At 38.4% G+C, this 72,089-nt stretch overlaps 4 protein-coding genes, 1 long non-coding RNA gene and 1 pseudogene across 5 annotated transcripts in view; all 6 read left to right on the top strand.

Annotated features, from left to right (window-relative positions):
• Positions 1-826, top strand: part of LOC136203198 (shikimate O-hydroxycinnamoyltransferase-like) — a 1,651-nt gene extending 825 nt beyond the window's left edge. The window contains exon 2 of the mRNA XM_065994291.1: positions 1-826. This exon is cut by the window's left edge and continues 209 nt beyond it. The gene's annotated coding sequence lies outside the window, so the exon portion shown is untranslated.
• A 3,811-nt stretch (positions 827-4,637) lies between these two features.
• Positions 4,638-5,591, top strand: LOC136202180 (shikimate O-hydroxycinnamoyltransferase-like; annotated as a pseudogene).
• A 12,896-nt stretch (positions 5,592-18,487) lies between these two features.
• LOC136204247 (hydroxycinnamoyltransferase-like) lies at positions 18,488-20,147 on the top strand. The gene is made up of 2 exons (XM_065995468.1): positions 18,488-18,948; positions 19,027-20,147. Exons 1-2 carry the CDS (start codon positions 18,544-18,546, stop codon positions 19,927-19,929), a joined length of 1,308 nt encoding a protein of 435 aa, XP_065851540.1. The 5' UTR covers positions 18,488-18,543; the 3' UTR covers positions 19,930-20,147.
• A 2,501-nt stretch (positions 20,148-22,648) lies between these two features.
• Positions 22,649-55,465, top strand: LOC136204248 (uncharacterized). Its single transcript, XR_010675098.1, has 3 exons — positions 22,649-22,668; positions 30,123-30,173; positions 55,047-55,465. It is a non-coding gene; the product is annotated as an uncharacterized lncRNA (long non-coding RNA).
• On the top strand, positions 32,774-34,080 carry LOC136202653 (uncharacterized). The gene is made up of 2 exons (XM_065993410.1): positions 32,774-33,426; positions 33,499-34,080. Exons 1-2 carry the CDS (start codon positions 32,911-32,913, stop codon positions 34,078-34,080), a joined length of 1,098 nt encoding a protein of 365 aa, XP_065849482.1. The 5' UTR covers positions 32,774-32,910.
• Positions 53,622-54,838, top strand: LOC136202652 (shikimate O-hydroxycinnamoyltransferase-like). The gene has a single exon (XM_065993409.1). It carries the CDS (start codon positions 53,939-53,941, stop codon positions 54,836-54,838), a length of 900 nt encoding a protein of 299 aa, XP_065849481.1. The 5' UTR covers positions 53,622-53,938.
• Positions 55,466-72,089: the final 16,624 nt, after the last annotated feature.

Raw genomic sequence — 72,089 nt, 5'->3', positions numbered from 1 at the left:
GCTTCTCATCAAACTCTAGATTCCAAACCCACATCCACTAAAATGTTCAAGATCACACTTGATCAGCTCACTATTCTAAAATCCAAGCTCAAGAGTGGAATTAAATACAGCACATTTGAAGTTTTAACTGCGCATATTTGGTATTGTGTATGCAAAGCACGTGAGTTGTGTAATGATCAAGCAATAAAGTTTTATATTCCAACAAATGGACGGTTTAGATTTGATCCTCCACTTTCACCAGGATATTTTGGTAATGTACAATTTACCACTACAGTTTTAAGCACAGCTGGTGAGATTGAATTTAGTCCGTTGGATCAGATAGTGGATAAAATCCATAAATCCTTAAAGAAAATGAACGATGGATATTTAAGATCAGCTCTTGATTATTTGAAAAAACAGCCTGATCTAACGGTTATGGGGGGAGGGGGTCATACATTTAAATGTCCAAATCTAAACATTACAAGCTGGACAAGTCTTCCATTATACGATGCCGATTTTGGATGGGGGAGGCCCATTTATATGAGGCGAGCAAAAGTTAGTTTTGAAGGAATGTCTTATATAATTCGTGGTCCAAATAATGATAACAGTGTCTTGTTGATTATTGGTCTCTGCGCTGACCACATGGAATCCTTCCATATATGTTTTATGAGATTTTGGATATTAACAAGGACGGGGAAATGAAAAGTGAGTGATTGAGGTATTAGTAAAATATATTTACTACTTTTTAGAAATGTATGATCTAATAGGTTGGATATGAGTGAAAAAAGATTATATTTATTCAGTGTTAAATCAAATTGTTGTACCCTTACTTATAATGCAAATTAAATAAAATAACATCCTAATCTTTATATGCTTGCAAAGATTTTAATTATTTTTATCCACTCTTCTGCTATTTCGAAATCAATACTTTTGGTGATTTTTTTTCCAGTAAAAATGATAATTATGGCAATTTTCGAATCCATGAGTTTACCTATTGAAATTTAAGGCTTACAACTATTAATGTAGCTTAAGTTCGACAAATATTATAAGGATCAAAAGCACTCATCCCCACTAGAGTACAGGGCATTTGCACCCGGTTGTTACTACGGGGGCATAGAAGCTAGGGCTGGGCGCGGTTACTACGGGGGCATAGAAGCTAGGGCTGGGCGCGGATCCTGGAGATACTGGACCGGACCGAATATCCGAGGGAAAAAATGTAGACATAGAGAATTGAACACCTAACCAAATGGAACATTGTTAATCGCATTAACCATCTGAACCAATTCTACTTCTTGTTAATCATTTAATTAAGTAACAAATATTAGAAGTTTTAAATATTAAAATTTTTAAACATTTTACAAAATAGAATCTCGTGCTTCTCTTACTCTGCTTAATATATATAATTGAAGTGTTCAAAGCTCAATTAGCAAACAGATTAGTAAGAATGTGGGACTTTTTATGTGTCAATCAGTCTCTTCATATGAAAGCTATGTTTTTGTTGTTAATGAATCACGACAAGGAGGACCGAATACAATCTAGTCTTAGGGCTGTAAGCGAGCATAGCCGCTCATGAGCAGCTCGGCGTTCGGCTCGATAAAAGCTCGACTCGATTTGTAAACGAGCCATTCGTGAGCACGATTTTCAAGCTCGGTTTGTAAACGAGCAGAGCTTGAGCAGACCAAAGCTCGGCTCGAAAGCTCGTGAGCAAACTCGATTAGAGGTTCATGAACAAATTCATAAACAAGCTCGTGTAAAAGCTCGTAAAGAATACAAATTATATTTACATAAAATATGATTTACACGCAATAAAAATGATAATTTAAATTTAGTAAAAATGGTAATATTAGGCCCAAAACAATTAAATAAAAAGAGCAGCCCATCATCCATAAAATATGATTAACAGGAGGGACCATGGTTTAATTTTAGACATCAGCACATCACATAAGTTAACAGGTGAGAACGATGCTAATGAGTTGGTGGCACAAGTCACAAAGATTAGTATTGCATTGTTAGATGAGTATATAGTGCAAAATGTGCAAGAAAATGTGAATCTTGGAGCACATTCTTCTAGTTTGGATGAAGCGGATGATGACATTGATGATGAGATTGATGATTATTTTTTGAATATTGATAAAGATATGTCAATTGAGGGAGAATGTGAAAGATATGTCAATGAAGCACCTGAAAAATATGTAATTGAGTTTGACCTTCTATTGTGGTGGAAGATTAATGCTATGCGATATCCTGCTTTATCCAAAGTTGTAAAAGATGTTTTTGCAATTCAATGCTCAACCGTGGCTTCTGAATCTACGTTTAACATAAGTGGTAGAACTTTGGATCAATTTGGGAGTTCTTTAACTCCTGCTACAGCTGCGGTTTTGATTTGTTGTCAAGATTGGTTGAAAACTTCAACTCAGGCTTTCAAGCATGAAGAAGAAGTTGAAGATCTTGAAGCTATTGAGGAAGGTAATATTTACTTAGCAATTATATTTCATAGTTTTATTTTAATTAAATGTTTATGAATACTAACTATATAAATGTTATTTAATTTGTAGAAATTAGTTCTGATCCTGAAATTGCATCATCTCTTTTATCCATATTTCAATTGGATATCTAAGGTTTTTTTAACCGAATCAAATGCACTTTGGTAAGCATATTTTTTTCCTTTTACTTTTTGCTAGTGTGTTGATTAATTTTATTGAAGTGAAAGCTAATTAATTTAACATTTGTTGATTCACTAATGTGATATATTTTATATGTTTAGGTTGATGTTTGGCTTTTACTGCCTTTGCTTTGGAAAACAAGGAACTTGTTGTGTTAAGAAGATTCAATTACAAATTGAGATGATGATTAAAGAGATTTTGCTAATGAACTGTTGTCCTTTTTAAATTAAAGGTTTGTTTGTTTGTTTTTATAGATTTGTTATTTTGTAACTTTGATTTTGTTGGCTTTTTTAGCCTTGTTGTCTACCGTAACTTTTAATACTTTGATTTTGTGGGGTTTTTTTATCCTTGTTGTCTACTGTAACTTTTAATGAATGTTGTTTACTTCCTAAAAAAAATATCATTTATTTCAAGTTATGTAAGATAATAAAATTTTATATTATATTATCTTGTAAATTAAATTTTTAATTTATTTTTAGGACATAAACTATTAGATATTTATCCGAATCACCGAAAAATTATATTGGATTGGACCGGAACTGAATCTCCGAATCCCCGAACTGGACCGGACTGAAAATTTGGGGCAATTCAATTCTGGAGATTTATTCTTTCAATCCAATCCTGAAGATTTCCTTTTATTAATCTCCGAATTTCAATCCAATACTGGAGATTCATGAATCCCCGACTTGGACCGAACTGTGCCCAGCCCTAATAGAAGCAGTGACGCGCGCATCATCTACCAGTAGGATACTTGCTTTAATTTGTTTATTATACAATTCTTTTATTTATATATTATTAAGTGCTAAAAAAAATCAAATACTATATATTTTAAATAAAAATACACTTGCTTTAGTTTGTTCATTATACAATTCTTTTATTTATATATTATTAAGTGTCTTTGATGCTAAAAAAAATCCAATACTATATTTTTTAAATAAAAATACACTTGCTTTAGTTTGTTAATTATACAATTCTTTTATTTATATATTATTAAGTGCATCTGATGCTAAAAAAATCCAATAATATATTTTTTAAATAAAAATATATTATATATTTTAATAAAATTTCATATTAATATTTTATTTATATAAGAAAATATATTTTTTTTAAACATACGTTAGAACATATATTTTAACTTTTAAAACACGAACTATGAAGTTTAGAACGTACGACATATTTTTTAGAACATACGTTATGTAACATACGTTATGTTTTTTCGAACTATAAACTATAGAACATACGTTATGATTTTCTTGTGCATTATGTCGCGCGCTGCTTAATATACCACTGTCCTTGTAGCTTCTATTGTTTAATATTTGACACGTGCACTTATTAATATCGATTAAATGTGCATAATAATAAATTATTAATAGAAAAAAATGTGCATAATAATAAATTATTAATAGAAAAAAATGTGCATAATAATAAATTATTAATAAAAAATCCAAAAACATGCTCCAATTTCTTATTTATTTAATTCCTCTATATTTTTTGTAATTTATGTTTTAAAATGTTAAGGACGATATTCTAAATAATGTTACATATGTTCTAAACTTTATAATTTGTGTACTAAAAATGAAGTATAATGTTTAAAAAAATCAGTAAATATCTCGATCATTTTTGCATTTGTTCTATAATATAATTTATAACTCATGTTCGAAAAAACGTAACGCATGTTCTAAAAAACATAACTTATGTTCTAAACTTTTTAGTTTGTGTTCCAAAAATTAAAATATATAATCTAATGTATGTTCTAAAAAAATATGTCGTACGTTCTAAACTTCATAGTTCGTGTTCTAAAAGTTCAAATATATGTTTTAACGTATGTTTTAAAAAATATATCGTATGTTCTAAACTTTATAGTTTGTGTTCTAAAAATTAAAACATATGTTCTAAATTTCATGTCATAAATTCTAAATATATCGTATGTTCTAAAAATATTTATATAATTTTATTAAAATATATAATATATTATTGGATTTTTTTGTTATTGAGATGGAAATCAGTGTTAAAGAGAGAATCATGATAAGGCCTGCAAAAGAAACACCTCAAAGAAATTTATGGCTTTCAGATTTAGATCTTATAGTGTCAAGAGTTCATGTTCCTACTGTTTATTTCTATAAGCAGCAACCAAACAATACTTCAAATTCAAACTTCTTTGAAGCTCAAGTTCTTAAAGATGCCCTAAGTGAAGTTCTTGTTCCTTTTTATCCAGCAGCTGGAAGATTAGGCGAAGATGAAAATGGAAGAATACATATAAATTGTAATGGAAATGGAGCTTTGTTCATTGAAGCTGAAACTAGTTCCTTTCTTCATCATTTTGGTGATTTCACTCCTTGCTCTGATATGCTCCATCTTGTTCCTACTTTTCATTCTTATGATGATATCTCTTCCTATCCTTTGTTTGCTGTACAGGTACTAATTACTCTAATGTTAAATATACTTTTTTATACCATTTAGAAATTTAATATTGGTTTTTTTTTTTGTTACAGTTGACCCATTTTAAATGCGGGAGTGTTTGCATCGGAGTGAGCGTGCTTCATACGGTTGTAGATGGTATATCTGCAATTCATTTCATCAATTCATGGTCTAATATTGCACGCGGTATACCGATTGTTAATCCACCCGTACATTGATAGAACCTTGCTTGATGCTCGGGTCCCACCTATCCCTACTTATCATCATGTCGAGTATGATCCTTCTCCAACAATGATGAACACTTCCGATCAAATTTTAGATTCCAAACCCAAACCCATATCCACTAAAATATTCAAGATCACACTTGATCAGCTCAATACTCTAAAATCTAAGATCAAGAGTGGAATTACATATAGCACATACGAGGTCTTAGCTGCACATATTTGGTATTGTGTGTGCAAAGCCCGTGAGTTGTGTAATGACCAAGCAGTAAAGCTTTATATTCCAACAGATGGACGGTTTAGATTATGAGTAAGAGTACCACAATTTGATTTAACACTGCATAAATATAATCTTTTTTCACTCACATCCAACTTATTAGATCATACATTTAGTTCAATTGGTTCCATGACAGTATTAACGTAGCTCAAGTTAAGTGGCAGTTTGTATTTTGATACTCTTTATTTTAAACACATTTGGTTTATTTGGTACCGATTCTAGTTAACAAAATTTTGAAGTTTATTTCAATCCTACAATTGTTAATCGGCTTGATCTCACTAAAGTAGGACTAGTTGGAAATAAATATGTTGAGATCACATTACATGTAATTTCCATGTTACTCATCCATATTTAATTCATATCATTTTATTATAGTAACATATGTGATGATTGTTGGTAAGGTCATGTTAAATATGACTGATTCTGCTTTCGTTCTATGTTGGCATCATTAATGGACGAAATTGTTGATATAACATATTTGATGTTAAAAAGGTTTCATAATTTATAGTGATATATGTTTCGCCCAAGTGGGAGATTGTTGGATTAAAATCCACAATGCGAGCTTTACGTGTATAATATTGTAAATTACGGGTTATCATAATGCATGTCCACTATGGGACTAATGCGTATATAGATGTATGAACTTAATTATGTGTAGATATCTGGTTGCAATTGTCTAATTCTATGATGGGTAGAATAGTAATTACACCTGTTATATTTTACTATAAACAGGGGTTATGGTCCATTGGACAAACAGTGATCCATATTCTACATTCTTGCGCATCGAGCGCAGAGATTCAAGTCTTATCTTATCCTAGAAGACCAATCAACTCAAAATGCTTTTGATTACCTGTTGCATTATGGATTCAGGTACGTTTCCGTTATTGATCTTTGATGAGTTGACATGAGTTTCAATCATATAGTTGTATTGAATAATTTACAGATTATTTCTGACAATACATTATCCCCAAAGAGGAATCCGAAAATACACATCAAAATTGTATATCACATTCATTAAAATCTCTTTCAAGTTGCATCTTTTTATTATCCCATTGTCTCGTTATCAAAATAAGAATGGACATGAAAAAATATTTAAAATCAATTTGGGTTTTTAATGTTCTACCTTTCAATTAGTTGAAAACGGGGGCGGAGCCAGGGGGTAGGGGAGGGTCTCCCGACCCTCCGGCCCACCGGAAACCGCCACTAGGGATGTTTTCCACCCCTGGTATGGAGGTTGACTGCCATGACCGGAGCCCCTCCGGTCATGGCAGACGTTGAAGAAGAGGGGATGCGGCTCCTCTTCTTCAATCTGTTTTAATTTTTTATTTTTTTGTTTCACTTAAGTTCAAAACGAAGTGGTTTTGAACTTAAGTGAAACAAAAAAAAATTAAAACAAAACAGCAGCCCACGTTAAATTAATTGATTTTATTCCTTCTCCTTCTTCAACAGCCCATGCGAAATCTCCCTTCTGCTCCCCTTTTGCCTTTCTTTCTTTTATCTTCTTCTCCCCTTTTCCTTTCTTTCTTTTCTCTTTTTCTTTGATTTAGCAGCAAAATAGAACAAAGATCAACGGAAATTACGGATACAAAGATTCAAATTTATGGTTTAATTTAAAGAATCTAATTTAGGGATTTCTAATTTAGGGTTGAATTTAGGGTATAATTTAGATATTTCTATTTACTTTAATTTAAATTATGATATTTAGGTGTTTTGATTAAATTGAATTGATAATGTGTTAAATTTTAGGAGTTTTCATTAAATTGAATTGATAATGTGATAAAGTTTTAAGGATCTTGATTAAATTAAATTGGATTGAATTGTATTTAATTGGTGATATTTAGAGATTTTAGTTTAGAGATTTTGATTAAATTAAATTGGCGAAAATTGAGTTGAATTAGTGATATTTAGGGATTTTGATTGAATTGGATTGTTGATGTTTAGGTGTTTTGTATATAAACACATTTGCAATAGGAATCAAATTCTTGAATCGTCGTACGAAAAAAATTCTACGTACAATAGAGCTCCCGAGGTTTCAGTCGTGGCTCCGCCCTTGATTGAAAAGAAAACAAAAAAAAAATCATTTTCAGTTGATTCGACCAAATAAAATGAACCCATAAAAACATATTAGAATTTGTAAAATATGTATTATTGGTCTGTTTGATTGGGTTGTTAGCTTGATATTAGTGTTTGGTAAAAAAAAAAATCAAAGTATTTGTAAACTCTAAAGAGTGTTAAAATATGAAAACACTATATATAAATAATTATTTATCAATATAAAATATAATATAAATAGACATATTATATGAATATGATAAAAAAAAATCTAATTATGATCATGTCAACTGTTAAATACCGTCCCCAAAATACTTATCACCGCCTCTTTTGGGCATTTTTGCCATTCTCATAATTTTAATCAAAAATTGAAAATTCTCTCTCCAAAATCATAAACCCGAACAACAATAATTGAAATTATGAAAAAAATTGATGTGTGACAATCCGAACCCCGAAAATTGATGATTACGAGTCGGGAAACATTAAGATTTACATCTTTTTATCAAAGAACTCATGAAAATATACATATTTTTCATGACGATTTTGTATTTTTCGTCACAAAAAATAGGAGAATTTTTCATTTTTCGTTACAAAAAATTGAATGATTTAGTATTTTTCGTCACTAAATTTTTTACGATTTTGCATATTTCAAAATTTGGCCTAAACGGATGCGGCATACTACCCGACCCATGGTGGGAACGGATGCGGCATACCGCCCGACCCATGGCGGGAACGGATACGGCGTACCGTCCAATCCATGGCAGGGACCGGATGCGGCGTACCGCCCGATCCATGGTGAGAACGGATGCGGCATACCGTTCGACCCATGGTGGGAACGGATGCGACATACCGCTCGACCCATGGTGGGAACGGATGCGGCATCCGTTCCCACCATGGGTCGAACGGTATGCCGCATCCGTTTAGGCTAAATTTTGAATTTTATCTCAAAAAAAAAACTATATCAATATTTATTTATTTTTTTTCAAAACAAATGAAGATATATGAAAATAGCATTTGACAACTATAGAATCCTTTTGAGATCAAGGAGTATATCTAGTATAGAAAATTATTCTTCTAGAAAGTCCATTAGGAACTACTCTTCTAGAAAGTCCTCCTCCAAAAGGTTTGGACCACTGCATATTTTGATTGTCTATAGGAACCGTCTCTTGAATAATTACTCAAAATACTATTGGCTTCCACTCTCGTATCATGTATCAGCGCCATTTATGGTTTAAAAACCAAAAATCGGTAAGTCATTACCAACACTATCTTGTACGGTTGGGCATGGATCCTTGAGATATTGGACCGGACCGAATATCCGAGGAAAAAACTACGGAATTGGACCGGACTGTTGACTTTTTTTGGAGAACCGAACTGGATTGGACCGTTGACTTTTTGTCAAAAAACTGGACCGAACTGGACCAAAATTTATCCAGGACCGGACTGATAACCGGATTGAATTGGATTGGATTGGACCGAACTGAAATAACCGAAAGTTTAGCAATAATAAATTTATATTTCATACATTAACTTTAGAGAAATATTATATAATATATAGTTATATATTTTGTAAGGTTTGGTAAACTAATTACAATAATATAAATTTATAATTTATTAATAAGGTATAACATTATTATATAGTCATAAAAATTATCCCGTTTATAAAATGAAATAAAAAATATTTACCTAAAATATAGACATGGAGAATCGAACACCAAACCAAATGGAACATTGTTAATCGTCTTAACCATTTGAACCAATTCTACTTCTTGTTAACCATTTAACTAAGTAACAAATATTAGAAGTTATAAATATTAAAAATTTTAAACATTTTATAAAATAGAATCTCGTGCTTCTTTTACCCATTCTCCCTGCTTCGATTTTTTTTCTAGGGTTCTATCTCCTCCACTGCACTTCATCGCCGCTACCACCTCACACACCGCTGCTACCACCTCGCACGCCGCCACCTCCACCTTGCTAAGTACACTGAATTTTATAGTGAGAACGATGCTAATGAGTTGGTGGTACAAGTCACAAAGATTATTATTGCATTGTTAGATGAGTATATAGTGCAAAATGTGTAAGAAAATGTGAATCTTGGAGCACATTCTTCTAGTTTGGATGAAGCGGATGATGACATTGATGATGAGATTGATGATTATTTTTTGAATATTGATAAAGATATGTCAATTGAGGGAGAATAGGAAAGATATGTCAATGAGGCACCTGCAAAATATGTAATTGAGTTTGACCTTCTATTGTGGTGGAACGTTAATGCTGTGCGATATCCTGCTTTATCCAAAGTTGTAAAAGATGGTTTTGCAATTCAATGCTCAATTGTGGCTTCTGAATCTACGTTTAGCACAAGTGGTAGAACTTTGAATCAATTTAGGAGTTCTTTAACTCCTGCTACAACTGCGGTTTTGATTTGTTGTCAAGATTGGTTGGAAACTTCAACTCAAGCTTTCAAGCATGAAGAAGAAGTTGAAGATCTTGAAGTTATTGAAGAAGGTAATATTTATTTAGCAATTATATTTCATAGTTTTATTTTAATTAAATGTTTATGAATACTAACTATATAAATGTTATTTAATTTGTAGAAATTAGTTCCGATCCTGAAATTGCATCATTTCTTTCATCCATATTTCAATTGGATATCTAAGGTTTTTTTAACCGAATCAAATGCACTTTGGTAAACATATTTTTTTCCTTTTACTTTTTGTTAGTGTGTTGATTAATTTTATTGAAGTGAAAGCTAATTAATTTAACACTTGTTGATTCACTAATATGGTAAATTTTATATGTTTAGGTTGATGTTTGGCCTACTGCCTTTGCTTTAGAAAACAAGGAATTTATTGTGTTAAGAAGATTCAATTACAAATTGGGATGATGATTAGAGAGATTTTGCTAATGAAGTTTTGTCTTTTTTGAATTAAAGGTTGTTTGTTTTTATGGATTTGTTATTTTGTAACTTTGATTTTGTGGGTTTTTTTAGCCTTGTTGTCTACCGTAACTTTTAATACTTTGATTTTGTGAGGTTTTTTTAGCTTTATTGTCTACTGTAACTTTTAATGAATGTTGTTTACTTCCTAAAAAAATATCATTTATTTCAAGTTATGTAAGATAATAAAATTTTATATTTTATTATCTTGTAAATTAAATTTTTAATTTATTTTTTAGGACTTAAACTTAAACTATTAGATATTTATCCGAATCACCGAAAATTTATATTGGATTGGACCGGAACCGAATCTTCGAATCCCCGAACTGGACTGGACTGAAATTTTGGGGCAATTCAATTCTGGAGATTTATTCTTTCAATCCAATCCTGGAGATTTCCTTTTATTAATCTCCGAATTTTAATCCAATACTGGAGATTCATGAATCCCCGACTTGGACCGAACTGTGCCCAGCCCTAGTCTTGTGCCCATCAGGTTCTACTTACATATTCCATTAAAAATTATTATCATGATTGTGTGTTTACAAATTGGTCAAATAAATAAAGTTTTTTATTTATTTATTTTACTCTTATTACAGAAATTATGAAATAAATTTTTGAAACCTTCTATCCTGCTATTGTTGTTGAGAGACGGTGTTTTAAAAACAACAACAACAATGAGTGATATTATAGTTGTCGATTTTCGATTCCATTTTAGTTGACTACATTGATATTTTCTATATATGATTACTATTATAAGAGCTACTAGGGATGACAACGGGTAGGGTACCTGCAGGTAGTGCCAATCTCAAACCTTTACTCGTTTATTTTTTAATTACGTGTACCCGTTTCATTTGTTAAGTATACTTTTTACATCACATACCCTTATCAATAAGAATAAAGTAGGTTAATGATATCACTTAATGGTTGAATAAACAAAATGTTGGAGTTTGAGCCTTTGTTTGGGAGGAGGTTAATGAGAGTAAATGGAAGTAATGGAAGGTTAAGTACTGAGTTAACCTTGTTTAGGAGTTATTTTTTGAGAGTAAATGGAGGTTAAAGGGGTTAAATGTTTACTTCCTCTAACCTCCAAACTATAACCTTCAAATTGGGGGTTAATGGGAGTAACGTAAACTTTTTTAAAATTTCTTGTCTCTGCAGAGTAAATTTAACCTTCCTTCCCCTTCATATTTAAACTCCCAAACAAGGTTAAACATTTAACCTCATTTACATCCTATAAACTCCCAAACAAGTTTAATTGTTAACTTTCCATTCCATCACTTCCCTTCCCTTTCCATTACCTCCTTTAACTCTCCCTCCATTAACCTTAAACTCCCAAACAAAATAATAGTATTTTTTAATAGGCTTAATACATCATTTGGCTCCTGAACTTGTCCCAAAAGTTTGATTGACCCCGTGAACTTTCAAAGTGTTTCGATTAATGATGGATACAATAGGAGAAAGATGAAAGATTATTGCCGGCAATCTTTCTAAAATCACTTTCTGGAATGAGATAATAGACTCAAAATCAAACAACTCGTCTTGCTCTAAAGATTATTGCCGGCAATCTTTCTGGGAGCGTCCGTCCGTTCTTTTTTATTATTATCTCTTCCATTCATAGAGGGAGGGTGAAAATTGAACAACCATCTTCCATAAACACAAAAAGATGAAAGCTTTGGATCTGATTTTTTTTAGTTTTAATTTCAAGAAATTCATAATGAATACCATTGTAATTTAATTGAGATTGATAATTTGTCCATAGTAATTCTCTGTACCAGAGGTTCTGCCAGAATCCAGATGGATAGGAAGAGCGGCGACTTGATCTCAACGGAAAATTTTCTTTTTTACCTGAGTTAGCCATTAATATTATGTCCTAGGTTTTCTTTTTTCCAATTCAATTGTTTCCGGCGGTGGTTTTAAGGGGAAGGAGTGGTAGGAAAGAGAACAGACAGTAGGAAAAGGAAAGACGGCATATCAGATCTGTAGTTTTAGAGGAGTGAAACTCAGGTACTGAAGAAGGTTGTTGGCGGCGGTTTCAAGAGCAAGGAGATGATATTATTAAAATTCTCCGGTAAAGAGAGAGGACATAGATCTAATACTTCTAACAGTTCAAGCGCAACCCCGCAACATTAATAACCTGATTAAAATTCTCCGATAAAGAGAAATAGCAGAAGTCGATATTACAGAACTCGCCGGTGAGGGGAACAATATACGAAGATCAAGCAAACTCGTTTGCTCGGTTTGCTTGCAGTAGGTTCCATAATCTTAACTCTATAACAACTCCTGTAAAATTAAATCAAGAAAGGTATCTCTGTATGGATGCTGAGAAAAATGGATAAAAGAAAGCAACCGTCAAGCAGAAGTAATCGGAGAAGACGATATGACTCTTGAAAGAAATCCGGAAGAAGGGGGAAAGTGGAGGGGCAGAGTTAGACAATTTTGACATTTTAATTATTTTAATATGACTTAAACAATTTATAATGAAATGTCCTATTTCTATTGGTTTTGGCATACCACCTCATTTTTACTAGGTGTATGCCGGGGGTACAATAAAATTTCTCATACAATAGTTAAATTTCTTTTAAGCAGATGTCTTGTTTTTATTGGCCATGGCACACCATGTCAGCTTATGATGTGGTGTGCCTGGCGTATAGTATAATTTCTCTGTTTACTTGATGTTTGGGTTCCATCTACCCGTATCGAATATGATCCTCCTTCAACAATGATGAATGCAGGGCCGGCTCCAGGGGGAAGCCACCTAGGCGGCGGCCTAGGCCTCCGATCGGAAATTTTTTAAAATTTGATAATTATTAAAAAAGTTATGGTTAAAAGGTATATAGAATTAAATATATAACAAGAAATAGTGCTAACTTGAATGATAAAGATACAGTGGAGATATTTAGAAGGGTGATAGTTCAATTCCTTGGATTAGCATTTTTTTGTTCACATTTTCTCTTATTTTTTCTTTTTTTCTTTGACAACATAAATGTATAAATTATTACTTTGTTATTATAATTATTTTTAATTTTTTTATTTTTTTATAAATTACAAGATGAAATTCACTTATGAATTACAATTTGTAATTTGGTATATAATGTTATTTAGACTCTTATTTATTTAAAATTTTAATATTTGACCACTAATTTATTATTTGGTCACATTTGGACCATAAACTATTCAAATTGATGAAATTCTATTTAATTATGATGAAGTCTTGATAAAATTGTTTTTTTTATAATATGTAGCGATATTTTGACATATGAGCTTGACATGTCGTACGTTTTAAAGTTGATTTACCCAACTAATTAATGAGATTAAAATAAGAAAACAATCTCTAAACTAAAATTTATCAAGTCTAATTATCAAAATATCATCGTATGTCAATAATTCTATTAAGTTTCCATCCAAATTGGATTGAAATTTCACCAATTGGGATAGTTCAGTGGCCAAATAATAAAATTTTGGATAGATCAAGCGCCAAATGACAAGATTCCTTGGATCAATCGATGTCCAAATAGTGATTTAAGCATGTAATTCATAATAAATATGCGACTCAACCAATTTTTAATCTCGAAGATAAATTCTTCTCTTTCTTTCCATAAAATCTTGCGATTAGATTCGAGTTCAGTCGTCCAAGATTAATTTCTAGAAATTAATACTTTATCGTCTGTTTGATTTTAAATATATAAAAGAAAACTCGATTTTACATATACAAAAGTAAGAATAATAATAATTTTTTAGCTTTATGTTATTATTATATGACTTGAATTGTAGTTAATAATATATTGGTTTTACTATTTACTATTTATTATTTTTAAAATAGTATTATATTTAGATATGAAAAAAAGTACATAATACGCCTAGGGCCTCCAAAATGCTGGAGACGGCTCTGGATGAATGCCTCCAGTTAAACTCACGATTCCAAACCCACATCCATTAAAATGTTTAAGATCACACTCGATCAACTCATCACTCTAAAATCTAAAATCAATAATGGAATTAATTATAGCGAATTCAAAGTCTTAACTACACACATTTAGTATTGTGTTTGCAAAGCACGTGAGTTGAAGCACGCAATATCATTCTGAATTTGATACTCCAAAAATCATAATTTTTACCGTTGAAAATTGAGACAAATGTTGAGTTAGTATCTGTCATAGAAAGAAGGGTAAATAATTTATTAGTCTCCTAGTTTTTACCTAACATACAGTTTAGTCCCTCTATTTTGAAAAACACATTTTAAGGTCCCTATTTTTTGCTAATATTAACCTTGTGGTCCTTTTATCTATTTTTTTAGAATTTTAACCGAAAATATCTTAACTCTTAGGACAACTACAGTACAATACAAGTTGATCATGCTACTCTGTTATTTTATATCTATCTGTTTATGCTAAAATATAACGATTACAAGTCTAAAAAAACTAGACAAAAGAATCAAATGGTTAATATTAGCAAAAGTTAGAGACCTTATAATGTGTTTTTCAAAATAGGAGGACTAAACAATGCGTTAGGTAAAAAGTAAGAGACTAATAAATTATTTACCCTAAAAAGAAATAATATTTTTACTAGATTTGATGATTTGAAGAAAAAAAAAAGAAAAAAGTTTGGTTCAGCTGCTTAACCGATTAGACTCTTATACCATTTCTTGGAAATATTGCGATAATTAAATAGAAGCAATTAATTCGAGAAATTATATATACTATGGTCTTGGTCTATTGAGTTTTGCCAATAGAAACGTGACAATTGTGTAATTTCTTTCCTTACATTAATCATCTCTCCCATTGAGATAGCATGATTTTTTTTTCATTGATTGAGTACATTGCACCCAATCCATCGTAGAAGTTCACAGTTAATTTATCATAAGAGTATTGTTTAATAAAATTATATTCCTTTGATGAAATAATTAACTGAATATTACAAACTCAAACCAAGTGTATATAGTACACAAATCAAATCAATTAGAATACGCATAAAATAACTGTTTAAAATATTGCTAGTTTATTGTTTCAAAAGAAAATATTGCTTGATTTACAAACTAGCAACTAATAAATGAAAGTCTTTGTTTCACATTGAATTTGTATGGCCTGACATTAATATTTCTTTAAATAAATAACTTTTTGATTTGATTTGATTTGATTTGATTTGGATCGGTATTCATTTTTTATTATTATTTGATTTGATCTGATATGCATTTATTGTCAAATACATATCACAATCTAATATTTTTTTATTTCTTTATTATTATTATTATATTTTATTAATTAATATTTTATATTTTAATATGAATAGCTCACAAAAGTTATCACAACTTTCAAAATAACTTATCCCACGTCTATAGTTGACTTTAAAACTCTATTACACATCTATAATTGGCTTTAAAAATCTATTACACATCTATATTTCACTCATTCGGACCTTCTACACACAAAATCGTTGATCTTTCGTCTTTAACGAACGAGGTGGTATGCGTGTTATAGAAAAAAAAGCGTATGAGTTCGTTCGGTATGCCACCTCATTCGTTAAAGATAAAAGATCAATAATTTTATGTGTAGGAATTTTGAATAAGCCAACTATAGGTGTGATAGGTTTTTAAAACCAATTATAAATGTGCGATAGATTTTAAAGCCAATTATAAATATGTGATAGGTTATTTTAAAAGCGGAAGGTGCCATTAAATAAAACTTACCATCATCTTTAAATGTGTATATATGCATTAAGCCCAAGTTTCAACTTTATTCCATCAAAACACAAATTATTCCAATGAATGCTAGAGTTTATTTTAAATTGGGGTTTATCTCTTTAAAGTTCAAGCTTGAAACTCTTATCTTTTTGGGTTGTCCCCATCTCTCACTATTCAATCTCTTATCATTTTCTATATATAATTATTATTAAATTCAGATAAAGTTAACAAAAAAATACAAAAATCAATGTTGTCAGAACCGGATTGGATATCAAACCAAATTGATGATTGGGTCACGAGTCACTTAATCAGATCGGATGACTCGGATTGGTCGAACCGGATGACGTAATAAATAAATAATATTTATATATATTAAATATATATAATTAATTTAAAATTATTTTTATAAATTATATATATCCAAAATAAATTATAAACAACTTTTGATTTGTTTTTTTTTTTTGTCAATTTGAAACTTAAATATATAATGGATAAATAAAATTTAGAATAATTTGAAATATGTAAACGCATTCTATGATATGCGATCTTTTTAACGGTAAATTATAAACTCAAAACGCAAAAGTGATGAATGAGAAATTTGTGCTTAAAGTGAACCACTTGAATCCCACGTAAAAAAGAAATAAGAATTCTAACTAGTTTATAAGTCAAAACATTTTTACAAACCTTTAGTCAATTATTAGGAAAAAGACTCTCTCGCACGCAATGAGATCCCTTGGTATCTTATATATTTGCTATCAATGGAATTTAATAAACTAACATTATTTATATGTAGAAAATTTAAAAGATTTAGTAATAAACTTTTCAAAAAAAAAGATTTAATAATAAAAAAACCTACGAGATTTAAGTAGCCAAAAAAATATAATACTAAAAAAATAAAATAAAGCAATGAATGGTGGAAAGGTATAGAAAAGGCGGAGGAGGAGGATGTTAAGTTGATTTTATATAATCGAATCCACATTGTTTATATACAAAAGAAGAAACAAGGAGAGGTGCTTTATAGCCTTGTTCAGTGTCAACGTCATCCATGCGCTGATTTAAAGTTTACTTTTTACCGATCCGGAGTCATACCGGTTCTCGGCCGAACCGCCGGGTTCCGGTTCAAATCCGGATCTCTTTAGTTTGTTGAGGGTTTAACAAATCGGAGGGGTAAAGACCGGATGTCTGGCCGGTTCCCGATTCAACCGGTCGAACCGGCCGATCTGGTCGGAGCCTGATAATATTGACAAAAATATAAAATTTACATTTATAAATTAATCAATATTCATCGTATTAATATTTTTATATTGGTATGTTAAGGAGATTATAAAAAAAAAACTAAATAACTTTTTTAATTATGTGAAAGGAAGAAAATCACTTTGTCTTAGGTTTTGATAGTACCCATAGTTTAAATTTGCTTTTTTAAAGGTGAATTATTTGATTTTGTCAAAAAAAACAAAAAAAAAACCTAATGCTTTCACAGCCCCCTTAACTTGTTCAAATTGGTCTTTTTACCCCCTCAACTCATCGAATGTCCTATTTACCCCTTTAACTCCATAAAATGGTATTTCTCACCCCCTCAACTTGTCCATTTATCCCCCAACTCATAGAATGTTCTATTTACCCTCTTAACTCCATAAAAGTGGTATTTTCACCCCCTTACAATTCGTTATCGAAGCCTAAATTGATAACTTTTTTTAAACGTTAAACCTATATTTATGCTATATTTTGTAAGTGAAACCTAAATTGATACTTCCCCAAAAATCATAAGCTTATTTTGATACATTATCCCTACATATAATGTATTTAACTTGTTTATATTAATGTTCTTGTTATTTGTATTTTTTATTCGTTCTTTCTCTTTTTAACTTTTTTTACTACTATAAAAGGATAAGAAATACTATTTTTATGGAGTTAAGAGGGTAAATATGATCATAAGTGGTGAGAAATACCACTTTTATGGAGTTAGGGGGGTAAATAGGATATTCGATGAGTTAAGAAGGGGTAAAATGACAAATTTGGACAAGTTAAGGGAGTGAGAAATACCATTTTTATAGAGTTAAGGGAGTAAATAGGACATTCGATGAGTTGGAGGGTAAAATGACCAATTTGTACAAGTTAAAGGGACTGGAAAAAGCATTAAGCAAAAAAAAAAAAAAAAAAAAAAGTGAATTATTTGATTCTATAAAAAATTCATCTGTAAAGCTGAATTATTTGCTTCTATATAATATATAATAATTTATCTTCCTTACTCTATATAATATATCTCTATTGGTTTCCAAAACTTCAATCATTTTCTTTTCTGATACTGAGATATCATGGAAATGAATATTAAAGAGAGAAGCATGGTAAGGCCTGCAAAAGAAACACCTCAAATAAATTTATGGCTTTCAGACTTAGATCTAGTAGCACCAAGACTTCATGTTCCTTTGGTTTACTTCTACAAACAGCAGCCAAACAGCACCTCAAACTTCTTTGAAGCCAAAGTGCTAAAAGATGCTTTAAGTGAAGTTCTTGTTCATTTTTACCCTCTTGCTGGTAGATTAGGCAAAGATGAAAATGGCAGAATTCAGATCAACTGTAATGGAAATGGAGCTTTGTTCGTTGAAGCTGAAACATCTTCTTTTCTTCATCATTTTGGAGATTTCACTCCTTGTTCTGATATGCTCCATCTTCTTCCAACTTTTGATTCTTCTGATGACTATCCTTTATTTGCTGCACAGGTACCACTCAAAATTACAATTCTTACAGTATAATTTTACCCTTATTTTTAAGAATTTTTTTTGTTGTTGTTGTTACAGTTGACGCGTTTTAAATGCGGAAGTGTTTGTATTGGAGTGTATTTGCATCATATAGTTGTAGATGGTATATCTTCGTTCCATTTCATTAATTCATGGTCTGATGTTGCTCGTGGCATACCAATTGTCAATCCACCTTTCATTGATAGAACTATACTTGATGGTTGGGTACCACCTACCCATACTTATCATCATATTGAGTATGATCCTCCTCCAACAATGATTAACGCCTCCAGTCAAACTCGCGATCCCAAACCTACATCGGTTAAGACGTTCAAGATCACACCTAATCAACTTGCCACTCTAAAATCCAAGATCAAGAGTGGAATTAATTATAGCGCATTCGAAGTCTTAACTGCACATATTTGGTATTGTGTGTGCAAAGCACGTGAGTTGTGTAGTGATCAAGAAACGAAGCTTTATTTTCCAACAAATGGGCGGTTTAGATTTGATCCTCCATTGCCATCGGGATACTTTGGTAATGTACAATTCACCACTGCAGTTATAAGCTCAGCTGGTGAGATTGACTCAAGTTCATTGGAGCAATTAGTGGAAAAAATCCATAAATCCTTACAGAAAATGGACGATGGGTATTTAAGATCTGCTCTTGGTTATTTTAAAAAGCAGCCTGATCTGACAGTTGTGAGGAGAGGGCGCCATGCATTTGGATGTCCGAATCTAGACATGGTGAGTTGGACAGGGCTACCAATATACAACGCAGATTTTGGGTGGGGAAGACCCATTCACATGGGACGAGCAAAAGTTCGTTTTGAAGGAATTGGCTATATAACTCGTAGCCCAAACAATGATAACACTCTCTCATTAATTATTTGCCTCCAAGCCAACCACATGGATACCTTCCATAATTTGTTTGAGAGTCGACTGAGTCCTGCATCTAAATTATAATAGTATATTTTATTAATACATTAAAAACATTGAATAAAGGGGAAGAATGGCATACTTGAATTTCAAAATTGCTTTGATTTAATTGGGGGGTGTTTAGTCTAAATTTCAGAATGAAAATGCTTTGATTTTATCAAGGATGTTTAGTTTAAATTTCAGAATCGAAATGGAAATCAGAAACAGAATATTACATATTCAGAATCAAAATTACTATTTATTTCTTTTGTTTGGTTTAATATGGATCGAAATCCAATTACAATTCTTACAGTAGAATTTTTACCCTTATTTTTAAGAAATTTAATATTTTTTTTTGTTGTTGTTGATGTTATAGTTGACGCGTTTTAAATGCAGAAGTGTTTGTATTGGAGTGTATTTGCATCACATAGTTGTAGATGGTATATCTTCCTTCCATTTCATCAATTCATGGTCTGATATTGCTCGTGGCATACCGATTGTCAATCCACCTTTCATTGATAGAATTATACTTGATGCTTGGGTGCCACCTACCCATACTTATCATCATATCAAGTATGATCCTCCTCCAACAATGATTAACGCCTCCAGTCAAACTCACGATTCCAAACCCACAACCGATAAAACGTTCAAGATCACACCTAATCAACTCGCCACTCTAAAATCCAAGATCAAGAGTGGAATTAATTATAGCGCATTTGAAGTCTTAATTGCACACATTTGGTATTGTGTTTGCAAAGCACCTGAGTTGTGTAATGATCAAGCAACAAAACTTTATTTTCCAAAAAATGGGCGGTTTAGATTTGATCCTCCACTGCCATCGGGATACTTTGGTAATGTACAATTCACCACTGCAGTTATAAATAAGCTCAGCTGGTGAGATTGACTCAAGTTTGTTAGAACAATTAGTGGAAAAAATCCATAAATCCTAACAGAAAATGGACAATGGGTATTTAAAATCTACTCTTGGTTAGTTTAAAAAGCAATCTGACATGACGGCTGTGAGGAGAGAGGGCCATATATTTGGATGTCCGAATTTAGACATGGTGAGTTGGACATGTTGGGGTTTAGTGTCCTATAGACAATTGTTCTAGGATAAACTCAATATAAATGAAGTGTTCTTTATATCATTTGTTTTAATGAGATATGGTTTCATAACTGTATAAAGACAATCCCTTTTAAAAACTAAATAAAGTCTAATAAAAGGAAATCCATAAGTTTGTTTAAAGTGATTATAAAGTGTTCATACAAGCATGAAGTGAGACGAAACTTTATAATAAACTAATGAACTTAAAACCACCCCAAGTCAAGTAATATGTTTAGGATTGACATATCACTGTTGAGACTTGCATGTAACAATGTCTTCTGTCCCGACAGAAAGCTGATCTCACAAGCTTCATATATACAGATATCTGGACAGTTACGTGGATCCAATGAAAAGGAGTTCATTAGGATTGGGGACCCGAATTGAGATAATAGGATGGATAGATTCATCATTGTCACCTGTTCATCTCATTGGTATTAATAGGTATAAGTAATCCTCAGACTCAAAGGAATGTTAATTGGTTCTGGATTATGGAATGTGATACTTTGATCCTATTGTAACACGATCCTTAACAGAGATGACTCTGGGGTGTGAACGGCAGATGCTGGGTATCACAGGAAGTAATTGCAGGATAATTATACATTGGATTCAACATTTATCACTCCCGATAAATGGGAGATACATTCATGGATCGCTTGTGGAAGACTCGACTCTAAATCCTTGCAAGGTGATAGCTTAAGACTTGAAATACAGATTTCACTTAACCTATCTAATTGGAGTTGACTCGGCCTGTACAAGTAAAACGAACGTCTCGCTATATGTGACTTGACATTATCCATAGTCATAAGATTCAGTTCAAGGATGTAGCTGATAAAGGATCGAATTATACCGTAACTAATACACAAAGGTCAACGACAGAATCAACCTGTCTTCTTATAGCTCTGGGGGAATGTTTCGGATTTGCTAATCACATTTCGCGTACTCATTCTATTATGTAAAGATTAAATATAATTCTGTGAAAATTAATTTAATAGTTACATACGGCTAGAAGCAATAAGAACCTAATGGGTCACACATAAGACTTGGAGCCCAAAAGAGAACAGATGTTAATTAATTGATGGAAGCCCAACTGAGCCCAATAAGGCCCAGTAACTAAAGGGGGGGGGCGAAATTTATGTATTAAATACATAAATAATTAATTTGATTTTATCAATCCTAATTAAATTAGGATTATAAATTAAATTAATAAAAGGATAATTAAATTAGGAGTTTTAATGAGATTAAAATTACTCCTATTATTATCCAATAAGGTTATTATTATTATCTTTATATTTAGATATATTAATAGATAATAATTAAGAATTCTATTCCGAATTAAATTCTTATTAAGTAACCTAATTCTATCTAACTATGGTATAGATACAAGAGAATATAAATACCCCCCCTCATTGTGATTTTCGAAATACACAAGCATTCCACGAGAGAGAATTTTCGACCCCCTAGCCGAGGACGAGATATTCACCGCTTCCTACCGATTCAATTGATTTTCATCTCTTTCTTTTATTCCTTGATCTTGTGTTGATTTGTTAGAGGCAATCTATTCTTGATTGCTTTCATACGGTTGATATCTAACTTGATTTGGGTTGTGTTTTGTCTTGTGCTTGGGAACTCGGAGTAAGAGTTGTGGGCACTTCGATTGCAACGGTAGATAGATCTTCATTAAGGTATTTCCTTCTATCCCTCTTTATATGAAATAACGATTAACGGATCTTAGGTTAATGGAAAAAGGTTAAAGTTTTTATATTTCCGCTGCTATACGTTAGCCTTTAATTCCATCAGTGGTATCAGAGCCTGCGTTAAATCCGTTATTTCATATATGAAAATTTAAAAGTTTTTCAATCAGATTGAATAAATATTTATAGTTAGGTTAATTAACAAAATTGTTTTCATTAATTAGTTTTAAAGATAAATAAGTTTTAATTAATTGTTAATTAAAATAGATTATGCATATGTTCCTAATAATTTTGGTTGATAATCATTATAACAAAATCTATTAGTTTTATAGTTAGATTGATAAAATGAGTTTTATTTATTCTGAAGATAAAACGGAAAATCTATAATAGTTTTTTCTATTTTCTGAAAATCGTTTTAAAACTGTTTTAAAACTGATATATATATATAATTATATTTAAAATATTAAAAAAAATGACAGCAGCTCGGGTCGCGCCTCACGGCGCAACCCGGCTGCTGTCGCGCAGTTGCTGCCTCGCGGCAGCAACCGCGCGCGGCGCCTGGCTGTCGCTGCCGCAAGGCAGCGGCGGGTCAGACGCTTAGGGCTGCTACCGAACGGCAGCAGCCCAACCTCGGATCCGGCCCCGAGACCCACTTAATTTTAAATCGTTTAAAATTAGTTTTAAATATACTTAAATATATATGTTTCAGAAATTAATAGTTTCCTGTTTTGATTATCGAATGAAAATTTATTTAAAAAGTTTGTTTTACCTATTTGTAAATCAAAAGTATTAAATGAATTAAAATCAAAATAATTGGGACATGCATAATTAAAGTTTTGTATAGTTGTATTAATCTAAAGGTTAATATAGAAGATACGAAACTGTTAGAAGTAAAATTGGATGAAAGTTAATTTGATAAGTTAATGTGATTAACCTAAATATTACATAAAATACTTATGTAATCAACCAATTAAATTTATTTAATTGAGTTTGTGCATGTTTGGAGTTATGGACATATTTGGACCCTCTTTTAGACTTTTGGTATTTTTGAAATAGAGCTTGCGAGTCCTGCCTTTCTACTATCTATTGTAATTTCTCCTCTCATTTGATTCCCTTCAATTTAATTGAAGTTTTCTTTAGTAGAATAGAAATTAATATGTAATTTCAAGGCGCCATGGAGAAGACGGAGGACCTAAAGAGAAATATGTAATAGTTAGTATTTCCCTAGGTTTGGCCTTTTATTCCGTCTCTGACTCGACGGAATAATTTAGATAATATGTCCATAACGCCAATGTATGTGTCTGATGTATGCTAAAGCAAATCAAGACTAAGTTAGATTATGAGACTTAAAATAAAATTCCCCCACTAATTAAAAGTTAAGTAAATAAGCAAGTTATTAAAATCGGTTGCCCCTCCCTAATATTATAATTCAGCCGGCAGTACTGGGGGCCTTTGGGTTGTTGAGCAAACTCAAGCTCGGGGTCTTACGGTAACACCTGAATTATCGAAAATCATTTTTTTCATGAATATGGGGTAATACTTAAATTAGATTATGATAATTGGATGAGCAAACTCATGTTGTCATAAACTAATGGGCAATATGGTTGGGATTAATATGAATAGCATATTAGTTACTAATGTGGTTAGTAACCCAATAACCTAGAAATCACATTAAAGATGTGATTGATTACATAAATCTACCTAACAAATGAGACTAGCTTATTGAGCAAACTCAAGGCGAAATCTCAGGAGTTAGGATCCTAGCTCACTAAAGGATTTGTGAAATTCTTCGAATTAATATGGAGGGCTATTAATTTGGCAAAATAGTGGGAGCAATCTAAGATGAATTAAAAGGCCTATAAATTTTAGATTGATATACTTTAAACCAAATGAATAACATACGTTTACTCTTTCTCACTCTCAGATTTAATTAAACAATCTTAAAATCATGACTAAAACCAATCTGCAAAACATTCTTACCGATAACAAATTGAACGGTTCAAACTTCACCGACTGGTTTCGTAACCTCAAAATCGTTTTGAAGTTCGATAAGATAGGGTATGTACTTGATACATCGATACCCCATATCCCTGAGGATGATGCTCCCATCGAAGAAATTGATGCTTACCGGAAGCACAAAGCTGATGACGATCATGCGGGATGCATCATACTTGCATCGATGACACCGGAATTGCAAAGGCAACATGAGGAAATGGATGCCTATTCCATCATCATGCACCTAAAGGAACTGTTTGGGAAACAGACCAGGTGCGAACGCTACGAGATATCCAAGTTGCTATATCGTTGCAGGATGCAAGAGGGCACATCTGTGATGACACATTGTGTCAAGATGATTGGCTATATTACCAAACTTTCTAGTATTGGATTCGCGATGGATAACGAACTAAGCATAGACTTAATTCTTTAATCCCTCCCAGAGAGTTATTCACAGTTCATCATGAACTATCAGATGAATGACTTGCAAACCTCTCTTGAAGAGCTTGCAAATATGCTCAAGTCAGTTGAGCCCAATATGAAGAAAGACAAGGCTATTCCATCTCTTGTCATAGAGGGATCAAAGAAGAGGAAAGGGAATTTTCCCAATCCTAAATATCCCAAGAAAGGTAAGGGAGCCATGCCCACTAGAGCTAAGGGAAAGGAAGTGAAAAAGCCCAAAGGAGAGTGCCACTTCTGTGGTAAAGACGGGCATTGGAGAAGGAACTGCAAGGAGTACCTAGCCTCCCTCAAGAAGGGAAAAGGCGGTGCTTCGACATCTGGTATGTTTTATATTGAAATAAATACAATTTCACAGTCTGAATCTTGGGTACTTGATACCGGATGCGGATCTCATATTTGTACAAATATGCAGGAACTAAATCGGACTAAGGAATTGAAGAAAGGAAGCATAAACTTGCGAGTAGGAAATGGAGCAAGAGTTGCCGCCATCGCAATTGGAGATTATGTTTTGAATTTGCCCTCTGGGCTTGTAATAGAATTAAGGAACTGTTTGTATGTTCCACAAATGTCTCGTAACATTATTTTTATTAGCCGTCTTGTTGACGACGGTTTTCATATTTCAATAAAAGACAAACATTGCGATTTTTATAGAGATTCGATTTTCTATTTTTCAGGAATATCACAAAATGGGATTTATGTGCTAGATGACAAAATTTCTGTTTTCGCAATTGATACCAAAAGACATAAGCTAGATAATTCAACTTACTTGTGGCATTGTCGTTTAGGCCATATAAACAAAAGACGCATGCTAAAGCTACATCAAGATGGACTTATAGATCCAATTGATCCTGAATCATTGGAAACATGCGAAGCATGTTTAAAAGGTAAAATGACAAAGGCACCCTTTAGCAATAAAGGTGAGCATGTATCAGACACTCTAGGACTTATTCATTCAGATGTATGCGGTCCTATGTCAGTCCAAGCAAGAGGAGGATTCAGATACTTCATAAGCTTCATAGACGACCATACCCGATATGGCTATATCTATTTGATGAAGCACAAGTCAGAAGCTTTTGAGAAATTCAAATGCTTCAAGATTGAAGTAGAAAATCAATTAGGAAAGAAAATAAAGATACTTCGATCCGATCGAGGTGGCGAATATCTTTCAGATGATTTTCTGAATGATCTAACTAAATGTGGGATATGCTCACAATGGACACCTCCCTATACACCACAACACAATGGTGTATCCGAGAGGAGGAACCGTACCTTACTAGATATGGTACGATCCATGATGAGCATAGCCTTACTTCCAAAGACATTCTGGGGCTATGCCTTAGAAACTGCCCTCTTCACCCTAAATCGAGTACCAACTAAATCTGCTAGTTCCACACCATATGAATTGTTCGTTGGTAGGAAACCCGTGTTCTCATTCATGAGAGTATGGGGTTGTTCAGCATTTGTCAAATGCATTGCGTCCGAAAAACTAGATTCTAAATCTGACAAATGTTTCTTCATTGGGTATCCCAGGGAAACCGTAGGGTATTACTTTTATCATCCAGATGATCAGAAAGTAATAGTATCCAAGCACGCAACCTTCTTGGAGAAAGAGTTTCTCGAAGAAACCGAAAAGGGAAGCATGATTGAACTTGATGAAGTTCAAGAAGAAGAAACACCGACTGAAACAACAGAAGCGGTTGAGGTACCCGAAACAGTCCCATTAGATGAGACTCCAGTGCCACCTATTCGTAGATCACAAAGAGTTCGTGAACTCCCAGTTAGATATGGTTTTCTAGTGGGAGATGATGACGAGGTTCCCGTGTTACACGATGAACCTGAAAACTACAAAGAGGCTCTTACTAGTCCAGATTCTAAAGCATGGCTCGAGGCCATGGATTCTGAGATGGATTCCATGTACACCAACCAAGTGTGGACTTTGGTTGATCCACCCGAAGGGATAAAACCCATTGGGTGCATGTGGATCTTCAAAAAGAAGACTGACATAGATGGAAAGGTTAGCACCTATAAAGCTAGGTTAGTAGCGAAAGGATATCGTCAGAAGCAAGGAATTGATTATGACGAAACTTTCTCTCCTGTGGCTATGTCCAAATCAATCAGAATAATGTTTGCTATTGCCGCTCACTACGATTACGAGATTTGGCAAATGGATGTGAAAACAGCTTTCCTAAATGGAAACCTGCTTGAGGATGTATACATGATGCAACCTGAAGGTTTCATATCAAAGGATGCAAACAAAGTTTGCAAACTTCAGAGATCCATTTATGGACTCAAGCAAGCATCTAAAAGCTGGAACAAGCGTTTTGACGAAACCATAAAACAATTTGGTTTCGAACAAAATTGCGAAGAAGCTTAGATTTACAAGAAAGCAAGTGGGAGCTCTGTAGCATTTCTGATATTATATGTGGATGATATATTATTAATGGGAAATGACATAGCTCTACTACAGTCGGTTAAAGTATGGTTATCAGGTAACTTCTCCATGAAAGACCTTAGTGAAGCAGCTTATATACTTGGTATAAAGATCTACAGAGATAGATCAAGAAGACTGCTTAGTCTTTCACAAGCTACATACGTTGAAAGGTGCTAAACCGGTTTAGCATGCTTGAATCGAAACGAGGTAACTTACCCATGGTACATGGAGTAAAGTTAAACAATCATCAATGTCCTAAAACCGAAGATGATAAGAAGCGCATGGCTATAATCCCATACGCCAGCGCAATCGGTTCGATTATGTATGCTATGCTATGCACTAGACCTGACGTAGCGTTCGCGTTAAGTTTGACGAGTTGTTACCAAGGTAATCCGGGAGACGAGCACTGGAATGCCGTCAAGAACATCCTTAAGTACTTGAGAAGAACTAAGGATATGTTTCTAGTGTACGGAGAAGGGGATCTGAAAATAGAAGGATTTTCAGATGCCAGTCATCTCACAGACGAGAACGATTTTAAATCCTAATCAGGATACCTGTTTATCTTGAATAGGGGCGCAGTCAGTTGGAAGAGTTCCAAGTAGGGAAGCGTAGCTTTCTCTACGACCAAGTCAGAGTATATCGCTGCTGCGGAAGCAGCAAAGGAAGCGGTTTGGATTAGAAAGTTCATTACAGAACTTGGTGTGGTGCCTGACATTGTAAATCCCATTACACTGTACTGTGATAACAATGGAGCCATTGCGCAAGCAAAGGAACCACAGTCTCATAATGCATCCAAGCATTACTTGAAGCGATACCACATTATAAGAGAAATTGTGGCAAGAGGAGATGTGAGAATAGAAAGAGTACCTATAGAGGACAACGTTGCAGATCCGTTGACAAAGCCCTTAACCCAGAAAGTACATGATCGTCATCTTAGTTCTACTGGGATAAGTTGTAGAAACAATTGCCTTTAGTCCAAGTGGGAGTATGTTGGGATTTAGTGTCCTATAGACAATTGTTCTAGGATAAACTCAATGTAAATTAAGTGTTCTTTATATAAAGTGATTATAAAGTGTTCATACAAGCATGAAGTGAGACGAAACTTTATAATAAACTAATGAACTTAAAACCACCCCAAGTCAAGTAATATGTTTAGGATTGACATATCACTGTTGAGACTTGCATGTAACAATGTCTTCTGTCCCGACAGAAAGCTGATCTCACAAGCTTCATATATACAGATATCTGGACAGTTACGTGGATCCAATGAAAAGGAGTTCATTAGGATTGGGGACCCGAATTGAGATAATAGGATGGATAGATTCATCATTGTCACCTGTTCATCTCATTGGTATTAATAGGTATAAGTAATCCTCAAACTCAAAGGAATGTTAATTGGTCATTCTGGATTACGGAATGTGATACTTTGATCCTGTTGTAACACGATCCTTAACAGAGATGACTCTAGGGTGTGAACGGCAGACGCTGGGTATCACAGGAAGTAATTGCAGGATAATTATACATTGGATTCAACATTTATCACTCCCGATAAATGGGAGATACATTCATGGATCGCTTGTGGAAGACTCGACTCTAAATCCTTGCAAGGTGATAGCTTAAGACTTGAAATACAGATTTCACTTAACCTATCTAATTGGAGTTGACTCGGTCTGTACAAGTAAAACGAACGTCTCGCTATATGTGACTTGACATTATCCATAGTCATAAGATTCAATTCAAGGATGTAGCTGATAAAGGATCGAATTATACCGTAACTAATACACAAAGGTCAACGACAGAATCAACCTGTCTTCTTATAGCTCTGGGGGAATGTTTCGGATTTGCTAATCACATTTCGCGTACTCATTCCGTTATGTAAAGATTAAATATAATTCTGTGAAAATTAATTTAATAGTTACATACGGCTAGAAGCAATAAGAACCTAATGGGTCACACATAAGACTTGGAGCCCAAAAGAGAACAGATGTTAATTAATTGATGGAAGCCCAACTGAGCCCAATAGTGCCCAGTAACTAAAGGGGGGGGGGGGGCGAAATTTATGTATTAAATACATAAATAATTAATTTGATTTTATCAATCCTAATTAGATTAGGATTATGAATTAAATTAATAAAAGGATAATTAAATTAGGAGTTTTAATGAGATTAAAATTACTCCTATTATTATCTAATAAGGTTATTATTATTATCTTTATATTTAGATATATTAATAGATAATAATTAAGAATTCTATTCCGAATTAAATTCTTATTAAGTAACCTAATTCTATCTAACTAGGGTTTAGATACAAGAGAATATAAATACCCCCCTCATTGTGATTTTCGAAATACACAAGCATTCCAGGAGAGAGAATTTTCGACCCCCTAGCCGAGGACGAGATATTCACCGCTTCCTACCGATTCAATTGATTTTCATCTCTTTCTTTTATTCCTTGATCTTGTGTTGATTTGTTAGAGACAATCTATTCTTGATTGCTTTCATACGGTTGATATCTAACTTGATTTGGGTTGTGTTTTGTCTTGTGGTTGGGAACTCAGAGTAAGAGTTGTGGGCACTTCGATTGCAACGGTAGATAGATCTTCATTAAGGTATTTCCTTCTATCCCTCTTTATATGAAATAACGATTAACGGATCTTAGGTTAATGGAAAAAGGTTAAAATTTTTATATTTCCGCTGCTATACGTTAGCCTTTAATTCCACCAGGACATGGCTACACTGTACAACGCAGATTTTGGGTGGGGAAGACCGATTCACATGGGACGAGCAAAAGTTCGTTTCGAAGGAATTGGCAATATAACTCGTAGCCCAAACAATGATAACACTCTCTCATTAATTATTTGCCTCCAAGCCAACCACATGGATACCTTCCATAATTTGTTTGAGAGTCGACTGAGTCCTACATTTAAATTATAATAGTATATTTATTAATACATTAAAAATATTGACTAAAGTGGAAGAATGGCATACTTGAATTTCAAAATTGCTTTGATTTAATTAGGGGGTGTTTAGTCTAAATTTCAGAATGAAAATGCTTTGATTTTATCAAGGATGTTTAGTTTAAATTTCAGAATCGGAATGGAAATCGGAAACAGAATATTACATATTCAGAATCAAAATTACTATTTAATTAGGATATGCGGAACAGTGATCCGAGCTCTCTTCGGGGGGGCTCGTGTTCCTCGAGGGTCGTCTCTGTGCGGGGAGCGGTCCCTGGAAACACTCCAACAATCAAGACAGTTAGTCGCTCGACAGTATTGATAATCTATTCAAAATGAGTTAGAAAGTATGTTACCCGATCCCTTTGCCTTGGTTGCCTCTTCCTTATTTATAGTCAATCCTCTTGGGCCTTTGAGGCCTCTTGCCCTTTAGCCCGCCAGGCCCATGGGTGTAATGGGCCAATGAGATATTCCGAATCAGGTAGTCCCCCCCCCCCCCCCCCCCCGGTCAGGCATACCGAGTATTGCATGTGAGGTTTAGTTGGGAAACTGGGAGCCTTGTGTTCGCCTGGTGAGCGGGGGGTAAGCTTGGGAAATGCTGCTCACTTAGCGAGACAAAAGACCCTTTCAACTTCAGCATGCGCTTCTAGTTTTTAACGCAGAATTAATTGCTTGTACATGAATGCTCCTGCACGCGCCGTAAAGTATCGTTGGATACCGTGCTCCGCCGCCCCCGTTTGAGATATAAATATCGGAGAGAAGGTATTATTTCTTTTTACAAATTCTCACTCGGTGTGCCTTCTTAGTCTACTTCTTTCTTTGGATTCCCTGCTTTGTTGCCGGCATTGTGGTCTGCGTTCCGTTGCTTGTCGGAATTTGCTGAGTACTGGGTTTGTCTATTCGCGGCGGTCGTTTGAGGTCATTCGTGCCTCTTTTTCATCTTTTCTCTTTCGTTGTTATTTCGTTTGTTTATCTTGGGAGGGAGAGTATGTCAGAGGGTTCTTCGTGGGGAGCCTTAAAACGACTGCCGTCAGTGACACTGGGTGACTTTACGCTTCATGACGCCTCTCGAACACGATCTGTGAAATGAAAAAGGCGAGTAGGGACGGAGGGGGAGAGTGGTGTCGCTGTTGGAAAGAAAAGGAAAACCGCCGTGGTGCGTGCGGCACCCAGTGTTGAGCGGCCGTTAGGAGGAGTTGCCGCCGGCATTCTTGAAGTGACCGTGGTTGTACCGGAGGGCGTGATTACCGAAGATCGGCCCTTAGCCTTGATTTACGAAGAGATGCGTGAGAGAGTGTGGACGCGGTCGTCGGGTGTGACTAGTGTTGATGGTAAACGCTATGAGGGGAGGCAACGCCCGAAGAGACCGGAGTCCTTTTCGGTGGATGATGCATATAGTATCATAGTGTCTGCGGACTTGGCCGCCATCTCTGCAGTGTACCGATTAGGGCAGCCGTATGAGCTGGTTGCGCTTGAAGAAGATGATCGTGCTCATCATACGGGTGGAGCAAACGAGCTGGTTGTGTACGAGGAGCAGTTGGAGTCAGGGATGCGGCTACCTCTTCTCCCTTTTTTATGGAGGTACTGAAGGAGTACGACTTGTGTCCTGGGCAGATCCATCCAAATGGGTGGAGGATGATGGTGGCGTTCTACTCGCTATGTCGATCGGCTGGATATCGAGCTACTGGGCTGGTGTTTCGCGAGTTCTTTCGCCCGAATAAGGGACCCCGATCACAACATGTGACCTTCTCGCACCAAAAATTCAAGGTTCTTAGCGGGTTGAAGGATAAGGTTCCCGAGTATCGGCATCGCTACTTTCTGGTGCGAAAGTTGGATGGCGATTTCCCTTTTCGAGTGTCATGGAATGGGGATCCCATGGATTCTAGTCGGTGGCTAAAAATGCAACCTATGTTGCCATCGGAGGAGCATCTCGTAAAGTACTTAAAGGGTATGCCAACGGATAAAGAACGTAAGAAAGATATAGATGAGCTCGTTGGTCATTTTCTTACCGCAGGGTGTTACATTTGGAACCGGTGGCGAATGGCTCAGCTATCTGGCTGGTCGCCGGCGGATTTCGAGAAGTGGAAACGTGGGTACAACTTTTCAGCCGGAGAGTTAGCGGAGTTGGAGGCGATAACTGTGAATGTTGCGGTCGTAGGTGAGGGGTCCGGGTTGTGGGTTTTATTTTGCATGTGTTGCGTGTGTTTGCTTGAAATATATTGATTGTGTTGCTACTTATGTAGGTCTCGGTGATCCTCGCGTGAGTATGGATTTCGACCCGAATGAGTTTGGTGTTGTCTTGGAGACTGCGGAGGAAGCATTTGCCGGTGCATCAGGTTCCTTGGCCTCCTTCTCTTCGCTTGAGGATGTGAACCAAGTGGTTTAGAGCATGGGCGGGGTGCTTGCTACGCACGAGGATACTGATGTGACTGGTAACATACCGCAAGGTATGCCCATTCTAAAAAGTGAGGCGAAGGAAGCTGCGGAGGTGATAGTTGCTGAACCGGAACAGGTCGAGAACCAGATTCAGGGAGTGCTTACCCGGAAGCGTAAGAAAGATAAAGGTAAGTCAGCTACTGGAACTGAAGGCGAGAAAGTATGTGTTGGCGATGATACTGTTGGGGCAAGTGACGGCTCTAAGCGAGCGTGTACTGACGATGGGGCTGAGCTCTCAGTAGAGATGATGGATCGGGTAGGTGATCACCCAGAGATGATGAAAAGAATGGATACCAAGATTGCCAAGTTTCGGGAATACGTGATGGGGTTGTCGGTGCACTCGGACATGGCAACGTCGGACCTTGCACGGGCGATGGCTCGTGTTGCTAAGGTGCCCAGAGAAGTTCACCGAATGGATGGTGTGTCCAAAATGAACCTCGGTGTGGAAACTTTATCGGTGCTCGGTGTGGTAAGTTCTCTTGACATGTTCGTTCAGGTTTGTTTCTAATGATCGTGTCCTGATTTGTGTATCTTTATGCAGGCCATTCAAAATGCTAACACGGTATTTGACATGTGTGTGAATGATGAGAATTTGTTTCGGGATATGGAGCAAGGTTTGCGGAATACTGTGAAGGAGCTAGAAGCGGCGAATGGGAAGTTAGCCACCGCCGGAGAGTTGTTGGAGCGCCGTGAGGGCGAGATCGCAGTGCTGACCGAGCAGCTTAAAGTGGAGACAGGAGGCCGAGTGGAGCTATCGAAGAGGTTGGCACATGATGCTGAGGAGCTCCGTTCTTACAAGGTTTTGCTTAAGGTGGCCATCTTATGGACCCGCCGAGTGAAGGAGAAGGTCAATGAGAGAGCTAGGCGAGCAGTTGCGTTGTCCGATGAGAATGAGAGACTTAAGCAAGAACTTGAGGTGGCTCGGAAAGAGGCTAGCGATTTGCGTGCCTTCGCGGGACAGCGCGAGGAGAAGCTGATCAAAATGGATCGAATGATGCTTATTGCTGCTGCTCATTCTACCGGGTATGAGGTTCCTCCGGAGGTCATATTCTCTCCGAATGTGTATGATAAAGCTGCCCAGGCGAAAGCCGTAGAGTTTTGTGGCTGTTTTAAGAAGAAATAGTTGTAAATGGAGATAGCAAGCTCTTTTTGTTTCTTTGATTCAAAGATGTAATAATGTTTTGTACGGTTTGAATCTTTGGGGATCTTTTGGCAGCTAAATTTGAACATCATTTTGAATGTTGATTTGATTTGAGGTTTTGTGATGTGTTTGTCAAGTCTTTTCTAATGTTGCTATAAATAGGAGTTTGTTTGTGTTTGTGCTCTTCGTTTATGGGGTGTCCTTGCTTCGTTCGTTTGTATTGTTAGGCGCTTGTTTAGCCCCATTTTCGTGTGATGTCGCTTCGGGATGTTGTGGATTCCGCTAAGGTGCTTGAGGTGCAGAAAGCGATCTCGGTGATGCCTCACCCTTATATGTATTGTCCGTCAAGGGATGATCATGATCTTGATAGAAAGGTGCGATATGCCTCCCCGGTATGGATGAATCTGGGTGTTTCGCGAAGAAGCCGAAATAGGGAGAGTGAGAGTTCTGCTCCCTATAATGGGTCTGCGACAGATTCGTGCGACGTGGTCATCAGTGCCTTATCTTCAACTGAGAAGAAAGCTTGGTCGCAGGACGGAATTGGTTTTCTGAACCCTGACGAGATGGTCGTGCCCGTAACGAATCCGCATCCTGCATGGGTGAGGAGGCTTCCTACCGATGAGCTCGACAGGGTGATGAATCTTCCTCCTGAAACGGAAAACTGGCGTGTTGGACGCCATGCTTCGCCGACTTGTCCCTATGGACCGACGTTCGTCGATCCTTTGAAGCCTCGTAGTGTTGTCTTTCTTGAATTTTCTAGGCAGGGCTTTCTAGGGCCTATTCCGGCAGATCCGGCGCATTAAGTGACGCACGTTGGGAAAGCCTGTCTTTATCATAGGCGAATGGGCACAATATGGATGAATGTACTGATTGGCGGATAGTGCACCAGGCTTTAATGGATGTGATGACTTGTGGAGAATTTCCGATTAGCTTCCGTCCCTGTGGGGGGCGTCGTTGGGTTCGACGGGGGGAAGCTTCGATGCCAAAGTCAGTATAAGGTATGAAAGAGTAAACTGAATTGACAAAGTAGGGTTTCTAGGATAGTGTGTATGTGTACCATGATAGCTTGAGATGCAAGCTATATATAGTCATGAAGTTGTAACCTTTAGTAACTAGAAAGTATCCATTAATGCTTTATTAATGGCGGTTACTGGTTTCCTTTAAGTATACCCATTAGCTTATTAATAGCTCATTAATGGTCTTTATTGCGGGATCGGCTCAACTGTTCCACTGGCGGATTGGGAGGTTATGGCGGATCGCCATATAGGTTTGATTGCGGATCTCTTGTGGCGAAGTCTTGGTGATCCGCCTATCGGATCTCCTTGCTTGATACGCCGTACCATTCCGGTATCAGGTGATCAATACGTGGCGGTTCTAAGCGAATATCTCCTTTGATCCTTTGGATAATATCCCCATGTTATTAAAAGCCCCCCTAAAGTTCCCTTAAAGTCCTTTAGGGCTTTTGAGCTTCTTCGCGCGCCGTCATGATGACTTGCATTGGTGGTCACTCTGTTCGATGCCAATCGACGGGTGACACGTGTCATGAGCGCGCCGCTCGAGGGAAGAGAAATCGTCTTCTTCCTTCCTCTCTTTCTCTTTCTATTGCATTTGCATTTTTCTCCCATTTTCGTCGAGTTCCTTTGCCCAGAGTTCGAAATCTTGCAAAGCTTTTAACTCTCATGTAAGTGAATTTTTGCTTTGATTGCTGAATGTTTAGGAGTTCTTCTTCATCTTTTGGGTCTACTTTTGAGCTTTTTAATTTGACCACTTCTTCCGAAACTGTAGTTAGCTGGACTTCTTCCTCTTTGGAGAATTCTAATTCTTCCGAAGGTACTGTTAGTTGCGATTTAGCTGAGTTGCGTAACTCGACGTGTAATAGCGGTCGAACTCGTTCCGGTAGGATTCGGAACCTTCCCGTCGCCGTTGCTCGTCTTGCTCCGGTAATAGATTCTAGGTGGTTTTCGGGGATGGAGGCATCTTCTTCAGCCCCGCTTAGGAAAAAGGTGCCTCGTGCGGAGTCCACCTCCTCTCGTATGAGCGTCGCGGATCTAGCGAACCTGGCGGATCGCTTCCCTTGGATAAAAGAATACGAGACTATGATGGCGGAAGCTCATCAGCGACCCGCCTATCCGCCAACGGGGTATTTATCTGTATACAGTTGTCACGCAGAAAGAGGGTTCCGGCTTCCTCTTCCCAAGATGATGGCGGACATCCTTGCTTATTTTGACATCACTGTCAGCCAGCTGCATCCAAATGGATGGCTAGATGTAGCTCTGGATTGTTATTTAGCTTCCAATTTAGGGGTAGTTTGTGACCCTCGAGTCTTTCGAACTCTTCACAAACCGACGAAACGAAAAGCCGAGTCCTTTTACACCTTTGCTAAGTTTGGAACCTATTCGCCGTTTAGTGGCAAGATGTCCAATGTTCATCTTTGGGATGAAAAATTCTTCTATGTAAAGATAAGGGAGGGCGAGTCTCTAGGTTTTCCGTCGGTTTGGAGTGCCAGACCCTTGCATATGGCTGGAGACATGCGTATATTGACAGACAGTGACGAGGAAGTGGCAAATATCATGAAAAGTGTCAAGGCGGAGGCTTGGACATACGCCGACGCCTTGGACTTCATGATGAATGATATCCCCTTGATCCACCGGGAAGGGGGCGAGATCACTTATGTGAAGTTTACACAACTTGATGAAGGTAACTTTGTTTTTCCTTGAACCTTGATTATTTTACGGTTCTTTTGTCAGGGGTTTGTCTAAGGCCAGTCACGCTCTTGTAGAGATACGCAAGAAGCTGAAGGAGGATGAGGCTCGAAAGAAGGGGCAGGCAGCGGATCCCCAAAAGGATGCAGGAAAGCGTCCCACTGATACAATGGTTGATCTTCCTCTGTAGAAGAAGAAGAAGCCTACAACTTCCGACGGATGAAAGTTTATGGCGGATGCCATGAGAGCCGCGATGCCCACTATGGAGAAAGAACAGGTAAGCTGCTTTGATGTTTCTTTTTTTCGCATTGTGAATCTAAGTTTTGACCTTCCAATCTTTGTGCAGATGGTGAAGCCTGATCTAGGCGGTTACTAGTCTGCCAAATATGGTGACGAGGGATATTTGAGGAATGAATCCGTCATCAATGACCTGGACAAAGCTCTTGGTCAATTAGGCGAGGTGCGAAAGAGTCAAAACGAGATCCCAGGATCAGCCCATGTTCAGATGGGAAAAACGGAGCTTCTCACGGTAAATTCTTTCTATCCTTTTGCATTTTTGGATGAAAGAGTGATCTCCTTTGGGGAGATTTTTGTCGTTGTGCTTTTGCTTGAATTGGGCTTTTGCATTGATAGGTATACACCCGTATGCGTACCATGGAAGCGGATCTCCTTCAAGGAGTGGCAGATAAGGCAACCATATAAAGGTTGGAGAAGGAGATCGCCGTTGCCAATGCGAACGCTGCGTCCGCCATTGCTCTAAAGGATACTGAGATCCTTAAATTGAAGAAACAAATGGATGCGGATGCTAAAGAACATGAAGCTGCCTTAGAAGACACGGAGATTTTGGCAGGGGAGCGAGCTTACTACTACGACGAGTGGATCATGGCGTATGTCCAACTGGCGCATCCCGAGATTGATTTTACAGATCCGGAATTCGTGGTTCCTGACGTGGATGTGGTCCTTAGGTATCGCAAAATCCCAGAAGTCAAGGACTACATCCGTGATCAGATTCGCAAGGTGATGAATGGATCCGCCGAAGAAAGCAAACCCCTTGTTGATCTTGAGCTAGAGGGCCTCGATAAAGTGCTTCCAAAAGCGAGTGACCAGAATGAGAAGCTGATAACCGATGATACCATTCCTCAAGGAGAAATTATTTCTGTAGAGAAGGAAGCCCCTGTCACACCCGACCCTAAACGACCTCAATCGACATCGGGCGTGAAATAGAAATCTCACAATCAACACTTAGGAGTCTCCAAATTATCCAAATATCATAATATCATATATTTTTTTAAGGCCTTCCTCTTCAATATATATATTCTAAAATAAACCCATATTCCATTAGTCATTCAAGAACCTCAGCATATAATTACCAACTCCATTATATTACAATTGAAATACCAAAGTTCTAACGACAATTCTAACAATAAGCAACCAACTTCCAAATCTCGCCTAATCGGCCGGTAACCTTCTCTATATCTTGTACTTTCTTACCTAAAAACATTAAAACATTTAAAACGGTGAGACAGTAATCTCAGTAAGTAATTATCAACTACATAAAATACTTATACTCAAAATAACTATATATACAGTAACTTTTCAAAATATATCATATAAAATTCATATACTTCAAAATGAACATTTTATGGATTAAACCATAATAAAATACTCAAAATAGCACTTTTAACCAAATATACAATTTTGAATATCATAAGCTTGCTATAAATGTTATTTCTCAAAATATCACACATAGTCAAAACGTAATCATTGTATTAAAACACTTAATATAAAACTCATGTCTAGAATAGCTATATATATATTTATTTGTTTAAAATCTCAACTATATAAAATAAATAGGTTTGCAATTAACCATTTGCTCAAATCAACCATAAATCAATAAATACTTGATAAACCGTATTTCGATAAATACTCCATAAACTGTATCTCAATAAATACTTTATCAATTGTATCTTAATAAGATACTTCATAAACTATATCTCAATAAATACCTCATAAATCATATATCGTTAAACACTTTATAGACCGTATTCATCCGAGAGATAATCCCCGTATGTATCAATCCCCACAATATAATAGAATCGAGATATCTCATAATTTTGCCTAACCCGCATGGTCTTACTCAACACTTCTTTGCCATACCCGCTAGGTCTTTCAACTATGTACACATGCCATATTTCTCACTAAATACGGACTTTAATTAATGCCACCTATCCGGATTACTCTTGATGGATACTAAAAACATTATAATTTCATAATATAACTTAAAATCAGAAATATATCACAAATCAACATCATAAAATTTTCTCAATATCTTTACTCAATCAATTTCCAAAATATTAAATCATAAATCATTATTGAACCCAAAATCACCAATAAATAATTTATTGATATATTTATCAATAACAACTTCATTTTCTTAAAAATAAACACATAAAATCATCATATATATACTTTATTTCAATAAATCATAATTTCATCAAAATTACTATTTTAATAATCTTTAATTAAAACTAAAATTTATTTTGAGAAATAAATTTATAGAAATCACTTAATATGTATACACATTTCTTCACAAATCAACTTCAATAAAGTTTCTCAATACACTTCCATTTGAATTCTACTCTTCAAAATATTAAATCTTACACAAATATTAATCAAATATATTAAGTTCATCAAAACAAAACTCAAATCATATATACATAAATATATATTATAGGTTGAAATTTACATGCAAATACATATATAATTATATGAACTTAACTTTAAGCTCATGTTAAAAACTATTTCATAAAAACTCCAATTAATCAAATGCATGTCAAAAATCACCACAAAAATTTAATTTTCTGATCAATATAGAGTTATTTATACCTATATATACATAAAAACTCAAAAGGGTAGTTGATAATTACTTACATTAGCAATAATTGAGAAAATAAACACTTTAAGCCTCAAATCTTCCCCTCTAAACTGCTTAGGATGAATCAAATCTAGAGAGCTCCAAATCAAAATCACCGACCACCATGTGTATTAGAATGTCTAGAAGCTACTGTAAAAAATTCGGCTCAATCGGACGGTTAGATCTCCAGATATCAAATAATCACTATAGTTGGGTAATTTGGGATGTATGTAGAAGAAGATGGGGGAAGAAATGCAAAAGATGGAAGAATGATCTCATTCTTCCCTTGAATAACACGAATATGCATGCTTGGAATTTGGGATTTATATTCCCAATAAGGGAAAATCTCATTTTTGGTCCCTCTAATATTTAACTTCTTTTAAAACTTACCCTAAACTTTTAATTTTACACTTAAAGCATGAAATTAACCTTCAAACTACATCCATAATACCCCATTAATTCACTAATCAATAAATAACTATAATATAACCTAATATTTGGGTATAATAACTAAAATAAGGGACACGGATGTGACAGCCCCTTTGGAGGGCGCATCTAATGTAGTAGATGCTAAGGAGGATGCTCCTGTAAATGTTTAGTTTTGTAAAACTAAGTACAATTTTTGATCCTTGCTATAACTATTTATGTTTACTTTATGCTTTGTGCAAGTAAATTTATAGGCTTTAGGATTGATTTGAAGTAGGTGGCCAGCCATACCCCATGGTGTGAACCTTTGTGAAGGTTTGAAGCTGTTTTATTCCTTTAGAGGAAGTTAAGCTGCCTTAGGGGATTGATTTGCTTCCTATCTTTGAGGTGAATCGATCCGCCCTTAGGACTTATGAACCCTTCTTTGGGAAGGATGTAAGAGAGTGTAAAGATCTCGCGTCCGAGAAATGTTTTAACTCTATCTCTAATGGTGATCATTTAAGGATTGATCCGCCCAGAAGATTGTTCTCCTATCTTTGAGGAGAAAAAGTAGCTATGTCGTGATAGCATTACTTTTTGTGTGGGAAGCATTGGTGCCCCCCTTCTTTTTTAATCTGGAATATTTATATTGCTACAAGAAAATACTTAAAAAAGAATTTGACAAGACAAGAATTGCTTTTTATTGAATGGCGATATGCCTTATTACAGCAAGTGGGTCTTATGTGTGAGCCTCATTAAAACCTTTAATAAGAAAAACCTCATGGGAAAAAAGCTTACTAAAGGAAAAAGAGTACTCAAGACCTTGATTACATTCTATTTTCTGGCGAAATATTTGCGGAGCTTTTGGAGATTCCATGTACGCGGCAGCGTATTTCCCTCCATGTCCTGAATTTTAAATGTGGCGAATCCAATCTTGTTGATTATTTTGTATGGACATGTCCAAGTGAGTCCCAGCTTTCCTTTCCCTTCCTTAGATTGGATTTTGTCTGCTTTGCGGAGCACGATGTCTCCCACATTCAAGTTTACAAGCTTGGCATTTTTATCATGATAAGCTGCGATCCGCTGCTTGTAAGCTGCCATGCGTACATATGCCTTTTCTCGCTTTTCCTCCACTTGATCAAGACTTGCTTTCAATCTTTGGCTGTTTTCATCCTCGCAATAGAATGCAACTCTGTCACTTGGGATCTGTATTTCAACTGGGATTACAACTTCCACACCATGAGAAAGGGCGAATGGCGTCTCGCCAGTGGCTGTTCTTGGAGTAGTGCGATACGCCCATAGGACGCTCATTAACTGATCCGCCCACTTCTTGTCATGCTCCCCCAACCTTTTTTTTATTCCTTTAACTATCGTCCGATTTGTAACTTCGGTCATACCGTTAGATTGAGGATAATAAACTGAGGCGAATCTGTTTTGAATGCCTAATTTTTCACAGAAAGTTTTGAACTCTTCACAGTTGAAATGCGTTCCATTGTCACTGATAATCGTGTGGGGAACTCCATACCTTCCTACGATGTTATCCTTGACAAACTCCACCATTCGTTCAGCATTGATAGAGGAGACAGCCTCAGACTCTACCCATTTGGTGAAATGATCCGCAGCCACTACCACATACTTCCTCTGTCTTCGGGTAGGAGGAAATGGTCCAACGATGTCAATTCCCCAGACTGTAAAGGGTCGACCTTCAATGATGGGCCGTTGAAGGTGTTTAGCTGTGTGTGATTCATTTGCATGAATCTGACAATTATGGCAAGACTCCACTAACTTTTGAGCATCAAGTTCCACTGTTGGCCAATAAAATCCTGCTAACCTGGATTTCTTTAAAATGGAGGCAGATGCCTCATGGGCTCCACATGTGCCTTCGTGCAACTCTTTGAGGATTTGCTGTCCCTCTTTTGGTACGATGCATTTTAACCAGGGGTGGCTAAAAGACTTTCTGTATAGGCAATCATTTATCACGGAGAAATAGGCCGCCTTTCTTACGATACGTCGAGCTTCTTCCTTGTCCAAAGGCAATGTTCCATCTATTAGATATTGGCGGATCGGTGATCTCCAATCACTCTCCACAGACATGAGTAAGGATACCATCTCCGAGGCGAATGCCGGTGCTGTCTTAACCTCAAACGGGCATTGCAGATCCGCCCAATGCTCCCTGCTTGAAGCCATTTTGGCTAGGTGATCAGCCTCTGTGTTGGATCCTCGAGGCACATGGATCAATTCCCACTTGGTGTCTTTGGCTTCGAGGTGATTTAGCAGTTTCTTAACCTCGTCGACATATTTGGCAAGAATGTCATCTTTTACCTCGAAATTCTTGATCATCTGGTTGACCATTAATTTGGAATCGCTATAGATTACGATCCGCCCGGGAGTGATTTCCTTTAGCAGGCGTAGTCCCAATATTAAGGCCTCATACTCCGCTGCGTTGTTGGTTGCGAGGAAATCCAATTTTTCCACGTAGTGTAGCTTTATATATTGGGGACCTTTGATCACGATGCCAATACCTGCACCTTCAGTTGAAGAAGCCCCATCTGTGTACATCGTCCATTCCTCAACTTTAGATTTGGGGAGATTCATTCCCTCTTTAGTGAATTAATTCACAAAGTCTGCCAAGACTTGACTTTTCAGGGCTGATCGGCTTTCATAACGAACATCGAATTCCCCTAGGCGGATTGCCCATTCCATCAATCTCCCCGAGGTTTCTGGCTTTTGCAACACTTTCCTTATGGGTATGCTTGTGCGAACTATGACTGTATGAGCCTGAAAGTAGGGCCTGAGGTGAATTGACGTGGTGACGACGGCCAGCGCCATCTTATCCAGCTTGGAATATCGGGTTTCAGCATCTTTTAATACTTTGCTCACGTAATAAATCGGATACTGCTGGCCATCTTCTTCCCTTATCATGACCGTGCAAACGGCTTTGTCTGTAACGGAGATATACATGTAGAGATCCTCACCTTTCAAGGGTCGACTCATCAGGGGTGGTTCCGTGTGAAACCGTTTGATCCCTTAGAAGGCTTTTTCACAATCCTCACTCCATTCGAACGCCTTTTACTTCTTGATCACTTCATAAAAGGGTTGGCATCGTCGAGCTGAACACGAGATAAACCTGCCCAAGGCTACGATACGCCCATTAAGACGTTGTAGTTCTCTGACATTCTGCGGCGTTTTCATTTCCAAGACTGCTTTGATCTTGTCGGGGTTTGGGCTCACTCCCTTCTGGCTGATCATGAATCCTAAGAATTTTCCATATGTCGCTCCAAAGGTACATTTCTCCGGATTCAATTTAATGTTGTGATGTCGGAGTACGCCCAGTACCTCCTTTATATCATCTGCATGCTTCTCTACAGTGGTACTTTTGATGATCATATCATCCACATAGACAGAAAAGTTATCACCTTTGCTTTCCCCGAATATATTGTTCATCATCCGTTGATAAGTTGCCCCTGCATTTTTAATCCCAAAGGGCATGACTTTGAAGCAATAGGTAGCTTGGTGTGTCACGAACGAAGTTTTGATTCTATCTGAAGGCTCCATTGGAATCTGGTGATAACTCGACTTCACGTCAGTGAAGGAGTACATGGCGTGTCCCGCGGTCCTATCTACTAGGATATCAATACACGGCAGGGGGTAGTTGTCTTTAGGACAAGCTTTGTTGAGATCTATGAAGTCAATACACATGCGGTATGATCCGCCTGCTTTTTTGACTAGAACCACATTCGCCAGCCACTGTGTATAAAGTACCTCTTCGATGGCATCCGCTCGTTTGAGCTTGGTGACATCTCCGTACCTGTTTTCCATCCGTACCTGTTTTCCATCCGCCATGAGGTACATCTCCGTTTCACCCAAGGCCATTGTGACAAGTTCTTCCTCGTCCTCATCTTTAGACTGCGGGCGAATCATCAAAGATGCCGAATACGTCTCCTGAGCCACCTTTTGGTTTCCTCGGATCATTACACCTCCCTTGGCCGTGGGGATGTAAATAGTTAAGTGGCGTATGGAGATGAGAGCTGCGGCTTCAGAGATAAAAGGTCACCCAATGATGATATTGTAAGCTAACTGGCCATCCAGGATGGAGAATTCCAGATCTCCTTTCCAGATTTGATCTTCATTGGCTAACTCACAATCTAATGTTACCTGGCCCTTTGTTTGGATGGTGTGCCCTGTTACTCCCAGGATGTCCACTATGGTGTCAATCATCACTCTTTTCATCTCCCAGCCTTCCACCATCATAGTAATGACCAGGGCGTCCGCATGAGGAGAGATCTCTGAGCCGGCATCTGCAAAGGGGCGATTAAGTGATGCCCTATCCAGAGCAGTGGTTTTTGCCTTTTTCAACACAGGTTGGTATCCTGGTCCGCCTGCTATGACATTGATGGTCCCTTTTGCCTTCTTTTTCTGATCATCTCTGGATCTGTCACCATCTCCCTTCTTGCTATCATTTTGGATGAACCTGTCCAACTTTCCCCTTTCGATAAGCCTTTCTATCTCTCTGGCTAACTCCCAGCATGCGTCTGTGTCATGGCCATTCTTCCTATAGTATTTGCAATAATTTTTGGGATTTTTTCCGGTGTTGGTGTACTCCCCCCCCCCCCCTTTTGGTTCGGGGTATGAAATGCTCCGCTTGTGCTGGCTGTTCTCAATCCACATTAGCACTTCGCTTTTAGAGGTATTGAGCGGCGTAAATGACGACACGTATGCCGATTTGTTCTTAGAGCTCCTCCGCCGACCTCTAGAGGATGAATCCGGGTGCTTGTCTTTCTCCTTATCCCGATGGCGAGATTCGCCTTTGTCCTTCTTAGGCGGAGACAATGACTCTATGCGGATATCATCCACCTCCATGAAGTCCTTGCATCTTTCAATTAATTCTGCCATATCTCTGGGCTTCTTCCGAATTAAATCTTCCTGCAAGCTTTTACACGTGGTGTTTTTCGCTAGAGCTTCCGCTGCCATGGAGACATCCACATCGACAATTCATATACACAATTTGTTGAAATTGTCTACATATTCTCGAAGGGGTTCATTCGCCTTCTGCTTTAATTCAAAAAGCTTCCGTGACTTGACCACTGGAGGGATACATCCGGCGAACTTAGCACAAAACTCCCTACTCAACTGATCCCAGCTGTCTATCGATCCGGGAGGTAAAGATTGGAACCAATCATACGCAGGGCCTCCTAATGTGGTGATAAACATCCGGCACAATACCGCCTCACTTGCACGATTAAGGCTGAGCAACATTCGGTACTTTCTGGCATGGGCCTCGGGGTTGTCTGCTCGTATGTACACCGGGATATTAGGTATTTTGAAATGCCTATCTATTTCCTCAGCTTCGATCCATGCCGTAAAGGGCGAATCACGATTGGCGAATGGATTATGCCTGGCATTCTCTTCATTTATGCGGAGCACCGCAGCTCTAACGCGATCATCAAAAATTTTCGGACCCGCCCTCGGAGGTCTCCTATGGGGAGATCTACTTGGAGAAGATGAGGAGCTAGAGTCGGACGACGGATATAATGGAGAACGCCCACCTCCACCTGCTTGTCCTCCAAAAGGAGCTTGTATATCCCCCTCTTGGTTCAGTGGTGGTTGTGGCCTATCTGGATGAGGTGTCTCTACTAGCCTCTTACTTGGTCTCCGACCTAAGGATGGGGGTGACCTACCCCGTCGAGATGACCTCTGCCTTGGAGGTGAAGGTGACTTTGATCGCCTGCTGCTTCCATTCTTCCTCTTTTTGTGTCTTCGGCCTCCTGATCCGCCTTTTGGGAGATTCGACCGTGGGCGATTCGGGGCACCTGATCCGCCCAGACTCACCCTAGGGTTTCCTGGTCCCCCCGGAAGAGTTTGGTCATTCCTTCGACTCCCTTCTGCTCCATCAGAAAATAGTTGCCGATTGAGTGGCGGGTTACTAGCTGCGAAGGTAGTAATCACCATGGAATCCGTAGGTTGAGTTTGGAAGAATGAAGAATTATGGGCGTTCGATCCTATAGCTGCCTGTGGCCATTGAGATGCTGTAGGATTTGGTGCCGTGCGCCGAAGCTCTGGAATTATCATGAACGACCTTAGGCAGCTCTCCATCTCAGGGCCAAACGCTCTTCCTATGGATCCCGCACATGTTTCAATGAATGTATCTGGCGACATACTCCTTCCATCATGCATCGCAGGAGCATTAATATCAATGCGTCCAGCGCTAGTTACAGGTTGGCTTGATGGTGTTACCAACGGTGTTTCAATCCCTGAGGATGGATTCTACTCTCCATTCGTCATGTCTTATTGTGAACGAAAAACCCTTTTATTTGGCTAAGGGTCCACGCTCACCGCACCAATTGATGACTTGTGGAGAATTTCCGATTAGCTTCCGTCCCTGTGGGGGGCGTCGTTGGGTTCGACAGGGGGAAGCTTCGATGCCAAAGTCAGTATAAGGTATGAAAGAGTAAACTGAATTGACAAAGTAGGGTTTCTAGGATAGTGTGTATGTGTACCTTGATAGCTTGAGATGCAAGCTATATATAGTCATGAAGTTGTAACCTTTAGTAACTAGAAAGTCTCCATTAATGCTTCATTAATGGCGGTTACCGGTTTTCTTTAAGTATGCCTGTTAGCTTATTAATAGCTCATTAATGGTCTTTATTGCGGGATCGGCTCAGCTGTTCCGCTGGCGGATTGGGAGGTTATGGCGGATCGCCACATAGGTTTGATTGCGGATCTCTTGTGGCGAAGTCTTGGTGATCCGCCTATCGGATCTCCTTGCTTGATACGCCATACCATTCCGGTATCAGGTGATCAATACACGGCGGTTCTAGGTGAATATCTCATTTGATTCTTTGGATAATATCCCCATGTTATCAGGATGTTGAGGCCATTCCTAATCCTGATCGTGCCAATGTATCCTCGTAGGAGATTGGACTAGTTTGCGTTTTGTGTCTGTCCTTTTGCGTAATCTGTTAAGTTGCGTTGTACTAGCGATTTCCTTTCAATTTTTCCAATCTTTTGTAGTTTTGCTGTCTTTAATGAAAAACTGCAAATTTGGTTTCCTTTGTTATTACTGCGACCAAAGCCGCAGCTGATTTTTCGTGCGAATTTTTTTTAACATGTTTCGGGATTTTGTCCAGAAAATCCGATTGAGGATCATATTGCTTCCTTATGGATACGCAACCAACTCGCTAAAGTGTGCGAGATGATGTTTTAGCTGTGCGATTCCTCAGGCTTTCGAGATGCTCGAGAAGCCTTAGTATAACCTCCGATGTTATTTGAGCGGGGACCGCATATGGTAGCGTGCTTTGTTAGTTAATCGGTAACAACATAGTATTGTTTGCACGTTTTGCTAAGAGGCGTTTCGAGATGATCGAGAAGCCTGGGAATAACGTTTTGAGTTATTCAGTGCGAGGACCTTATCGGGTAGCTCGCTTCTTGGTTAATCGGTAACAATATGGGGTTGTTTGCGTGATTTAAGAGGCGTTTCGAGATGATCGAGAAGCCTGGGAATAACGTTTTGAGTTATTTAGTGCGAGGACCGTATCGAGTAGCTCACTTCTTGGTTAATCGGTAACAACATGGGGTTGTTTGCGCGATTTAAGAGGCGTTTCGAGATGATCGAGAAGCCTGGGAATAACGTTTTGAGTTATTCAGTGCGAGGACCTTATTGGGTAGCTCGCTTCTTGGTTAATCGGTAACAACATGGGGTTGTTTGCGCGATTTAAGAGGCGTTTCGAGATGATCGAGAAGCCTGGGAATAATGCTTTGAGTTATCCAGTGCGAGGACCGTATCGGGTAGCTCACTTCTTGGTTAATCGGTAACAACATTGGGTTGTTTGCGCGATTTAAGAGGCGTTTCGAGATGATCGAGAAGCCTGGAAATAACGTTTTGAGTTATCCAGTGCGAGGAACGTATCGGGTAGCCCGCTTCTTGGTTAATCGGTAACAACATGGGGTTGTTTACGCGATTTAAGAGGCGTTTCATGTTGTAAACATGTATTCTTATTCATGATTCAGATTACAGGAGCTTATTGATAATACTTCTTTAGTGTTTAGATGTTCCAGCTATTGTCAAAGACCACCCCGTCTAAGGAGGAGATTTTGTAGGCTCCGTTGTGGAGGACAATATCGATCTTGTATGGCCCTTCCCATGATTGTCCGAGCTTGCCTTTAGCTAGCGGAGACTGAGCGGCAGCGGCATCTCGGAGCACAAGGTCCCCAACTTAGAAAGTGCGGGGCCGGACCCGTCTATCGTGGTATCGAGCTATGCTTTGCTTATGGGTCGTGATGTGAAGTAAGGCATTAAGGCGCTCTTCCTCTAGTCGCTCGCTTGCTTCGGTAAGTTCCGCGTTGTTGTCGGCTTCCTCGAAGGTGATCTGCCGAGGAGAGCGAAGGATGACCTCGGATGGTGCCATGGCTTCTGCCCCATAGGTAAGGAAGAAAGGAGTGCGCCCGGTGTCGGAGTGTGGGGTTGTGCGGTATGACCATAACACTGTTGGGATATGGTCAGGCTATGCTTGACCCTGGTCAGACAGGCGCGCTTTAATTCCTCATAGGATTGTTCGGTTGCTTACTTCAGTGAGCCCGTTGCTCTGAGGATGCGCTACCGAGGTGTAACGCCCTTTGATACCCCATTCCGTGCAGAACTCGCGGAATTGACTACAGTCGAATTGCCTCCCGTTATTTGTGATGAAAGAGTGAGGGACTCCGAACCGGTATATGACTGTTCGCTTAAGAAAATTGATTACGTTGTCGGTGGTTATTTTGGCGATTGCTTCTGCCTCGATCCATTTGATAAAGTGATCGACTGCTACCACTACAAAACGCTTCTGTGCTAAGGCCATCGGAAATGGGCCGAGCAGATCAATGCCCCATACTGCAAACGGCCAGGGTGTGACAATGCCTTTGAGCGGAGCCGCCGGCGCGTGATGAGTATTGGCGTGCAGTTGACATGCCTGACAGCTACGAACCAGACGTGTTGCATCGGAGTCCATGGTTTGCCAATAAAGTCCCTGTAGACGGGCTTTCTTCACAATTGACCGAGCGCCCTGATGCCAGCTGCATACGCCCTGGTGTATCTCCTTCAAACAGTGATCCCCTTCCTCCTCGGATATGCAACGCAACCACGGGTGTTTGGAGGACTTCCGATAGAGTAGGCCGTCATGCATTGCATACCGCCAGGAACGCCAGACCACGAGGGATGCCTGCGTCCGATCCTCCGGCAGTGTCCCATCTTCTAGATACCTGATTATCAGACTCCTCCAACCGCTTGCTGCTGCGTCTGCTGTGTCGATCTGTAATGAGCACTCTGTGTTAATAGCTGGGGTCGCAGTAGTTTCTATAAGGGTATGCGGGTCACGGGACTGCTCGCCTACTGCGAGAGCGGTAATGGCATCTGCCTCTTCATTCTCTTCTCGTGGTACAACCGTAAGGAAAAAGGTTACTCCTTTGTTCTTGAGGTCCTCGAGTAGGGATTTGGCGAGCGCCAAATATTGACACATCGTCGGGTCTTTTGCTCTGTAAGTACCGCTGACGTGGCTAACGACGAGTTTGGAGTCCGAGTATACTGTTAGGTTCCCGGTTACCATTGTTTTGGCCAACCGAAGAGCTGCGATCAGGGTCTCATATTCTGCTTGATTGTTCGTCGTTGGAAAGTTGAGTCGGACGGCGTACCGTAGTCGGAGGTTATTCGGTCCCTGAATGGCAATGCCTGCGCCTGCCCGCCCTGGGCCGCAAGACCCATCCACACTCATGGTCCACATGTCGGTGATGTGAGCTCTCTTTAGTGTGAGGTCGCTAGTCGATGATCCGGTAAATTCTACAATGAAGTCGGACAACACTTGAGCTTTGATCGCCGTATGGGGCTCAAAATGTATGTCGAACTGCGATAGTCGCACCGACCAGTTGGTGATCCGACCGGAGACTTCTGGCTTCTGGACTGCCTTTTTGAGAGGATAATTGGTCTTGACCACAACCGTATGCGCTTGGAAATATGTCCTGAGATGCTCGGATGCTTGTGTGATGGCGAACAGAGCCTTCTCCACCTTGGAGTATCGGACTTGTGCACCCTTCAGGACCCTGCTCAAAAAATAAATTGGGTAGAGCTCCGTCCCCTCTTCTTGAGTTAAGACGACTGCCATAGTTTCATCGGCTATGGTGAAGTACAGTTGGATGTCCCGCCCTTGCTTTGGTACTGACAGTAGTGGGGGCATGGCAAGGAAAGTTTTAATGGCATTGAATGCCGGCTGGCAATCCGTGGACCATTTGAAGGGATGCTCCTTCTTGACTGCTTTGTAAAAAGGCAAGCATCGATGTGCCGAGCAGGAGATAAATCGACCCAAGGCGATAACCCTCCCGTTGAGCCTCTGAACTCCCTGTAGATTGTGTGGTGCTTTCATTTCTAAGATCGCATCGATCTTTGCTGGATTAGGCTCGATACCTTTCTCTGAAACCACGCAACCCAGGAACTTGCCGCTGCGAATACCGAAGAAACATTTCTCCGGGTTTAGCTTGATGTTGTATTCCCTGAAAATTTTAAATACCTCCGCCAAGTCACATGGGTGGTCACTCTCAACAGCGCTTAGGACGACCATGTCGTCGATGTATACCTGCACCGTTTTTCCGATGAGGTTAGTGAACATCTTATCTATAAGTCGCTGGTATGTGGCCCCCGCATTCTTCAAGCCAAAAGGCATCACGTTGTAGCAATATGTGCCTTCATACGTTATGAAGGAGGTCTTCTCGGCATCGGCCGGGTCTAGAGGGATTTGCTGAAAACCAGCGATGGCATCAAACTAGGATAAGATTTTGCGACCAACTGTCTGGTCGAGAAGCTGATCTATGTTAGGCAACGAGTAGGAATCCTTGGGGCATGCTTTATTAACATTGGTGAAATCTACACACATGCGATACTTTCCGTTGGCCTTCTTTACAAGTACAACGTTAGAAAGCCAATCCGGATAGTGGACCTCGTGAATAAATTTTACAGCTAATAGCTTTTCGATCTCTGCCTTGACTGCAGCTTGCTTGTCCTTTGCATGTACTCGCTTATTCTGCTTTATGGGCTCAACGGAGGAGTCGATGTTCAATCTGTGAGTTGCTTGTTCGGGTGAAACTCCTGTAATGTCTTCGGTGCACCATGCGAATACGTCCGAATGCTCCGTTAGAACGGCCTTTATCTCGCTGGCCAGAGGAGGCGAGAGCTTAGTCTCGATCTTCAGTGTCTTGTTTTCCCCGATGGCACAGCCGCTGACCGGCTCAATCGGCGTGGGATTGTACCCCCTCATATCCATCAGACCGTCCTCTAGTTAAAGCGTTGTCCGAGGTTGAGTCGCCTCCCATTGCAGTTTCTTGGCCAGGATGCGATCTCCGTGGATGGTAATTTTGTCGTGTCGAAGTGGTAAAGTCAAGCATAAGTCGGAGATATCAATTGTAGCTTTGAGGCTAGCCAGCAGAGGTCTCCCGATAATGGCGTTATAGGCCAAGGGGATATCCACTACCACCTATTCTACGGTGTCCTCTACTTCTTGGTCGCTTTTAGCAAAGATTGTTGACAGAGAGATGACTCCCTTCACGGGGACTTCAATTTCTAACAGGCCAACTAGGGGAAAAGTTCCGGCACGGAGGGCCGTGTGAGTATTTTTCATAGCGCGGAGCGCTCTCCAGGTGAGCAAGTTCACCGAGCTTCCTGTGTCCACCAGCACCCGATGCCTTTTAAAGCCGGCGATGTTGATGGTGACTACGAGGGCCTCCGAATGGCTGGTCCGGAGTGGTGGCTGCAACGTTAGGGTCTGATCAGCTGCTTTTTTCTTTCGGGAGCTCTCCGGGAGCGGACAGAGCGCCGACGCTCCCTCCCTTATGACATGGATCTCTCTGTGGTACCTTGGTCGCTTCGCTTCATCTGTTCGGCCGGTGTCTCGTTGTTTCGGGCTCTGTTCCCTCTGTCTAATGGTCTTCGGTGGTGCACCTTGCTCCGTGATCCGCTCAATTTCTTTCTGCAGTTGATAGCAGTTCTCCATGGAGTGTCCGGAGGATTTGTGGTACTTGCAGTACTCCTTCTCGACTCGGGTTTTGCCTTTGTCTGCTGGCGGAGTCAGGTGTGCGAATCGGCGGGGTTGGTTCTGAGCAGCATAATGTACCTCCTTTCCACGGGATCTATCCCCCCTGCGCTCAAGGTTTGCTCGCTCGACCCGCACTGGAAAGGGCATCGGGGCCTCTTTGCGCGCCCGGCCCTCGTCTCGTGCTTCTACGGTTGGTCTGCTTTTTTCCTATTTGTGCGCATCTCCTCTGGCCTTGTCCCTTTCTGATTCCTCGTACCCAGCCGGTCGGTCGCAGTCGTCATACCGGACGAAGGTCTGTGCCATGGTCATGAGCTCCTCGAAGGATCGCAGCATCTTTCTGAAGCACGTCTGCTTTAGGGGCTCACACGAGGTTCCTTTTGCTAGGGCATCATGAGCTACCTCTAGGTTGAGGCCTTTGACCTGAGAGGCCATATGGTAGAAAAAGTTGCACAATGGCTCGGTTGCTCGCTGCTTGAGCCCGTTGAGGTCCGAGCTGATCTTCCTCACCTTCGCTGCCGTGGCAAAATGGGAGAGGAAAAGGTCCTTTAGTAGATCGAATGAGTCAATTAATTCAGGAGCTAGTCCTCGATACCACTCTTGGGAACTAGATGAGAGTGTGGTGGAAAAAACTTTACACATGATGTCCTTGTCCTTTGAATACAGGTTGATAGTGCTCATGAAGGATGCCACGTGGTCGTTTGGGTCTTCGGTTCCCGAATATTACGATAGGCGAGGCGCCTTCCAGTCTCGTGGGAACCTTATCTCGATGATTCTTTGCACTAGCGGCGTTTTGCTGGAGGTGATGCTTCCTCCCATGACGCCTCTGAGGGCTCTCTTGTCTAAAAAGCGCTAGATCTTCAGTTCCAATGCGCCCTCGTTGTTCATGGCTGTTGTCTCTTCCCGTGGTATGCCGCCTCCTCCGGTCCGGGCGGCTCCGGCCCCTCTTCCCGCGAGCATCTCGGGTCTTAAGGACTGCCCCGGGGACATGCCTTCCCTTTGCGTCTCCGCTGCTGCCTTGAGGTATTGCCAAATTTTGGCGTTTTCCTCCTGCAAACTTCTCTGTTGTTCTATGATCTTCATTTGAGCCGCCATATGAACAGCTTGAGTGGTTTGAAAACCTTGTATCGCACTGAGGAGCTGCGTGGTATTGTAAGTTTCCTCTTCTTCCGGGCTTACCTCCTTCATCAGCGAAGCCAAATTTCTAGGGGAAATTAGGATGATCGGTGCGGATCGGTCCATGTTTGTCATAGAACTAGTTGCTCCAATTTCCGGCACCTCCATTGGAGTGGACTCAGTCGGCGTTTGCATCTCGCTGGAGGCTCTGCGGTCACTTGTAATCCACGTTCACCACACCAAATAATTTGGATACGCGGAACAGTGATCCGAGCTCTCTTCGGGGGGGCTCGTGTTCCCTGAGGGTCGTCTCTATGCGGGGAGCGGTCCCTGGAACACTCCGACGATTAAGACAGTTAGTCGCTCGACAGTATTGATAATCTATTCAAAATGAGTTAGAAAGTATATTACCCGATCCCTTTGCCTTGGTTGCCTCTTCCTTATTTATAGTCAATCCTCTTGGGCCTTTGAGGCCTCTTGCCCTTTAGCCCGCCGAGCCCATGGGCGTAATGGGCCAATGAGATATTCCGAATCACTATTTATTTCTTTTGTTTGGTTTAATATGGATCGAAATCCAATTACAATTCTTACAGTAGAATTTTTACCCTTATTTTTAAGAAATTTAATATTATTATTTTTTGTTGATGTTATAGTTGATGCGTTTTAAATGCGGAAGTGTTTGTATTGGAGTGTATTTGCATCACATAGTTGTAGATGGTATATCTTCCTTCCATTTCATCAATTCATGGTTTGATATTGCTCGTGGCATACCGGTTGTCAATCCACCTTTTATTGATAGAATTATACTTGATGCTTGGGTGCCACCTACCCATACTTATCATCATATCAAGTATGATCCTCCTCCAACAATGATTAATGCCTCTAGTCAAACTCACGATTCCAAACCCACAACCGTTAAAACGTTCAAGATCACACCTGATCAACTCGCCACTCTAAAATCCAAGATCAAGAGTGGAATTAATTATAGCGCATTTGAAGTCTTAACTGCACAAATTTGGTATTGTGTTTGCAAAGCACCTGAGTTGTGTAGTGATCAATCAACAAAACTTTATTTTCCAATAAATGGCCGGTTTAGATTGGATCCTCTACTGCCATCGGGATACTTTGGTAATGTACAATTCACCACTGCAGTTATAAGCTCAGCTGGTGAGATTGACTCAAGTTCGTTGGAACAATTAGTGGAAAAAATCCATAAATCCTTACAGAAAATGGATGATGGGTATTTAAAATCTACTCTTGGTTATTTTAAAAAGCAATCTGATCTGACGGCTGTGAGGAGAGAGGGCCATATATTTGGATGTCCGAATTTAGACATGGTGAGTTGGACAGGGCTACCACTGTACAACGCAGATTTTGGGTGGGGAAGACCCATTCACATGGGACGAGCAAAAGTTCGTTTTGAAGGAATTAGTTATATAACTCGTAGTCCAAATAATGATAACACTCTCTCATTAATTATTTGCTTCCAATCCAACCATATAAATGCCTTTCATAATTTGTTTAAAAGTCGAATAGGTCTTACACCTAAACTATAATAATATATTTTATTAATATATTAAAAATATTGAATAAAGTGGAAGAATGGCGGTTGATTTTGGGATTGATTTTAATGAAATTAAAGTAGCATACTTGAATTTCAAAATTGCGTTGAGGGTGTCTAATTTAAATTTCAGAATCAAAATCAAAATATTGCATATTCAAAATCAAAATGATTATTTATTTCCTTTGTTTCCTTTGTGGCAGGGTCACGGCCTATCCGCAAGAGTTGGAGTGGTTGCCCGGAACGATATTGGCGACGTTATTTTCTCTGCTGGTATCCCGATCAGATCATGCTCCCCGGCCGACGAAGCAGAGCTACATGCGATATGGGAGAGTTTACTATTAGCTAGAAGTTATCAACTTACTCATATCTGGATCGAGTCGGACTCAAAAATTGCCATAAACGCGCTCACACGGGGGGAACTGCCAATGTCCGAATTATTCTACCTTTATACGGATGTGACCAGTCTTTCACAATCCTTTATGTGTTGTTCTTTTCATTTTATTTATCGAGATGGGAATAAGATGGCTCACACCTTAGCTAAGTGGGCAAAGTCTATCCGGATCCCTGTTATTTTGTTAGGACGCTACCCAAATTCGATTTGGGAGCTCCTTAATTTTGATGCTGGTTAAGTTTATAAAATTTGACATTTTTCCTAAAAAAACATATTTAATATTATTAAATAACATAAGAAATTAAAAAGTTTCAATCATCATTAGCTAACCAAATACTTAAGGGAAAAGGTCAAAAATAAACCTTTTGGTTGCATCTGTTTTCGATCGGCACCCTGTGGTTTAAAAGTTTACAAACTGATACCTTGAGGTTCATTTCGTTAGCAAACACATACCAAATTGATTAACGGTGTTAAAAGTCAAAGAGAAAAGAGTCAATTTAGTCCTTATATTTACTTATTTTATAAATTAAACCCCCTTATTATCAAATTATCACAAACAAACCCTAAAATAAAAAATAAAATCAATTACACCATCTTTTCCATCTTTTTAATTTTTTTTTCTTTCTCTCTCTTCTCTCAACGTCATGTTCTTCTTCCTTCGTTGGTCTATTCTCTGTACTTATCCTTTGTTTTAACACTAAAATAAGCACATATTATACAACCACCGTTATTACACAAGCTTCAATTTTCTTTCTTGACTATGCTTCGCTGAATCTCAAATAGCATTGACTCGCTCATCCACAACACACAATCTTTGATTTTTTTTCTTGAGCAATATTTCATAAAAGCAAGAAGAAAGCCCCCCTTGCCGTTCAAGCAATTACAGGCTACTGAGATTTTCTTCTTGTCGTAATGCCTTGAATCATGGGTTTCCTATTCGGAGTAGTTTTGGGTTTCGAGTTCCTAGTTGGATTGGGATCATGGGTTCCTAGTGGGATTGGGATCATGGGTTCCTAGTGGGATTAGGTTAGATTGGGTATTATAAATACCTCATTATGTAAACCTAATCATTGTAATCTGATTTTTCGCCTCCTAATAATACTATTCTCCTTCTGCCCGTGGACTAGCCAACACAACGTTGGTGAACCACGTAAATCTGTGTTTTTTCGATTGCTTTATTATTTATCTTTCATTAATTCTACACAACAAACTGGTATCAGAGCTTTCGGTTTCCGATCGGGGTTTTATTTTCTGGAGAGAAAGATGTCTGCGATGAACGTGAAAATCGAAAAGTTTACTGGGAGAAATAGTTTCAGTCTATGGCAGATCAAGATGCGGGCTTTGTTAAAACAACAAGGTCTGTGGACACCGTTGAAGAAGGCAACAGGAGAAGTCACTGCTGAGATGATGATTCTGGAAGAAAAGGCACATTCAACAATTATGTTGTGCCTCGCAGATGACATCATCACTGAGGTCTCAGACGAAGAGACTACTGCCGGTCTGTGGATGAAGTTAGAGAGCTTATACATGACGAAATCTCTAACGAACAAACTTCTTCTGAAACAACGTCTGTTTGGCCTGCGAATGCAGGAAGGTATGCAACTCAGGGATCATTTAGATCAATTGAACACATTATTACTAGAATTACGTAATATTGATGTGAAAATTGAAGATGAAGATGCTGCTTTGATTCTGTTGGTGTCTTTACCGCTTTCATATGAGAATTTTGTTCAATCATTTATTGTTGGTAAAGATTCTGTGACTCTGGAAGAAGTTAGGTCATCTCTTCATAGCAGGGAGTTGCGCCATAAGGCGAGCAATATAGGTGCAGATAATCAGGCCTCTGGACTGGTTGCCAGCGGCAGTAAGGGAAAGGGAAACGGTGGAAAGAAGAAGTCTAAGAAGCCGTTCTCAAAGGGTCCCAAGCCAGACGACACCTGTAATTACTGTAAGGAGAAAGGACATTGGAAAACTAATTGTCCAAAGAAGAAGAAGAAATCAGAAAATCAACCAGGTTCTGCTGCTATAGCAGATGGTGACAGTAGCTCTGAAAATGATATTGCTCTAGTTGCTGATGGACACACTCATCACTCTGATGTGTGGGTTCTTGATTCTGGAGCATCTTACCATATTTGTCCAAGGAGAGAGTGGTTTTCAACTTATAAGCAGGTAGATGGAGGTAGCATTTCAATGGCTAATAGTCATGTCTGCAAGGCTCGATCAAGTTGAGGACACATGATGGTAAGTTCTGCACGTTGAACGAAGTCAGGCATGTTCCATTGATGATGAAGAATCTGATATCTCTGAGTCTGTTAGACAGCAGGGGTCTCAGTTGGTCAGGAAAAGATGGAGTTTTACATGTCTATAAAGGTTCTGATGTGATTCTGAAAGGTGTGAAGCATGGTACTTTGTATTTCTTGTAAGGTTCCACTGTTATAGGTTCAGCTAATGCTGCATCGTTAGAGATTGACCAGGAGGATATGACAAAGATATGGCATATGAGACTTGGTCATATGGGCGAAAGAGGGATGCCGATTCTATCAAAGGATGATCTTCTTGATGGTCATAAGCTCAAGAGTCTGGAGCTTTGTGAACACTGTGTGTTTGGGAAACTACATCGCAGCAAGTTTCCCAAAGCTATTCACATAACAAAAGACACACTTGATTACATCCACTCTGATTGTTGGGGTCCATCTCGAGTTGAGTCTTTGGGAGGTCACAGATATTTTATGTCTCTGATTGATGATTATTCAAGGATGACTTGGGTCATCATGATGAAGTATAAAAGTGAAGCTTTCAAGAATTTCAAGTAGTGGAAAGCATTGGTGGAAAACCAAACAAGAAAGAAGATAAAGAGGTTGCGAACTGATAATGGTCTGGAATTTTGTTCGTCTGAGTTTGATCATTTCTGTAAGGATGAAGGGATTGCTCGGCATCACACAGTCAGGAATACACCGCAACGGAATGGTGTAGCTGAACGAATGAACCAGACATTACTAGAAAGGGTGAGGTGCATGCTTTCTAACGCAGGGTTAGAAAGAAGATTCTGGGCTGAAGCGGTGAACACAACATGTTATTTGATTAACCGCGGACCACACTCAAGACGCCTACAGAAATGTGGTCAGGAAAGGTTGCTGATTACTCAAATTTGAAAGCTTTTCGGTGCACAGTTTACTATCATGTTAATGAGGATAAGCTAGAGCCAAGAGCCAAGAAGGGAGTGTTCGTAGGCTATGGAGATGGAGTTAAAGGCTTCAGGATCTGGTCTCCATCAGAGAAAAGGGTCATTTTGAGCAGAAATGTAGTCTTTGATGAAAAATATGTGCTTAGACCCATTGTGAAGCCTACAACTACAATAGAAACTGATAGCATTGATAAACAGGTGGAGTTTCAGGTCATACAGAGTGAGAGTGGCTTGAAGGAACAAGAGTTAGAAGCAAAAATAGAGCTACCAGAGTCTACACCGTCAGTTTCTCAACCATCTGAAGCTACACATCGTAACTTAGCTCAAGATCGACCAAGGAGGGTTGGAGTTAGGCCACCTAAGAGGTATGAGGACATGGTGGGCTATGCACTACAGGTTGCTGAAGAGGTGGACACTTGTGAACCATCAACTTACCAAGAAGCTGTTTCAGGCACCGATTCTGAGAAATGGCTTGCTGCTATGGGAGATGAGATGGAATCCCTTCATAAGAATCAAACATGGGATTTAGTCATACCACCTCTAGGGAGAAATATTATTACTTGCAAGTGGGTTCTCAAGATGAAGGAAGGGATATCACCTGTAGAGGGAGTCAAGTATAAGGCTAGAGTTGTTGCTAGAGGATTCAATCAAAGAGAGGGAGTGGATTATAATGAGATATTCTCACCAGTAGTCAGACACACCTCTACTAGAGTGTTGCTAGCTATAGTTGCATATCAGGATTTGGAGCTTGAGCAACTTGATGTAAAGACAGCTTTTCTGCATGGAGATTTGGAGGAAGAGATCTACATGACCTAACCAGATGTTTTCCAGTTTCCTGGGAGAGAGAATTATGTTTGCAAGTTGAAGAAGTCCTTGTATGGACTTAAGTAGTCTCCTAGGCAGTGGTATAAGAGGTTTGACAGCTACATGATGCAGCTGGGCTACACCAGGAGCCCATATGATTGTTGTGTCTATTACAATAAATTGGAAGATGAGTCTTTTATCTATCTAGTGTTGTATGTAGATGACATGTTGATAGCTGCAAGGAAGAAGCACGACATTCAAAAGTTGAAGGGTCTTCTCAGCGCAGAGTTCGAGATGAAGGATTTGGGTGCAGCTCGGAAAATTCTTGGAATAGATATTTACAGGGACAGAAGCAAAAGGAAACTTTTTCTGTCACAGAAAGGCTATATTCAGAAGATCTTGTCAAGATTTGGCATGTCTACCGCAAAGCCCATAAATACTCCTAGTGCTGTAAGTGCACATCTATCTATTGCTTTTGCACCTAAGTCTGCTGAAGAGAAGGAGTACATGTCTCGAGTTCCCTATGCTAGTGCAGTAGGAAGCTTGATGTATGCAATGGTCTGCACTAGACCTGATCTTGCACAGTCTGTTAGTGTTGTTAGCAGGTTTATGGGTGAACCTGGCAAGGAGCATTGGCAAGCTGTGAAGAGGATCTTTCGGTACCTAAAAGGTACATCTGACGTTGGTCTCATTTATGGAGGTGATACAGAGTGTTTGGTGACAGGTTTTTCAGACTCTGATTATGCTGGAGATGTTGACAGTAGAAGATCTATGACTGGTTATGTTTTCACTCTTGGCGGTTCAGTTGTCAGTTGGAAAGCTACTTTGCAGCCTACAATGACTTTGTCTACTACGGAAGCAGAGTATATGGCACTGACTGAAGCTGCTAAGGAGGGGATTTGGCTTAAAGGACTGGTTAGTGATCTTGGTCTACATCATGATCAGGCTACAGTGTATTGTGACAGCTTGAGTGCAATCTGTTTAGCCAAGGATTAGGTTCATCATGAGAGGACCAATCATATAGATGTGAGGTATCATTTTCTGAGAAGTGAGAAGAGGGTCAAGGTGAAGAAGGTAGGCACTGCTGACAATCCGACTGACATGTTTACCAAGCCTGTTCCATATAGCAAGTTTCAACACTGTTTGGACTTGCTAAACGTCAGAGATTATTAGTTGCCCTGTGGGGGCGACTCTGAGGCAGAGGGAGAAGTCTGTTCATCTGGCACTGTCATGGGTGCGTCTGTTATGTTTTCAGGAGGATTCAAGTCAAGATGGAGATTTGTCGTAATGCCTTGAATCATGGGTTTCCTATTCGGAGTAGTTTTGGGTTCCAGGTTCCTAGTTGGATTGGGATCATGAGTTCCTAGTGGGATTGGGATCATGGGTTCCTAGTGGGATTATGTTAGATTGGGTATTATAAATACCCCATTATGTAAACCTAATCATTGTAATCTGATTTTTCGCCTCCTAATAATACTATTCTCCTTCTGCCCGTGGACTAGCCAACACAACGTTGGTGAACCACGTAAATTTGTGTTTTTTCGATTGCTTTATTATTTATCTTTCATTAATTCCGCACAACACTTCTCATGAAATACGATTGTGCTATGTCAACAGCAAAACAGAGTATGGTCAAGTTTCATGAAGATCTGTTGAAATAAAAAAATCTAAAAATCAGAGCATGAAGAACTGTTGGATTTCGATTCAATCATCATAATCCCTCAATTTCATTTAGAAATCCAAATCCAAGAATTGAAGAGGATTTTCAGCGACCCATCAATAATACAACAAAGGTCTGGGAAAAACAAAACTAGATATTTAATGTAATAACCCATCAAAAATGACAGTCGAGATATTCAATTCAATAACTAAAAATTAGGATCCCTCAATTTCCTTGAAAAATTTGGGAAAAACAAAAACAGGGAGGGAAACTATAAAAAAACATATTAAGATGAAGATAGAGAGTGGAGGACGAGAGAGAGAGAGAGAAATGTGATTACATTTGCATTTGAAGGTCTTTCTACTTCCTTTTCTTTCCCCTCATGGCTTAACTGATAGATTGATTTAAAATCTGTGATATTCTGCTTTCGAAATGTGGTGGATCCAACAGGAAATGACAAAGAATTCAAGAGGCAACATGTTCCAATTGCTTTCTTAAATTTTTTTAGAGAGAAAAAAATTAATAAAGATGACGAGAGAAGAGAAAGAAAGAAAAAAAATTAAAAAAATGGAGAAGATTGTGTAATTGATTTTTATTTTTTATTTTGGGGTTTGTTTATGATAATTAGATAATAATGAGGTTTAATTTATAAAATAAATAAATATAAGGACTAAATTAACTCTTTTCCTTTTGACTTTTAACACCCTTAGTCAATTTGGTATGTGTTTGCTAACGGAATGAACCTCAAGGTACCAGTTTGTAAACTTTTAAACCACATGGGTGCCGATCGAAAACATGTGTAACCACATGATTTATTTTTGTACTTTTTCCAATACTTAATGATACATAATTAATTAATTGATGTTACAATATTAATGAAGACAGTTCTAACGTTAACATAATTAATGAATTTTTTTTCTTAATTATGTAATGGTGGTTATATAATTAAAATCTTAATTATGTCTATGGACAAAATTTTATTACATACATATTATGTGTGCATTGTGTGTCAATTATGTTGGTTTTTTTTTTTTTTTTTTTTTGCAAGAAAAGGAAAAGAAAAACAAACAAACAACCCCACAAATTAACCCCTACTAGATCATCTGAGAGTAAGGAAAAGAGGAAGTCCGGAGGATGCGAGAAAGTTGAGACACCCAACATCCTCATATGGCCCTCCGCAGCAAGGCGGTCAGCAACCATGTTCTGCTCCCTGAAGACATGTCCAAAGTTGATGGAATCGAAGGAAGAACATAATCTTTTGATCCCTTTCACTAAATTTTGGCTACCCAAACACAAAGCCTTGTTATCAGAGATAATTTTAACCGCTTCAAGGTTGTCAGATTCCACGAGAAGTCTTTTCACACCCAGATTCTTGACAAGCCTAAGTCCAGAGAAGATCCCCCAGAGCTCGGCGGAGAAGGAAGAGCCCACTCCCAGATTCTGAGCAAAGCCAGACACCCAGGCACCACTAGTGTCTCTCAAAACGCCACCAGCCGCAATTCTGCCGTCCACAAGACACGAGCCATCAGTATTTAGCTTCACTATCCCTTCACCAGGTCTACTCCAACCCAATAGATGAATCACCTTCCTCTGGATAGTACTAGATAAACTATCATCTTTGAAGCTCTTAATAATAGTATTAATTTTTTTAGAGAAAAAAGCAAGTAAATTAGGAGTGACAATTGCTCCTTCTCCAAAAATATCAGCATTCCTCCAATGCCAAAGCTGGTGACAGACAACCGCAAAGAGGATAGCACCATGCTCCAGCTCAGACAATAACAAACCCCTAACTCCATCAATAAACCAATCATGATCAGAATAGGCCAAGAAGTTAGGAAGGAGATGGGTCAGTAGAATTTCCCTCCACACATTTTTACTCTTTACACAATCTCTAAGAACATGGCAGATAGTTTCTGCCTGAGCTCTGCATCTACTACAAGTATCAGCCTCCACTAAATGGCGTCTTTTCCTTTCCACATTTGTAAGTAACCTATCTTTAGCACCAAGCCACAGGAAACTCCTTATGCGATAGGGAACATTCAAGGCCCAAATGTTTTTCCAAACGCTTGAAGGAGGAGGATCCAAATTGAGATAGAACGCCTCGAACGCAGATTTGCAAGAGTAAGCCTCGTTGTTCGTAAGGGACCAACAGTGATTATCCCCATCTTCCTCTTTACTACTAACTTTAACTCCCCGAATCTTCAGAAGCGTTTCCAGATTAAGGAAAGCCTCAAATCTCGACCAAATCCAATCCCCCTCCAAGTCCACCACATCAGAAATGCTCCAATTCCTAATCTCCAGAGGCGGCGGAGAATTACACACCTCTAATAAAGGTTTCTTCCCAAGCCAGGTGTCATTCCAAAAACTAATTGATCTACCATTGCCCACGGACCAACCAATCCTAGAACAAAACTCGGAGAACACGACATTAACCCCTTTCCAAAGGAAGGAACAATTAAGAACTCTCTCTTTAGGGCCCCCAAAAATCCTATCCTTTCTGTATTTACCACACAATAACCGAACCCAAAGAGCCGACGGGGATTGCCACATTCTCCAAAGAAGCTTCTTTAACAGTACTTTATTGTTGTCCATGGCTTGTCTAATCCCTAACCCCCCCATATTTTTAGGTTGGCAAACTTCCTTCCACGGAACCAGATGGACTTTCTTCCCCTCATCTGAGTTCCCCCACAGGAAACGACGATTGATTTTATCAAGGCCATTAAGAACAGGCTCCGGCAGCTTACAAGCTTGCATTAAGTGATTGGGAACCGCACGGTTCACCGATTGGATCAAGGTAAGACGGCCCGCAAGAGAAAGGGTTTTGGCTTTCCAATTCGCACACTTCTTATTGGTTTTATCGAATATCTCTTTAAAAGAAGCTTTCGAAACTTTATCACTATGGAGAGGAAACCCTAGATAATTACCAAAAACCTTGGTAAGAGGAATACCGGAAATCTCACTCATCTTCTTACAGATCCTTTGGTCCATATTATTAGAGCACAACATCCTAGACTTTTGGATGTTAAGCTTTTGACTAGAAGCAGAACAAAAGTTAGTAAGGATATTCATAATCACCCCAATTTGCTCCTCACTTCCATCAACAAAGATCATCACATCGTCAGCAAAAAACAAATGAGTGACCGGGGGACAGAATTTATTAATGGAAACCGGATGAAGCCTCCCAGTGCTAACAGCATCTTGGATAAGATGAGTTAGCCTCTCTATAGCGATAACAAATAAGAACGGGCTCATAGGGTCCCCTTGATGGATACCCCGGGAAGGAGTAAACTCCTCAGACAAATCCCCATTAATCAAAACTTGGAAGACAGGAGAAGAGATACAAGCCTCAATTAATTTCCTCCAATTATCCGGAATCCCAGCTCTCTCCAAACTATCCAGAAGAAAACTCCAGTTAATCTGATCATAAGCTTTTTCAAGATCCAGCTTAAGAGCCACAATACCACGCTTACCCTTTTTTACCTTCATCGAATGAACCATCTTCTGAGCGATAACAATATTGTCCATCATCTGTCTCCCCGGGACAAAACTGCCTTGATTTTGGCTAATAATCTCAGGGAGAATACACCGAAGTCTATTAGCTATGATTTTGGTAACCACCTTATAAATCACATTACAAAGACTAATAGGTCTAATCTGTAAGAAAGAGGAAGGCTTCTCCACTTTAGGAATCACCAGAAGAGTTTTATTCACAAGCCTAATATCCTCAGATCCTTCAAAAACCCCTTTAATAAAAATATAAACTCGCTCCTTTACAGTTTCCCAATGCTTATGATAAAAGCCAGCCAGGAGCCCATCAACCCCAGGAGCTTTAGTAGCACCTATGCTAAACACTGCCTGGCCAATCTCTTTCTGATCAATAGGGTGAAAAGCTTCAATAACCTTATCCTCACAAACCGTCGGAAAAGTAGACCTAGACAGAGCTCCATCCAAATCCACCGGGTCTTCTTTAAATAACTCTTTGTAGAAATTGAGGGCCAAAAGACGGATTTCCTCATCCTCATAAACCCAATTACCATTAGGATCTTTGATAGCATCAATCCGATTTTTCTGCCTTTTGATAACAGTAGAAAGATGGAAATACCTTGTATTACGATCTCCATCTTTAATCCAAGTTTTCCTTGATTTCTGAAACCAAAGTAACTCCTCTTGCTTCAGCACAGCTTCCAACCCATTCTGGAGGGATCTAAGGAGACAACTCAGACTATGATCAAACCTGATTTCCAAGATACGTTGGATGCCTTCCATCCTTCTCAGAATTTTATTTTTCCTCCTGATAATATGGCCAAAGATGTTCTTATTCCAGCTCACCATATTACTTCTAAAACCCTCCGCAGCCAGTAAGACATTAGAATGGGGTTTCCAATTATCATGAATAAAGTTCTTAAACTCAGGGTGAGATTCCCAAGCCACTAGATACCTAAAAGGTCTTTCCCCTCTCGGACGAGGAGCTCTAACCAACCTGATAAGGATAGGACAATGATCCGAATGACGGAAGGGGAGATTCAACACAGCCGCATCCGGAAACCTGCTATGAGCAACAATATTGGTATAGACTTTGTCCAAACAAACAAAGGTACTATTACGTTTCCAAGTAAACTTATGGCTAGCAGCACCAAGATCTGTTAGACCACACAAATCCATATCCTTCTTATGATTAAGACACCTATTAATATAATGATTCCCTCCCCCTCTTTGATCACTCATAATTGCAATATCATTAAAATCTCCGGCAACAAACCAGGCCTCCACCATACTCGTACTTAACGAAAAACAAAACCTCCCAAAGATGTTTACGATTGGCCAGAATAGGATCAGCATACATAATAGTGATAAAGATGGGTTTATTACCAGGGTAAGTAACTTTACTATGAATAAATTGTTTATCCATTTTCACGATATCAAACTGAACCAGATTAGGCTTCCAAAAAAGCCAAATACCACCAGATCGGCCAATAGCCTCTGACCTGACACACTTCCAACTTCTAAATAATTTAACCACCTCATCTGCTTTAGCTCTACTGATCTTAGTTTCCAATAAAGCAAAACACGACGGGTTGACCTGTTTAATCAAATCCTTAACATGGATACGGGTCGCCTTGCTTGCCGCTCCTCTAACATTCCATACAAACAAATCGATCAAAAGAGGACAACAAACACAGGCCCAGCCAAACTAAACCAAATATTTGTTTGGGGCTCCTACGAGCTTAGAAGAGGTACCTGCAGACCCCCTTTTCTCCATGAAACCAAAAGAAGTTTGGCTAATCTTATGACTACCCTTAAGTTTATTCATATTCATCTTATTGACCCCCATGGTTTTCCTATTTCTAGCCTCAATACTGAGTTTAGAAAAACTAAACTCTTTATTCAACTCTAAAACTTGAGGATCTTGACCCTGAGGACAATTCTGGGAGACTTCTTTGGATTCAAATAGAGGGTTGACAGTCTCCACATTATTTTCAACTGGATCTGTAGGTTCTAAGTCTGACATTTCCAACTCTGATTGATCATCAGTAGGTTCAGGGACTTGATCTCCATCCACAGGAAGAAACCCAAATCTGGAACCAGAACATACCTCCAAAGGGTTGTTGGAAGCATCACCTTTCTTTGAACTAGCTAACTCCTTTCTTCCATAATCAACCTGGAGCAGGATCTGATCATTATTAATGTCATGAGGGAGATTATGGGCTATAGGAGCGCGTGTCCTTCGTCTCCCAGAATTCCTAGCAACCATCCAGGGGCCGAAACTCCTCCCATCCCCTTGGATACCCTCTTCCCTGCCCATGACAGCTTCAACAACATCCTCCTTGACCTTCCTCTTCTTAGGACAACCCTCATAAGTATGTCCAAATATCCCACATTCATAGCAGATATTATGGATCCCTTCATACTCAATAAAATATATTGTATGTTGTAAACAGAATTTAGACAGAAGGGGTTTAGCTAGGTCAATATCAATACAAACCCTATCAAACTTGCCTCTTTCAGCTCCAATAGTAGTTTTATCCACATGATGGACTCTACCAACAAGTCCAACAATTTTCTTTAGGAATATTTCATTATAATACTCAATTGGGAGTCTCGGGAATCTCACCCAAATCAGTATCCTATTAACCGAACAATCGCTAGGGTTAAAGTTAGGGACCCAAGGCCTTATGGCCAGAACATGATTAGATATAATATATGGACCCCCATTAATAACAGCTTCATAATCCTCAGTCTGTGTAAACTTAATCACATAATAATCATTTTCTAAGTTAGTGATACTGACTTTTCCTTTTTTAGCCCATTCTGCACGAATTCTCTGAGCAAAATAATTTAAACCAATTTTTTTCCCTAGGACAGTCACTATTAGAGACAACTTCCATTTAGAACGCAGTGACCGTTTATCAGACGAGGTCAAACGAATCACCGGACACAATGGATCGTCTTGTTCCTCATCCTCCACATCTGAATCTGACAGAATTTCCTCTAAGTCTTCATCCCCCATTCCTCCGTGAAGGGATGGGTCTTCCTCCACAACACCTATGACCGTATCCCTCCAAGATAATTTAGTAATTCCCGGGCGCAAAGAGGAATTAAATGCCTCCGAAAGGCCACCCATGGCATCCTCCTAGCCATTGCCCAAAATCCCCGAATCCTTCACCCCCAACCCTGAACCACGCGGGTCCACCGACTCCCCACCGGACTGGTCGATCGACCCAGCCCCGCCCCCTTCTCCTTCTCTAGATCCATTCGATCCGCCTCCTACCCTAGATCCGCCTGAACCTCTATAGCCGCCCGCACCCCTAACATCATTGGCTGGCACCATCATGTCCACCACAGACCCCCCGCCCGTCATCCCATCCCGCCGATCGGATCCAACCGACGCTGCCAGAAGCGGACCGTCGACCGATCGCCGGGAAATAGAACGACGCCCTCCGATCTCGTCCACCCTCTTTTCCATGACAACAGATCCACCATCATCCACCCTAGCGCCGTGCGCCCCACCTGCCGCCAGTCCCGCCAGCGTCGGCCCTCCACCAGACCGCGATCGGTCTCTCTCCCTCAGTCGATCCATTTCCTTCATCACGAGAGTTTTTCGTTTGACGGTTATTCCTATTTATAACTGTATTGAAGTAAGTAGGAGATGTAGAAAGTGGATTCAATAGAAAGGACTTTTTGACATAAATATGTTGTTAACGCTTTTTAAAATTTATTTTTTTCCCTTCAAAAAAAATTATTTTTTTTTTGTTTGGAGTTTTAAAACTTTAAATTATAATTTTACTCTTATTGTTTTTATTGTTTTTAAATTAGGGAAAAGCACAAAGTAAAATGTTTGTGGATTGCTCTATTTGTAAATAGAGATCTGTCGTTTAAAATTTTTCAAATAGAGATACATGTAGAGCTGTAAAAGGGGTGGGGTGTGGCACGACGCGCCGGAGATTGCATTAACCATCCTCGATCACTGGTCTATCGGAGATTCTCCGTCTCCGAATTATAAATTGGCAAAATTTTGGCTATCATCCCCACCTCGCGGAGAACCCCCATCCCCGTTTAAGTTTATAAATTTTTTACTTTTATCTTGTAAAACATCAATTTGTAGTATATAATTTTTTTTAAAGCCATAAACTACCATTTCATGTACATATAAAATCATAAACTACTCGACATATAAAATTAACTAAACAATTACAAACAAAGATTGAAAGCATAAAATAAAAACTAGTCCAAAATAAATTAATAATATATATATATATATATATATATATTTTACTTTTTTGTGTTCGGGTATTTAGTCGGGGATCCGTTGGGGATCCCCATTGGGGCATTCGGAGAGGGGGATGGGGACGAGGACGAGGATGGGACATTTATACCATCCCCGTCTCCAACTGTCGGGAACAATATACACACCATCCCCGTCCCATAGGAATTCCAAACAGGGATTTTCCATCCCCATCGGTGTGGGTCTCCAATGGGGATGGGGCATCCCCAACTAATTGGCAGTCCTAGATATGTGGTATACATTTTGTACAAAATAAGGTATTTGAAAGTAAACTGCTAACTGCAGGTAACAATTAAGAGCATTTGTTTTTAAAAAATTACATTTTTATATTGATAAAACATAGATGGCAACCAATAAAGTAGGGGAATCGTGAAAATTGCAACTCGTTTTTATTAGGAAAAATGGCTTCAACCAAAATTCCTGGGAAACAACAAACAGTTAAATTCGAGAGTCAGTCCCCATTCATAAATTGAGGTTACAACCAAAGATCCCGAGATTCTTCCGAAACCTAAGATGACCCTCTCTTAGGGCCAACTTCTTACTGATTGAGTATGATGACAGACAACAGTACTTTCTTTGCACCCTTCGTTTCAGCAGAAGTGATCAATTATCAAATTAGTAAAAACGTAAAATATTCATCATCTGATTTATGGATTCAATTTAGAGGGCTGTGTTTTTTAGGGAGGCTATGTTTTGTTGAAAGATAAGAATAATTTTTTTAAAATAAAATTAACATTGGTTGTAATGAGAGTTTAAAAGTGTAATTTGAAATAATTTATTTTGTAAATAAAACATACCACGTATATTTAATTACAAACTTTTTCTAACAAACCATATTATTATTATTATTATTATTATTATTATTATTATACTTTTTCCTTTAATTTTGCCCTCCCATATTAATTTATGCTTTTGGGTTAATTGATTTTTCTTAAAAGGTGGATTAAATGAGTTTTGAAGACACTAGAGTGTGTGAGGTGTATAATAAGGGATAAGATATCACAATAGAACCAAATTTTTTTTTGGAAAAATATCAATTTAGGCTCCATGTACAAAATAATATCAATATAGATTTAATATTTAAAAAATAGTATTAATTTAGACCTCGATAATGGAATGTGACACGTCATTCATATTCCTCCTTTAAGTTCTGATTTCTCTCCACGTATAATTGACAGAACTTAACGTAATAATATAATGACGTGTTGCATTCCGTTATCAAGACCTAAATTGCTAATATAAATAACGTGTTACAATTTTATACGTTGAATCTAAATTGATACCATCTCAAAAACTATAGACGTATACTTTATTCCTAATAATAATAATAATAATTGTTATCAGCATTAATATGCCTGCAAAATTCAATTAGAAAATGACAAGGAACTTAAATATTTATTTCCCTTTAGGTTCTAAGTATTATATTGAAAAATAAAATTTACATTTATAAATTTATCAATAGTCCACCTTTTACCATTTTTGTATTGATATGTTATGGAGATAATAAAATAATTAAAGGCCTAATACATTATCAGTCTCCCTGAATTTGTTTAAAATAGTAGATTGGCTCCTTGAATTTTGCAAGTGTCTCACTAGCTCCCTAAACTTGCTTATTTCGTATCACCAGCTCCCTAAACTTGTCCATAAAAATATATTAGCTCCCTGAACTTTGCAGGTGTCTCACCAACTCCCCAAACTTGTTTATTCTGTAACAACTAAATATAAAAACTTATTAAACCTCAATTCTAAAAATATGTCTTCATCTATTTGAGAGGTAAATTTTTCGATTCTCCTACCTTTCAACCTATTATAAAAGTTAGTGTTGCAGGTTTGAGAGATTGAATGGATGAGAATTGAGAGTTAGTATTATGGTTTTTGTATTTAGTTGTTACAGAATAAGTAAGTTTAGAAAGTTGGTGAGACACTTGTAAAGTTCAGAGAGCTAATCTACTTTTATGGACAAGTTTAAGAAGCTGATGATACGAAATAATCAAATTTAAAGAACTGGTGAGACACTTGTAAAGTTTAGAAAACTAATCTACAATTTTGGATAAGTTCAGAGAGGTTGTGATGTATTAGGCCATAATTAAATAAAGCCTAATACACAAATAACTCCCTGAACTTGTCCAAATGTTGTAACTACCCCTCCGAACTTTTAATTGTAACAACTTACCCCTCAAACTTGTCCAATTGTAAAACATAACCCGAAATTGATGACATGGACTGCAATTGAAGAAACACGTGAAATATAAAAGCTGCAACGCTCGTGGAGTGTGATAATTAGATCTTTGGCATGATACGAATCCGGAGAAACGTTTTTACGGTTGCTTCAAGTACGGGTTAGAAAAATTCCCAATTTGAATCTATGTTTACAATTAGATAAATTCAAAGGGTAAATTGTTACAATTGAAAGTTGGAAGGAACCGTTGCAATATTTAGACAAGTTCAGCGGTTATTTGTATATTAGGTGTATTAGGTTATTAAATAACTTCGTTAATTACGTGAAAGGACAAGGAGATATACTGAAAGTCAACTTTTCTTGTAAATAAATAAAATTGCATGTCACATGTTATGAATCAAAATATCACATGTTATATAGAATCAAAATAATTTTGCGTAATCAAGTAAAATTATTAAAATACAAATGTACTTTTAAGAAATTTAATATTTTTTTATTTATTTATTGGTTTTTTAGATTGTATTTGCATCATATAATTATAAATGATATATCTTCAATTCATTTCGTTTATTGCATGTGACATACCAATTGTTAATTCATTGTTAATTGATAGAACCTTAAATGATGTTCGGGTCCCATCTACTCCTATTTTTTATGATATCGAGTATGACCCTCCTCCAATAATACTATAATATTAAACACCTTAAATCAAATTCATGATTCCAATGATTTCAAAACAACATCCGTTTAAAACGTTCAAGATCACACTTGATTATTAATTATTTACCTCCAAGCCGACCACATGGATGCTTTTCATAATTTGTTTGAGAGCGGATTAGATCCTAGATCTACTATTTAGAAATAAGCTATTCAGATTCTGTTTAGACGTTCGAAATTGAAATCAATTTTTATAACTTTTGAGTTGTTCCATTAATATTGTTATTGAAATTTTAATATTTGTACATTTTTAAAAATATATGTTACAAAATATACGATGTTTTCTTATATTATTATTTTTAGATAGTATGATACATATTTTATTTTGATTTATATTAATAATTTGTTGAGTAACAAGTAAAACATACAAAAAAAAAATACAAATTCGATTAATTATTGAGAGTCATGTCTGTCCGACTAGCGTCTAACGTTTTTTATAGTGTTCCCTAGACCTAAAATATAATAGTATATTTTATTAATAAATTAAAAATATTGAATGAAGTGGAAGAATATCATTTGATTTTG

Source organism: Euphorbia lathyris, chromosome 8, assembly GCF_963576675.1.
Source record: "Euphorbia lathyris chromosome 8, ddEupLath1.1, whole genome shotgun sequence".
In the NCBI taxonomy this organism is placed as follows: Eukaryota; Viridiplantae; Streptophyta; class Magnoliopsida; order Malpighiales; family Euphorbiaceae; genus Euphorbia; species Euphorbia lathyris.
Note: the sequence above shows the minus strand (reverse complement) of the source record. Positions and strands in the feature narration are given on the sequence as shown.

Bases quoted from the DNA above. Each gene is read 5' to 3' on its own strand.
- LOC136204247 (XM_065995468.1), top strand. From the start codon at position 18,544: ATGGAAATGAATATTAAAGAGAGAAGCATGGTAAGGCCTGCAAAAGAA. The intron at 18,949-19,026 runs GTACCACTCAAA...TTGTTGTTACAG, and splicing joins ATCCTTTATTTGCTGCACAG to TTGACGCGTTTTAAATGCGG.
- LOC136202652 (XM_065993409.1), top strand. From the start codon at position 53,939: ATGCGTTTTAAATGCGGAAGTGTTTGTATTGGAGTGTATTTGCATCAC.
- LOC136202653 (XM_065993410.1), top strand. From the start codon at position 32,911: ATGGGCGGGGTGCTTGCTACGCACGAGGATACTGATGTGACTGGTAAC. The intron at 33,427-33,498 runs GTAAGTTCTCTT...ATCTTTATGCAG, and splicing joins CTTTATCGGTGCTCGGTGTG to GCCATTCAAAATGCTAACAC.